The 72,089-nt window shown below is 37.4% G+C and overlaps 3 protein-coding genes and 1 long non-coding RNA gene across 5 annotated transcripts; 1 reads left to right on the forward strand and 3 right to left on the reverse strand.

The window, feature by feature from the left end:
• Positions 1-490: 490 nt before the first annotated feature.
• LOC100367093 (translation initiation factor eIF2B subunit beta-like) lies at positions 491-17,612 on the reverse strand. Of its 2 annotated transcripts, none has more exons than XM_002740930.3 (13): positions 16,020-17,612; positions 14,882-14,965; positions 13,790-13,996; positions 12,387-12,432; positions 11,862-11,921; positions 6,014-6,063; positions 5,321-5,417; positions 4,744-4,803; positions 3,493-3,626; positions 2,576-2,636; positions 2,039-2,098; positions 1,199-1,335; positions 491-658 (listed from the first exon to the last, which is right to left on the reverse strand). In XM_002740930.3, exons 2-13 carry the CDS (start codon positions 14,950-14,952, stop codon positions 586-588), a joined length of 1,056 nt encoding a protein of 351 aa, XP_002740976.2. In that variant the 5' UTR covers positions 14,953-14,965; positions 16,020-17,612; the 3' UTR covers positions 491-585. The 2 variants fall into 2 exon arrangements, with proteins under 2 accessions (XP_002740976.2, XP_085359250.1); XM_085503124.1 differs by lacking the exon at positions 16,020-17,612 and adding an exon at positions 15,447-15,935.
• On the forward strand, positions 16,288-28,338 carry LOC100368006 (putative proline--tRNA ligase, mitochondrial). The gene is made up of 11 exons (XM_006824252.3): positions 16,288-16,722; positions 17,362-17,539; positions 18,146-18,219; positions 19,155-19,235; positions 21,799-21,871; positions 22,271-22,378; positions 23,856-23,987; positions 24,408-24,549; positions 25,916-26,051; positions 27,330-27,512; positions 27,880-28,338. Exons 1-11 carry the CDS (start codon positions 16,573-16,575, stop codon positions 27,991-27,993), a joined length of 1,371 nt encoding a protein of 456 aa, XP_006824315.2. The 5' UTR covers positions 16,288-16,572; the 3' UTR covers positions 27,994-28,338.
• Positions 28,339-38,633: 10,295 nt separating this feature from the next.
• LOC102806887 (dynein light chain Tctex-type 5-A-like) lies at positions 38,634-46,066 on the reverse strand. The gene is made up of 2 exons (XM_006824253.3): positions 45,918-46,066; positions 38,634-41,117 (listed from the first exon to the last, which is right to left on the reverse strand). The coding sequence occupies exon 2, from the start codon at positions 40,822-40,824 to the stop codon at positions 40,189-40,191; it is 636 nt and encodes a 211-aa protein (XP_006824316.1). The 5' UTR covers positions 40,825-41,117; positions 45,918-46,066; the 3' UTR covers positions 38,634-40,188.
• Positions 46,067-51,364: 5,298 nt separating this feature from the next.
• Positions 51,365-52,451, reverse strand: LOC144341724 (uncharacterized). Its single transcript, XR_014930503.1, has 2 exons — positions 52,309-52,451; positions 51,365-51,599 (listed from the first exon to the last, which is right to left on the reverse strand). It is a non-coding gene; the product is annotated as an uncharacterized LOC144341724 (long non-coding RNA).
• Between the last annotated feature and the right edge of the window lie 19,638 nt (positions 52,452-72,089).

Consider the following 72,089-nt stretch of genomic DNA (forward strand, 5'->3'; position numbering starts at 1 on the left):
TAAAGGGGAACCCATACTATAAATAGGGGCAAGATGGCCACCGCAATTACTAATCCGAACCAAGCCGCTCACATTGTGGCGGGAGCTCCGGGAATTGTGCCATTTACGATGTTCAGAGATCAAGCTGTGATTTCAAATGCATTTTTACGAGGGCATGAATATGTACTCTATCGATTACACTCATCTGGTTGGGCTTTTGATGTATAAACGTTGCTGTTTTCGGTCGAAACGTGCCGCGACAAGTAAAAATCCTGCATTTAAAATGGCGGCTAATGTATGCAAAATGCCTGTCAATCACAGTTTGAGTAAACGAGCATAATAAGCATTCATTTACTTAGTGGACAGAGGCGGAATTAATTACCCATGAGCACGTGGTGCAATCCATGGGATTGAGTGGTTCCCCTTTTACATATAAAATGCTGGAATTACAACTTCAAGTGAGTGTGTACTCGCGTTGATCAGTATATGCATATATAGTAATTCATCAAAATTAAGGATCCTTTCAAAAGACAAATGTCATTTTATTTTCAATATTAGATAGTTCATACAGTCATCAGCAGGAAACATTAAGGTTGTTAAATAAGGTCAGAGTTCATGGTCGTCAGCATGGTACATTTCACTCAGTAGTCTATATACGTAGGATGGAGCATTCCCTCCACTGAAGAATAAAAATAGATAGTTATGAAATTAACAACGTATCAGTTTCAGTATCAGTAATACTGGACTTTGGCCTATCAGCAATGCTTGGTACTAACTGGATTTTTTTAAAGTGCTCGTAACGTTTGTAATATACGGTATACACTAATGTAAATTTTACTAAATCATCTTTATTTTAATTAAAAAACCACATTTACTGCATTTGCAGAGATAACACAGCAATGGTAAATTTCATTGCGATTGGGCCACTTTCAACATTAATTACTAACATTAATTAAAAATCATGAAATGGTCTTCATTTTAAAAAAAACTTGTCATCACTCACAGAAATGTAAATTTAACATCAGGAAAACATATCGACACCTGGCTAACAATATTTCATCCTTAGCAGTTACCCAGGACGGTAGTCGTCATGCAGCGTATGCTCGAATTCAAACAATGCATGCATTGTGTGAGTCGCTATGAGTCCCATATTGAACATGGCGCGGCTCATCGACCACCGCCCTTTAATTAACAAGTCACATGATTCAAGTATACTCACAGATTTGATATGAATAGAGTTACAAGTTCAGGGGGCACATAATCGTACACTGGGTTTGCAATCTGTAGTTTAGATAAAAGTTGTCCTTCTGAAAATTTCATAACTTCGTTGGGAGTTTCCAGCTTGTTGAAAGATTTCTGTTCAAAAAGAGAACATGAAAAAATTTATCCTAGAGTACACTTTTTTTAAATTACCTCATATGGCATTATGCAAATCAAATGATTAATTATTCATCATAAGTGCTGACACATAGTGCATTTTGCCACAGAAGTCATATTCATGTTTGGGATAACATAACAGAGCTGTTTGGCCATCCTCCTATCAAATGGCAATTCAATGCGCTATCCTGGCATCAACCAGGCTTGGTCAAACACGGGGGAAAGATGAGCATTCATTTACTTAGTGGACAGAGGCGGAGTTAATTACCCATGAGCACTTGGTGCAATCCAAGGGATTGAGCGGTTCCCCTTTAACCATGGTTCCCCCAAAGTTGCATTTGTTAGTGAATGAATTCGGCCAGTGTGTGGTCTGTGGCACACTCACCCAGAGTAAGGGTCACCCCTTGTTCAGTCTAAGGTAGGATTTGAACCAACCAGTGACTGTTGATGTTACGCAGAGTGTAATTTGCATAAAATGGACAGGAAGTTGGCGCCACAATCCATTGCGTTCTTCTCGTAACCATGGTTTTAATAAAGACTCAATATTGGACTCCCTAAGATAATGATAACTCAACCAGACTCCCTAAGATGCTAAAAACTCAATCATAAATACATTTACCTGAATGTTGAATAATTCATGATGATAAATATTTTCTTCAGTTGTGATTAGTATTCAACTTACCTGATCTTTAGTACATAAATATTCTGGTGACAATTTAAACATCTGTACACATACAATCAGCTGCAAGCAACAAAACACACTATCAAATACTATTTCAAGATTTAACTTTTTTTCAGGTACACAATTTACAGCACAATTTTGTTAATAAAAAGGTATTGACCATTTTGAATCTGGGAAGGGAGGGATTTATACGAAAAAAATGTGAAAACCAAATTTCTAGAAAAACTAAACAAGATTCAAAAGTAACACTACCACATCAAAGAATTCAAATGATCTACCCCTTAGTAGAAAATGTTGTATGGTGATGAAAGTTACAAACATTGATTACTGTAAAATTTTCGCTTGAAATAAATTTTCGCTGATGGAAAGATTCAGTGAAAATATAGTCCCGCGAATATACCTTTTGTTCCTATATTTTTCATTCAACTCGTCAAAAATTAGTAAAAATAAATACCATACAAAACACCCAAAAGTTATTCCAGCAAAAATTAATTGCAGCTATAATAAAGTATTTTACAGAAAAGTGCATGTACTCACAGGTACTGAATAATGTTTTGCTGCTAGCGCTATAGCATGTGTTCCATTCATTGCTTTCAATCTGCAAATTAACATAGAAAAATAATATTAATATTGAGTACATATAAATATGATATTTTGAAATGGCAACACCATTTTGATTAAAATCTAATGTAATGTAATATATTTTGATATGAAAACAAGACTAGCTGTTACATCAGCTGGTTATCAGACTTTGTAAGGACATCAATTAAATAAATGAAATAATAACAACTTACCCTCCATTTGCTATGACAGTATGTGTACCAATGACTTACCCTCCATTTACCATGACATTATGTGTACCAATGACTTACCCTCCATTTGCTGTGACATTATTCGTACCAATAATGACTTACTCTCCATTTGCCATGACAGTATGTGTACCAATAATGACTTACCCTCCATTTGCCATGACAGTATGTGTACCAATGATGACTTACCCTCCATTTGTCATGACAGTATGTGTACCAATAATGACTTAACCTCCATTTTCCATGACAGTATGTGTACCAATGACTTACCATCCATTTGCCATGACAGTATGTGTACCAATGACTTACCCTCCATTTGCCATGACAGTATGTGTACCAATAATGACTTACCCTCCATTTGCCATGACAGTATGTGTACCAATAATGACTTACCCTCCATTTGCCATGACAGTATGTGTACCAATGATGACTTACCCTCCATTTGCTATGACATTATTCGTACCAATGATGACTTACCCTCCATTTGCCATGACAGTATGTGTACCAATAATGACTTACCCTCCATTTGCCATGACAGTATGTGTATCAATGATGACTTACCCTCCATTTGCCATGACAGTATGTGTACCAATAATGACTTACCCTCCATTTGTCATGACAGTATGTGTACCAATAATGACTTACCCTCCATTTGCCATGACAGTATGTGTACCAATAATGACTTTATTGACTCTTGACATCATAGCGAATACCGCTGAGTCTGTTATCACCGTGGTCTCTATACCAGCCTTACCAAGACTAGCCGCCAGATCCTGACCCTGTAATAACACAGAGATGAAACACTTACTTGTCTTTATTCTAATAATAACCATAGATTATGATATGCATCATAATTTTTCCACACAAAATATTTGGTGAAACATTTGTCTATTTTTATGTATTTTTTTATAAACTGTTGACTAGGTTTCAACTAAACATAATTTTCTATTGGTCTTGATCAAAATTTTGAAAAAAAAAATTTGAACAGAAATATTCATTGTATTCAAGAGAAAGTAGCATGGGTATTATGAAAAACAAAATGGCCACCAGTCGGCCATATTGTTTGAGTCATGAAAAAAGTATGACGTAAACCAAGAACACAATATGTATGATCATCATACCAACTTCGATCCAAATCAGTCCAGTCATCTCCAGAAACTGCTGCGGACACGTTTAGGTATCAGAAATAGTAAATTTACATCCAAAATGGCCGCCAGTCAGCCATTTTTCTCCGATCATAAAGTAACTTGGCGCAGTCACATATGTAAGACATTACATATTGTCTTCATGTAAAGTTTGAATGAAATCAGTTAATGGGTGTCCGAGATATAGCTCCGGATGTATGTACGGATGGACCGAACCCAATTTAATAGTCCCCATTTTCAGACTTCGTCCGAACTGGGACTAAAAATAATGTGGGTTTTGTTTTGTATAAAGTGATGAAAGAGTTTGATGCTTATAGTTTCATGCGCATGCCAAATAAACTTGTTCCAACCTATAGCACCACTGCATGTCATGTATGTTCCTTGGTGTTCATGGAAGGTTGGAATTGTGGAAGCTTTCACAATCACATCAGGCACTCAAAATAAAAATCTTATTTTTATCAGATTGCTATCTACTTTTGTTAATATGCTGGAAAATTTGACTAGAGAATACTACTAGGCTTGCATCCACCAACCTTGCTAATAAAACCAAAGTCGGTGAATCAAGATTCCCACGTGGTACACACTTACACATATATACGGTGAGGTGTGTGATGTTAGCATAGTAAATTTCATGTTTCAGGTTCCACTACATGCAGGCAGTTTAAACTAAACTAGAACGATGCTAAAAATTTAGAAAGTTGTCATCTACAGTTTTTTTTCGTGACATACAATGTTAAACCTATTATCTTACCTGATATGAAGGAGCACACTCCGCTACTATCACTTGAAATTTTCTCTTCCTGGCAGCACCCTGTAATAGTTGGCAATGCATCAATTATGACATCATCATTTTATGATGGGAAATAACACCTATCAGCACCCTGTATTGTTCATATCATGGACTGATTTGATTTACTGATTGAACTTCAAAACCAAATTGTCGGGTCACATTTCGCCAAATAAACATATTTTTTATAAAAATTTTAAGAAAAATGCATAAACTGTACAAAATGATGGCTCTCAACGAATATATCAAGCAAATAAATGTAACAATATGATAATTGGCAGATAATTTACATTTCATAACCATCGTTAATAAGTTTCATTGAAAAAAATTAATGTACATGTCAAATTGTTGACTGACAGAAAATTTTCATTTATGGGTGTTCATATAAAAAAAATCAATTAATACCAATACTGTAAACTTGAGGTGAACTAAATCATTTCAAAGACTGAATAAAGAAAGAACAATGACTGCAAAGAAAACATGTACGTGTATACACCTAATTAGACATGTTCACAGGTTTCCAAGAAGTGACTCAACTTACTTTAAGAAATGCCTCAACTGTTCGAGATTTTCCAGCTGTCATGATCACTTCATTGGAATGGATGTGTTCTAACGCTTGAATTGCGATATTATGACCGCTGTAAGAAAATACACGATAAGTTGTTCACAAATAATGTCACTGATATGTCAAGACAGTAATTTTGTTGGCATTCACTAATTTAAAACAAATCATTAAAAAGCTGCAACAAGTAAAGCAGTGACTCCCAGAAAAACCTAATCGTTAAATCCTAATTTTGGAGCCAACAGACAAACTTTTAGTTAATTTTCAATTTTACACAAAAAAATTTGGCTATTTTTGTCCCAATCTTCTGAAGGAAAGTGCAGACGATAAACAGGATTATTTTGTGAATTTGCAATGAAAAAAGAAAACTGGGGATGAAAAGGTTATTCACGTCGTCTACATTTTATCTAATTCACATGATGGATAATATATTCCATTGTTATACCAGTTCTAGTTCAGTAAAAATCTCATCATTGTGTTAGTTTTTTCCACAAAACTTTATTTCATCATGAAACTGCAAAAAGTCAAATTTATCTAATACCAAAAGAATTGGTTTATCATAAAATATTTTCTCACACATTCTGATCAGGAAATCAGAGTTACCGGTATGTAACATTACATTAAAATCAGTAATATCCATGGCAACCATAATCAATAGGATATGCTACTTACCTGCCTTCTAACTCTGATAAAAATTCATTTATGGCTTCTATAATTCTGACCTGTTTGATAATAATATAAGTAACACAATTAACACTGATATACTTCAAGTATAATAGTAGATATAGTAGTGTGTGTATCAAGAATGATGTAACAGGTGTCAACACAAGCATTTGTTAGTTTACCATTAATAGAAATGATTATGTAGAAAAAAAGACAAGCTCCGACAATCTGACAATAGTATACAAATATGGATTTGCCCAAATAAGGATATGCCAAATATGGATTTGTCCAAATATGGAGATGTTCACAACTGAAGGTCTTCAAATATGGACGTGCTCAAATATGGAATTGTTCAAATTTAGGCGAGGGTTATCCGAACCCGCTTATTCACATAGTTCATACCCACCATAGACTCCGGTCAGTCAAAATGACTATTTTGAACTGTAGGCATTAATCAGCGATTCTGCCAATGACGGAGAGATAGAATCCAGGTCAGGGGAAGCCCCATGACCTCAAGATTCTTTTACCCCTTACGTCACGAACCCACGTGACCGAGGCCACCTGGCAGCGCCACAGGTAGCCGTCCATCACTCTAGTTCCTTTCTCTCCGCCTCGAGGACTTTGACCAACGTGACGGAAAGAGTGGGAAGGTTGGGGGGGACCCGGAGTCTATGGTGGGTATGAACTATGTGAATAGGTGGGTTCGGAAAACCCTCACCTAAATTCACTACGTTCAATTACCCACCATAGACTCCAGTCAGTCAAAATGACTATTTTGAACTGTAGGCAGAGTCAGACACCGATAGGTGGCGGGTTTTTCCGAGCAAACAGAAAAAAAGAAAAGAAAGGAGAATGATAAAAGACTTTTCCCCAGTCCGGGATGAAAACAAACCCAAAAACCTAAGTTAAGACCCAAGAAGGGTGGTGTCTTACCTTGCCTGTGCTGTCCCCGAAGCAAGAAGCCAATGCTGCTGTGGTGACAGGGTTCGGTGTGCCCGAGAAAGCTAGATCCAAGTCGAATTCGGGGGTGATAAGCCTGAAGTAGGACCGAAACAGTTCGCATGAGGGCGTAGGTCGACAGAAGCGAAACCTGCGGTCGTTCGGGCTGGGTCAGCAAACAAGGCCTGACCCGCTACGACGGGGCCTAACCTGAAGAGACCCTGCTTAATAGATTGGGTGTCTCTTAGGTGGTAGTTGATGAAGACGTTTTGCATTCTCCAGAAGCCTGCCCTCAGAATGTGTTTAAGGGGGGCACCTGACGCTAGCGCTAGTGAGTTAGCAATCGCACGGACCTCATGTTCTCGTACTTGGTGTCTCTGCAAGGTCTGTGTTGAGGAGGATAGTGTATTATAGACCTCCAGTACAGTCGCAGTAATCCACCTGGAGATGGAAGGCGGGGAAGCCAGCTTATCCTGTTTGCCAGGGCCGTAACACAAAAACATGTGTTTGGTTTCCCGTCTAGAAAACCTGGTACGGTTCTCGTAGCAACTCGGCGCTCGGACCGGGCAGAGAAGCAATTCCTCCTGATCCTCAGGACTGACAATATTTGCCAGCTGGGGGATGACGAAAGGTAGAGGATCGTGTCCTGGGATTTGGTTCTTGGCGAGAAACCTGATTCGTGTCTTTAGTACAACTTGATCGTCCATAAAAGCGGCACAACCGTCCGCGAAGGACAGTGCGCGCCTAGCTCTGACCAGCGCCTACCTGAGGCGAGGGCCAGTAGGAAGACTATTTTCCACATCAAACATTTGAGTGGTGCTGATTGGAGTGGCTCAAAGGGCGGTCTGCTTAGAGCAGACAACACAGCCGACGAGTCCCAGTTGGGCGGCTCCCTTGTATGGGGTCTTGGCACCTGGAAAGCAGTAAATAGTCTCCTAATAATAGGACAATCAGCTAGTCTTGTTCCCGTACGTTCTGAGTGGTGGGGGACAAGACCGACCTGTAGCCAACGCTTGCTGCGTAGGACAAACCCACTTCGTCAAACAGGTGGACGAAGGAGCCTGCTACCTGGCCAATAGAGGGATGGTATGGATCAATCTCCCTTCTGCTACACCAATCAGTGTATGCTTGCAGCCTAGAAATGTAGGCAGCGTAGGTGGAATCCCTGTTCTCCCTGGCCAGGACGTTGGCAGCCCGCTCAGACAAGGCTTTCGTATGTGCGGGTCTACTGAGAGCCTCTATGCGTGTAAGTGATACCTGCTGGGCTCGTTGGTAGTGCGCCGTCCGGTTGGGACGGCAGGTCCCGTAAGTCCGGAAACACTGCTGGCACTTCGACTAGCATTTCCAACAGAAGTGGAAACTAGGCCTTGCTTGGCCAATTGGGTGCAACCCATGATAATATGCGGGTGCGCACCTGTTGAAGTTTTCTCCGGTGCCCGGTGAACTAGCGGGAAGGGAGGAAAGGCGTACACAACTAAGTGGGTCCACGGGGCTAGCAAAGCAACCCTGGCCCAGGCTCCTGGAATCAGCAGGAGTGTTACGTACGTCGGGAGCTTGGCGTTCAGGGTGTCCGAGGCTGGCCAGTGACGACCACCAGGGCAGGGCTTCCTTCACTTGGTCCGAGATCGAAACCCGCCTATCTAGTTCCCATAGGAGAGCTCGGTGCTATAACAAGCGTTATACCGGGCGGCTGCGTAGTGCGGCATGGGGAACGATCCTTCGAACCGAGGTCATCATTTCGATGATCCGCATTAGTTCACGGAGGGACACCGAGGGAACGCTGACTAGGCATTCGGCTAGGCTGCTTAGCGCTAAGCAATACGCTTGAAGTAGCTAAGCCAAGCTTACCTCTGTGTCAAAACTCCATGCCCAGGTACACCAACTGCGCGTTGGGTCGAGGTGGGACTCGTCGATTTACTAACGAGCTCAACTGGTGAAGTAAATCCCGTGTTAGCCTGACGCATTTGGCTATTACCCCTTGCCCGGGTTGTTGGTAACCGGAAGTCTGGGTACGGATTGAGGTGTACCGACATCTGGTGAAGCAGCAGCACTACCTGTTTCATCACTCTGGTGAACACGTAGGACGCTGTGCCTAACCTGAACGGGGGGGCACCCGAAATTTGAATACTTGGCCCAGCTGGGCGATTCGAAGGAGATGGCAACTTGCTAGGTGCATCGGTACGTGCAGGTAGGCCCCGCTTAAGTCTAGCGGGGCTAGCCAGTCAAAACGGTGGATGGAGAGAAGAACCCTGAATGGTGTCTCCATGTGGAACCGATCGAGGAGCACGTACTGATTCAGTCTACCTAGGTCCAAAACTGGACGCCTGCCACTTGTAGATTTGGTACTACAAACACATTTGGGTAGAAGCCTGGTCTTAGTTCCGGCTGATGTACCCTGTGCAGTGGCCCACCAGTAAAAATGTCGCCTGGTCTAGGAGGCTGGTGCGTTGGTCACGCATAACAATGTGCTCAAGCAACTCAGCCCTCAGGGCTGGATGGGTCGTCTTTAATTGGCAAAGACACCCATGGAACGCGGCTATCCCCCTTTGCCCGGTTTGCCAAATTCGTGGTATCGGGGGTCTGGGGAAGGAGCCTTGAAATCCGGTTGGGGGCGTTTTGGTCTCATCCCACGCTATGGGGTCTGATCCCGAAACCACACCGTCCGGGTAGCGTTTGGTCCAGTGGGAAGTGTTGCCTAATGTTATCCCCACTCGGGGGCCTTAAGCATTACATCCTCCGCGGCTGACCAATGCCGCACATCAACACGTGCGTGCTCTGCGCCCCACTCCGCACTCAGGCGAACAGGGAGAGACTTGCCGACAGGGTTGCTTTGGATCCCGATGCCCGTGATCCCATAAGCGTTGAAGCAACCTTAGGTGGTCACTTTAGGATCAAGGGTGGGGTTATATACATCGTATCACTGGGATCGATGATACTCAGCCTCACCCCAAAAACGTGGCTCACTGAGTCATACAGATGGAAGACTCTGAGGGACCGCCCAGAGTACCGACTGTATCTGACGCGAGCGAACTGCATCTCCTTTCAATTTAAATATGTGAGAGGGAGCGTGTTCGACTGTGCGTCTCATGACAGGGTCGGTAAGAAAGGAGTCAAAACCCACAGCGGCGGGGACCGGACACAAGGAAAAATTCATTACCGTTGTACCGTTACCACATGACGAACCCTAGCTGGCTGAAAGTAGGGGGGTCAACGTGTGCCCTGCCCTGAAAGCCCTGCCCCGAGATCGGAGACTTGGCTGCCAGCACCCCGTTGGCATTCAATGCCCGAGGATCCAGAGAAGGGCTGGTGCAATTAGCATGAGCCTCGGCCACCCCCGCCAAAATAGTGGGAGAGCCGTGCCTGGGAATGGGGGTTCCCCGGAAGAGACGTGTTTGAATGCAAACATGCTTTCGTGTCTCTTCCTGCTTGCCCACCGAAGGGACACAGTGGAGACAGCTCGCTCCGACTGTGTCTGATCTACCCGGCCTGCCAGGGACGCAATTGCCCCGACAGTGCTTCGACCAAAGCCCTCAACTCGGAGGCAAACCCGGCGCTGTGCGAGGAAGGATCCACAAAGAGACCCGCAACGGGCCCCATAGGAGGAAAGCCTCCAGGGGCACAGCCTTGCTGCAGCCGGTAAAATCGGGTAAATCACCGCCTAAAAAAACAGAATGTTAGGATGCCCTCCGATCAGCGGGGGAGACCGAGAAAAGTATCGGTACCTCCACCGTCGGGCCTTTTACTCGCCGTCCCGGTACACGAAGTACCGGTAGCCGAGCGTGAGAATTTTCCACTCATGCAAAACACTTTAACTGATTTGTTTACTGGACGTGCGACCTTGCTGTGACGCGGTCAGTCTCAGCGATTTTGATGGCTCTGAAAGAAAATCTCAGGCCTCAGAACTCCAGTGAAAAAAAAAAAACGCGCTTTCACGCAAAAACCCCAAAACCCGCACGTAGCTACGACAAAGTATCTTGGATGCGGGTTCTATGCTGGTAAATTCTGAATATAACCACTGCACGGTCGACTCGAAACACGAGGAGACCGGAAAGAAAACAGCAGCAAGCCCTGGTGCTGTCATTACATCTATATATTGCTAAATACATTGAAAATAAAAGACGACATGCATGAGGGAAACGAATAACAGTTGTAAAAGGTGCCGCCATGAAAACCAACTGGTTACGTAGTGGTGCCGGATTTTGATTTCTTTGTTGTGTGAAATACTACACACAAAGGGGAAAACGACACGAGGGTAAAAATGACAAGGAAAACTTATCCTACCAGCTACAATGTCAGATGCCGTGCCGCGGCAACAACCCAAGCTATAAATCCGGACAGGAAAAAAAAAAGCAGGCGATCCAGCAGAGCTTGCTAGATTTCATCTCCACTCAAGGCGGAGAGAAAATAAGAGTGATGGACGGCTACCTGTGGCGCTGCCAGGTGGCCTCGGTCACGTGGGTTTGTGACGTAAGGGGTAAAAGAATCTTGAGGTCATGGGGCTTCCCCTGACCTGGATTCTATCTCTCCGTCATTGGCAGAATCGCTGATTAATGCCTACAGTTCAAAATAGTCATTTTGACTGACCGGAGTCTATGGTGGGTAATTGAACGTAGTGAATATGAAGATGTTCAAATATGGAGATGTTCACAAATGGAAGTCTCCAAATATGGATTTGCTCAAATATGGATTTGTCCAAATATGGAAGTGATCAAATGGAGGTCTTCAAATATGGATGTGCTCAAAATTGGATGTCTCTAAATATGGATTTGCCCAAATATGGACATGTTCAAATATGTTAAAATATAAAGGTTCTCAAAGATGGATGTTCTCAAACATAGAGTATCAACAATTTGGAATTTGTCCAAAAATGGACTTGTCCATTAACATTATCTCATTCTTGTATCCTAATAATCCTTACCAGAAGGTTAACACTTGGCAAACTAAAATCATCTGTTTTGTCTTCAGCCATCAACAGTTTCTGGTAAAAAATAAAATCAAACAAATCAGCAGTTTATTAAAATTGCAGTTTATTTATAGAGCTGACATTACAACCAACAATTTATGCCATATTTTTTCCCGCCAAAACTTTGGTGCTACATTTTGTAATTTTGTATGCATTTTTCTGTAATTTCTTTGTTAATTTTGAACCAGATAGACATAATTTTGTATTGGCTACAGAACTTTGATCAATATTTTTGAAAAAAAAAAATGTTTTTTTTTGTGAAAAATTAAAAAAGTTGACTTTGGAACCTCAAAGGTTAACGTAGCGTGTGTTTTCATGATACATGTATTAGCACCACATACTTTCAATATCTGACACCCCTCATCACAACCCCAGCCTCCCCTACTTTAGATAATGGACTCATTCAGTTTGTACTATACCAAGTGTACTGGTACATACTGGTTAATCCCTAATTACCGGTATGCGTTTAGATTGACTTACATGAAGTGAATCTTGTGGATCGTTTTCCTCACCTTTCCCTCTTGCACTGAAATCAAATACAATGAAAGCAACAATGAAAATACTGTGAAAGCAATTATTTTTACTGGTATATGTTTTTTTTAGCCTTTTAAATCTTACATTCACAAAATTTGCCAAGATCACATGGTTTTATAATTTAGTGGGTGTCGCTTATTACAAAAAATTGTGAAATTAAATCAAGTGAATAATTAATGAGTTGTAGTATAATAATTTAGCTAGCAGCGCATGGCCAATAGTAGTAGACCTCACAATGAACTGAATTGTTTTGAGGCACAGATAAACAAAAGTCATTGTCAATGACATAGTCCCTGTTTGTGTTATAGGCATAAAATACTGCATGACTACCAAGGCGATACCCACAATGTTGATTGATATGTACAAGATGGCCGCCAGTCAGTCATTTTGGATTTGATGTTTGTCCGATATGATGTCTCGTGTATACATGAAGTTTGAACTTGATTGATCCAGTAATATTGAATATGCATTATTTAAAAAAAATGGTTGCCAGTCATTTTCAACCCAATTCGAAAACTAAAATGAAGGGCATCATGGTCCAAATTTTGTATGTACATGTATGTACCAAGTTTGAACAAAACCCATCCATACACAACTGAGATCTAGTTTCGCTAAAAATATTTGATTTTTGGCATTAAAATGGCGGCCATTCGGCAATCTTGAATCAGATCATAAAACAAAATCATTGCATGTGCATATGTGTGAAGTTTATGAACCATGTTTAAACCAGATTTGTCCACACACAACTGATTTTTGAACAAAATTCGTCCATACACAACTAAGATCTGGTTTTGCTAAAAATGTGTAATTTTTGGCATTAAAATTGTTGTTATTCCGCCATCCCGAATTAGATCATGAAACAAATGCATGTGCATATGTCTAATAGAATGCCTGATGTATTTGTGAAGTTTAAACTTGATCGGCCCATGCATGTCAGATATATATATCTGGAACTGCATTCTTTGAAACAAAATTTGAACTCAATTCGAAAAATAAAATTAAAATAAAAAGTCCCAATGTGTTCAATGTATGTACCAAGTTTAAACCAGATCTATCCACAAACATTCGGTTTGGTTCTGGAATGGTGAACATGAATGATGAATTTTTGACATTAAAATTGCTGTCATTCCACCATCTTGGATCAGATCATGAAACATGTGATGTGGTATAAGTGAAGTTTGAACTTGATCGGTCCATGCATGTGTGAGATATGGCTGGATATGGACGAACAAATTGTTGGTACACTTCTATTAGAGCTGCTCTTAGAGATGCCCTTGTAATACAACAAATACAGTATTGTAAATGAATCATTAAAGTACATTTACAAATAGAGCAACTATTCAGCTCACCTGGCATATTCTTCTCTTACAATCTTCAACACTCTGCGTACCATATTTCCTACAATAGCCTCTGATGGCTGGGCATCCATCATTCGTCTCCCCTCCCTCCGTATGATATCCATAATCTCCCCAGCATTGCTCCACCTAGTCTGCGACACAAGTCTTCTAAGAATATCCACTGTTTTTTTGGCAATTTCATAGGAACCCAGGACTTGACTGAAAATCCAATGTAAAATGTTAGATGTATCCATTCTATTCTATTCTATTCTATTCTATTCTATTCTATTCTATTCTATTCTATTCTATTCTATTCTATTCTATTCTATTCTATTGTATTGTATTGTATTCTATTCTATTCTATTCTATTCCATTCTATTCTATTGAGACCAAATGTCAAGGCTAAAATTTCAAGAAATTGGATTTTATTCTATTCTATTGAGATCCAATTTCAAGGCAAAAATTTCAAGAAATTGGATTTTATTCTATTCTATTGAGATCCAATTTCAAGGCTAAAATTTCAAGAAATTGGATTTTATTCTATTCTATTGAGATCCAATTTCAAGGCTAAAATTTCAAGAAATTGGATTTTATTCTATTCTATTAAGATCCAATTTCAAGGCAAAAATTTCACGAAATTGATATTTCTGAGTTGGGGTAATACTGCCAAATTTCAAAGCATAGTACACCAGACAAGGTATCATCACAATAACTTCCATTATGTTAATTTAGTCCAAAGCATAGTACACCAGACAAGGTATCATCACAATAACTTCCATTATGTTAATTTAGTCCAAAGCATAGTACACCAGACAAGGTATCATCACAATAACTTCCATTATGTTAATTTAGTCCAAAGCATAGTACACCAGACAAGGTATCATCACAATAACTTCCATTATGTTAATTTAGTCCAAAGCATAGTACACCAGACAAGGTATCATCACAATAACTTCCATTATGTTAATTTAGTCCAAAGCATAGTACACCAGACAAGGTATCATCACAATAACTTCCATTATGTTAATTTAGTCCAAAGGATAGGGTCGTTACAGTAACCATGTACATGGAAATGTAGGAAATGATAAATTAATTATTAATTACCCTTTTCTCAATTCTGTTATAAATCCTTCAATTCGGTCATTTAACTCTGCTGTATGTTCAGTAAGAGGCATAATACAAAGATATCTGTAAAATAAGTTAAATTAGCAAATATCACAAATTTACAGATTTTTTAGGTACCGGGTATTATTTAAGGAATACCCCCTCCCAACCATGTATACCACAAGATCCCAAACAGTTTCACAACATATACAATGTACACAGAGTGATGCAGGTTTGTATAGATTCAACTGATCAAAACTGATGGTATATTCCGCCTCGGTGAATATGAATATTATATTATACAATGTACCAACAAAAAGCACAGGCATTCATTTACACCAATTATAGATACATAAAGCAGTGAAGCAGGGTGTTAGCCAGCCCCCAGTCCACCCACCAAATGGTCTGGCAACTTTTTCCCATTTTTCTGTTTTTTCCTATTGCTCTTTGATAATTTAACCAAAATATTAAATCCAAAACCATCTACATTTTTATGAAGTTGAATTTTTTTGGACCGACAGTTGCAAATTCCTGGCTAATAGCCTGCAGTGATGCAAAGACCCACCTGTATTTTAGTGTTGTAAGGTTTATTCATGTACAGTAGTTTCTTGTTAGCGGCAATGCTGATATATGTCAAATCATCACAATATACATAATTAAAATTAAAATTACTAATTCGATTGCATTTTGAGGATTGACAAAACTTCTGGTACACGAGTGAGCCACTACAGATAGCAATTATTACTCTCATAACATTACAAAAGGAATGAGATTAACCCTGCCACTGATAATTCTATGTGGCAATAAATTAGTAACATATTTTAGACATTTTTAGGTACATTTCTTGATTTTCATTGTTAGTTTTGGATCAAATAAACATAATTCAACATTTCAACAGTTTTGAAAAAAAAATCGAAAAACTTTTGTGGGTTTAAATTTGTGATATTTGATATTAGTGTTTCAGAAGGGTTAAACACTCATTAATTCTCAGACCACATGAATGCGCAGATCTAATTTAACAACTTTAATTAATGGCGCCCTGTCACTGTCTGTTACTGTCTACATACCCCCAATTATCAAATTGTTCACTCCTACTTTTCTTTAACCCCCCCCCCCCCATTGACTCATTGGCTCTTACCTTGTTGTACTGGTTGTTATGATCCACTTATCAAAAAATAGCTCAGCGTATATATGTTATAAAACAGACGTTAAATATAATTCCTATATACTCGACCAACGTCGTACACAGCTGTAAATATCGTAAATGATGCAAACACTACTCAACTAAAGAAATACTGCATTTAGCGGAAGTGAATACTAAGGTCACACAGTTAGCCAATGAGATTTTGCGATTTTGGAGTAGTATAGTTACGAACACTCAAATTTTCAAAATGGCTGCACCCATGAAGGATTTATGTTTTTAGATTTGCGAAGATATTCCCAGATACAACTCAATATATTCCCTTGCATCGAGCGCTAAACGTTACTGATGATGTTAATTGAAATATAGACATCGTCTGAGAATTATATCCGGTGCATTTTATTTTTCGTGCACCTATTATCTGTCTTGTTTTATTTGCATCGATCGCGTTCACGTGAACCGTCGCCGTCGGATGGAATTCAGGGAATGTTACTATAACTGAATTGAGATCGGCGAAATTGAATCGGTACTCTTTCTTGTATTTGTGACAATGTCGTCAGTTAGAAACTATTGTTCTGTGCTGGTTGTGTCCAAACGATTTTGCCATCACTACAGGACGTGTACGTCTCGTATGTATCGCCCAGCAATGGTGTTACCACCGGGATCCAAGCAAAGTGTTCTGTCTTGTAAAAGTCAAAGGGTAAGTAAACACAAGTAAAACCTTAACATTGAGTGCATATTTTCTTCAAATTTCGAGTAGTGACACAGTCTTGTTTAGAAATAGTGTGTTTGAGTAAATCCATGGTGCTAAAAAAAAAGATTTTTAAACTCCATACATAAATTATACACAGATTATTTCCTAAATACGACTAGTACGACTACCAGTGATAATCGAGGTGATAATGTCCGGATTCAATCCAATCATAGAATCGGTGTCAATTAGAGTGAAATTTAAGGTTTCAGGTCTCATACCACTAATTAGATTTCCACAGCATTTGGCTTAATACAGAGAGGTTTCATAGATACAAAAATTCTGCTGAAACTTCTACAAAATAGTTGTAAACGAATCATACAGATTTCTCGGCTTATCCAAGCTTCCACAGAAATAAAGAAATAATAAACACACAAAGCTGACATAACTATTAATTTATAAGTAGTCCCTCACACATTGCGTTTTGTCAGAAAGAAAAGCCAGTTGGCTAACAACAACCATTTAATCGTTTGAGTACCTAATTATTTTCCAACTCAAAATGGGTTGAATTTGTTAACATTTTCTGAGCAGGTTTACTTTTGTCTCTGATATTGACGCATGTTATTTCTATTTTCTGTGTTCATACAGCTGATGATGGAACATGGCTTGATCAGACAATCCAGTCCTGGAGTATATCATTTGTTACCTTTAGCACTGAGATCTCTGGAGAAATTAATCAGACTTATTGATGAAGAAATGCACAGCATTGGAGGAACTAAAATATCCATGCCTTGCATGACCACATCTGAACTCTGGAAAGCTACAAGTAAGAGAGTCTAGAGTTTCATTTGCGATTTACTCCAAAAGTTTTTTTGCCTTTCTGTACCTGTACCTCACATTGTTTTCTTTCACCTATTACCGGTATAATTTTTTATCAATCATTTAATTTGAAATTTCCATGCAATTTAAAAAAAAAATATTTCTTGAGATTTTTTTTTAAGTTTACAAATTGTTGATTTGGATCACCATGGTGATAGATACAACATTGTAATCATTCATGACGTTTCTTAGAACTGGAGTTGCTGTAACATGTTAAGATCACATTTTTTATTTTGATGCAGTGCATATAGTCCCCCTTTCCCTCTGTAAACGGTTTTAATCTCACAAGAGATAAATTTGTAGCCATGATCATTTCACTGGGTTGAGAAGTTGCATTAATTTTCATGGAATACAGTATATTGTCATGGGAACTCACAAATAATAAAAATACTGAAAATTGCTGACAACAACAAATTTTAAAAAAAACTACCATTTCCCTATGACACATGTACCTGTCTAATCCGAACAGTCTAATCCCATATTGATCAGTTTCTCAATTTTCCAGGGTTCAATGCATACCATTTGCTCTGTTATCATTTCCTCAATATTACAGATAGATGGGAAACCAATGGTCCAGAATTATTCAAAGTAGAAGACAGACATGGTATCCAGTACTGCCTAGGACCTGTAAGTGTACAGAATTGTCAAAATGTGTGGTTCAGATATAGGTAGATAAAAATATACATGTGCATGTATGGTGACATGAGAAGCAGATTCTTCTGATCCTGGGCAGTAATGAGAAAATACTGTAAAATGACTAATTTTCATTGGGTTTAAATTTCACTGATTTACCATTTCAGGCATATTCAGTGGGTTTTAAATTCACGGTTTTATCATTTAGATAATGTATTCTATGCGAAATTTTACATATTCACTGGGTTTTAATTTAGCGCATTTTCCAGTCAGCGAAATAAGCTAAATTAAAACCCAGTGAATAATTAACCCTTTTACAGTAGAAATGCAACTGAGTGAGTCTGTGAAAAAAATTGTCAGGATTCGTCTCAGGTTTTGTTTTTGTGTCCTGTAGGTATGTTTTTGCCACCTAGAATAAAACCACATGTCCAGTAACCTGATTCATGGATTTGTTTTGCAATAATGAATCATATTTGTCTGTACATTACCAAAGAGCGTTATGTGATACTATTGGTCAGGGCATACCAATATTATATTTGATTTTGATAGACATGTGCACAGGAATTTGAATTTCATATCTTCACAAAATATGCGTGCATAATTTGCTCTTAATTGCATACCTCCATGTATGGTTATGCATGTTGCACATACCCTTACAGAATCCATTAGTCAATACATTTCCATGACTAAATCAAAATTAATGTGTAAGTTGATGAAAAAAAAATATTTATTCTTTTTTGAATGCCACAACCTTTCCCGCCAAAGCATTTCACCCATTTAATTTCTTTTTCTATACTTTTTTACTTAATTTTGAATTGAATTTCTCCTTATATGGAAGTTGTTACAAAAAGTGACAAAAGTTGACTTTCATATTCAACAGGTTGACACATCAACTACCATTACTCTAATTACACTATTTCTGTCTATAGACTCATGAAGAAGCCGTGACTGATTTGATCGCATCTCAGGGTAGATTATCTCACAAACAGCTACCTCTTCGAATATATCAGGTAAGACTACGGTACTGTTTAAATTGACCTAACCTTGGCTCAATCTCATTACCTATTCAGAGTTATGCAGTCATCACACACTATGGGATGTCATCCCGGGGGGGGGGGGGGCACTGGCCTTTCACTTTGGTAGGGGTGTGCGGCCGGGAAATAAAACCCTGACCCCATCATAGACCATTTTCACTTAAAAACCATACCCCATTATAGACCAAATAGTGATTTTGTATATCCCATCAGAGACCAAATTGTCATTAAATTTATTCAGTTATAGGTTGAATTTTCTCATCATCCAGACTCATCAATCTGAATGAATGATCAATCCAAGGGAAATAAGAACAAATAGAGTGCACTTACTTTTTAACACACAGCATTTTAATAGTATTTGATTCACAAAAAAGTTGTTTGACAAAGAGATCAGAGACTGAAAGGAGGACTAGGAAGTGATCAGTAAACTCAGGGTCAACAACTATTTAGTGGACATTCATAGTATATTTTTTTGTTGGTTACTGATTATGTTTATTATTATGGCCCAACATCAAGTAGTACACTGCACAAAGCTATAATGTACCACTGTCATAATGCCATGCTAGAATCATATCTACAGCTTTGATAATTTGATGAACTAAATTTAATGCCCATATAGCATACCAGGTATCATAAACAGAATTGAAATATTTTAAAAATAGTATTTTATTTTTCAGTAATTTTGATATCAGACAAGTCACCAGCATGGTATTCATCAAATCAAAAAAATTGGGATATTATAGCAGCCAATTTAGTTTGCTGCACATAGAAGTCAGCATGGCTGTATGATAGCGTCATTAAAGCACAATGTTTAGCCAACAGCAGATGATCAGAATTAGACTTTCTCACAAACAATATTTTCAGAATTTAACATTTCCATTTGCTTATATGTCTAAAATACAGTAGTAGATATGCTAATATTATAAATTTATAATATTATAAATACACATCAAATATCTTTAAAGCATGAAGTAAAAGATAGAAGGAAGTGAAAAACAATTACACTGGAGTAAAGCAAGGTTTTATGCAGACAGGTCAAGTGACCAGTCAGTTCCTTTGCTAGTCTGAGCAGGGTTACATATAAACGGCATGAAAAATAATCTATAAAATGGCCTAGAACTAAGCAAAGTAAATAAAATTAAATAATAATAATTACAATAATAATAATAATAATAATATAATAATAATAATATATTATTATTATTATTATTATAAGACAAAAAAATATGTACTACTATATAGTAACAAAAAATAGGTATACTAGTAATAAAAAATAATATAAGTAAAAAAGAGTTAATCATAATAACACTTATTATGTCTTATTTCCATACATAGTTTGTGAATTATTATTATATGAATTTCTTTTCATTCCCAATATTTGTTTTTCTCTACTGCTTCAAATAAGTCATTCCTTTGTGTCTAGTATCTGGAACCGGTTATTATGAAATGATATTCATTTTCAATATCGAACACAAATTGCAAATTTTCTTTTCCACTTTACCACTATGTCAGCTGTTCTTTGACTCGAGACAATGGTTCCCCCCATGTGGTTCTCCAATCTGAATTTTGTTAGAATTGCCGCCCATTTTATTGACATAATGTATAACCATCCGAAAACAGTCATGGAAAAGCGCCAAAATTGGCTCTATACCCTCGGTCTATACATCATTATTATTTGCGATTGAAAAAATCAATAACAGTTTTCCTCAGGTAGTTTTCATCCAAACTTTATACCAGACGAATATCCAGTCCCCCGAAAGAAATTACAAATCCGATGGGTCATGTCAAACACCACAGCAATAAAAATGAATATACAATACGCAATTCAAGTAAACATTTGTAAAATTACATTTAAACTTGTCAATAATTTCTGAGATTCTCTCACTTGATCCAAGAACTCGCTGTAAAAATATGTCTACACAGTCAATTCCCGCCATGTTGATGACTTCACTACGCATGCGCTGATTTCGTACACACTGAACACATTGCATTGTGGGGCTCATTAGCGAGATAAATGATGGCCTAAAGTTGCAAACTTCTGCGCCCGGTTAAGACGATCCGCTACGTGAAAATATGCCAATAAAAATACTAAAACTCGAGTAAATACATGGAAAGTGGAAAAACATACGGAACATACCCCATTCTAGACCAGGCGAACTGATATTGGACCAAAAGGCAAGCAAATCTATACCCCCATTCTAAACCCAAACAGCAAAAAATTAAGACCCCAAAGGGTGACACGTCCCTATAATACGATTTGCATTAAGTGCCCCCCCCTTCCCCGGATGTCATAGGCATGAACATCTATGTGACATGCCACTCACTACTTATCCAGGAATGTCTGATGGTGTACATGTCAGTTCAGTAAAATTTGAGATGGTTAACTACAAACAAATTTATTCAGGACAAACAGAAAAGTTATCTGAGAGATATTGTTGTGGATGATGCCTAATATGTGGTTGAGTTATTGTAAAATTAACTTTTATACCAAGTCAGAAACATAGTAGAATTATCGGTGTTCTCTTTTATGATTGTTCAGATTACGAGAAAATTTCGAGATGAGAAAAGGCCGCGATTTGGATTGCTAAGAGGTAGAGAGTTTTACATGAAAGGTGAGTGCTGTTCGTCAAATGTAGTTGTTTGTCCATCTCATCATAAAAAATACTGTAAACAGCTTTACTTTCTGTTGCTCAAAGTTTTACGAAAAGTAACGGACTTGCAAAATTTAAGTGGTTTACAGTAGATTGTAATGTCTAAATTTTGAAATGTCTTCAACTCTCATGGTATCTACACTGAATGAGAAAATGAAAAGACATTGCACATACACTTTGTAACTAAAATGTACAGATAATTTGTTTTGTATGTTTTATAAATATAGCATTTCAGTCGGTGTGTAGAGTGTATTTTATATGTGTTGTATACATCAGGTAGGACTCGCATCAAACATGGCACCTTACGATGACCTCCACCCTAAAACTGATTATATATTGTTGTTTATTTATCTGTCACAGACATGTATACGTTTGACGCCAACACAGAAAATGCCATTAAGACGTACGAAGCAGTCAACCAAGCGTATTGTAGGCTGTTTAACCGACTCCAATTACATTTTGTCAAAGGTATTCTCAATTACAAATATTAATCCTTATTTCTTACTCTTAGCATCGTGATGCCATTGTGCATTTCCTGAGGACAAGTGTTATTTGTTTAAATTTCTCTTGTCTGAAATGTTTATCACATGGTACATGCATGAAATTACTATGTATTACGTAAATTATAATTACAGTGAATAACACTGAGTTTTTGTCATTGAGATTACATTTGTTTCAAAATATTGTCGATTACCTGCAGACTTTTTCTACAGTCCGACATATTAATTAAAAGTCTGCAGGTACTCAACAATATTTCAAAACAAAGAGGTAATCAGTTGTTCTAATTTTACAACATCCAGAGCAATCTCATTGACAAAATCTCAGTGGTATTCCCTGTCATTATTAATAGGACATTTGATTCAGGCAATTGCAATCATCTAACTGTTAAGGAATTGAAATAATTCAGCAAGAGTTTTGTTTAGGAAATAAATATTGTTGGGATTCACTACAAATCACTGAAGAACCACAGTGAAGCATTGTAGATGGAGTTAGAACATTTGAACAGTCTGTTTCACACGCAGTTTATGGTTACATCAGTTCCATCTTTAGCTCCGCTGTCGACTTTGTCGAGCAGAGCTTATCATATGAGTGATTGTCCGTCGTCGTCGTCGTCCGTGTCAATGTTTTACTTTTTTGACTTCTTCTTGAAAACTACAAGCCTGAATACTTTGATACTTGGGGTAGACCTCTCTTAGGTTTGTTCATTTCATGATGATATCTTCAATTCTTTAATTTTGGTGAATATTTTTGTCATTTTTGGTGAAAAGTGATATTTTCCACTTCTTGTTGAAAACAGCAAGTCCCATTGCTCTGATATTGCATATATAGGTACTACATGTGGACCTCTTTCAGATTTGTTAATTTCGTGGTGATATCTTCAATTATCTAATTTTGATGATTATTTTTGGTGAAAAGTGATATTTTTGAATTCTTGTTGAAAACAGTAAGTCCTGTTGCTTTGATACTATACATATTGTTCATTTTCTAATGATATATTTATTTGAAATGTGCATTGCTAACAGCGGAGCTATCTCAGCCAACAGGCTGTAATCATGGTAAACTTTATTCGAAACAATCTTCCTTTTAATTTGTGTTAAAATTTCAACAATTATTGTGAATGCGAAATGTTTTTAAATTTGTTCATGAAATTAAGGATTTTTCTGAAAATCAGCTGTGTATTCGGCTGTGATGAGACTCTGTTGCATCTGAATCATGTGACAAATGCACTACTCTCACATAATCTGTAAACTTCACTTCTAGAATCTTTTATGATTTTTGAAAAAAAATTTTGATGACTTAATGGCGTTCATTTTGCGAGAGTTGTTTTGATTCTGTGTCAGTATATCAGTTGTATCAAGTTCAACTCTGTTCAATTCTTTTGAAGTCCATGCAAACAAAGTCAACTTCTCAAGCAATTTGCTGCCTTCTTCTATTTTGTTCACAGTTTCTGCAGACACTGGTTCTATCGGTGGAAGCATGTCACACGAATACCATTTACCTGCAGACACTGGTGAAGATGAACTGTGGTTTTGTAATCGGTGTGGGTTCGGAGCTAACAAAGAACTAGGCGACATAGGTAGGTAAGCGTTAGTTAGGATAGTTACTGATAGTTAGTTAGTAAGTAAGTAGATAGTAAGAGTTAGTTCAAATCCAGGGTGTTGCTGCTCAAAAAAATGTTCTATTTTTATGTGAGGGGGAAGTTGTACTCTCCACTTGGATCATGTGAGCACAAGTTCTGAAAAACTGTCTCACTTACTTACTAGTAAATGTGAACCAAAAAAATAGTTCTTTGTTTAAAACAAAGAAACTGGTAAACATGGACTATTTAGAACAAAAAAAAGAGAGCACTCTCTGAGTAAATGCTGATGAAAGTGTCCTCTACCAGAAATAAATACCAGAGTGTTATAACTACTGCTAGCAGTCAGTAGTGTTTATACCTGTAGACCACATGAACACACTGAACATGGAATAACATGGTCTTTCTTTCTGTCTAAAGATATTGAACACTGCTCTCATTGTGGAACAACTAACAGTTTGGAAAGTAGACAGGGTATCGAAGTTGGACATGCATTTTATCTCGGGACAAAATATTCAAAGGTGTTCAATGCCGATTACAGTGATTCCAATAATCAAACCAGGTAAAACCAACAAGTGTTCACATTTTCATATGCATTTCTTTCAATCTGGTTAATAATATTATAGTGGAAACAGAGCCAGCACCAAAAGTTCCTGAAAATATTATTTTGATTTGTATTATGGTAAGAAATCTGATTAAAATCTGGTGTAGTTATACGCCCCAATTTACTTTTTATAATTTTAAATTTTATATAATACCAGTATAGTTATTCTTGTCTATTTTTAGCCCCGCTGTCATCGAATATGACCGAGTGGAGCTCATGGGTTGACCTCATCTGTCGTCGTCCGTCAACTTTTTTCGTTCAAACGACCGTCAGCTGGATTGCCTTGCTATTCATACCATACCTAACTGGGATTTGTTCATTTCATGACATCATATCTATTTTTTGGGGAATATTTTTGTCATTTGTCAGATTGCTTTGAAATTTGGCATGAATGTTGTTGACATAGATTATACTCGAACTTTTCATGGCACCATATGCAAGTGTCTATTTTTAGTGCATTTTTTGTGTGCTCATTTTGCACATTTTCGACTTCTTCTCAAAAACCTCCTCCCCACAATTTTCAAGGTTAGGTCCAGGTCATCTCAAGGCCCAGGTCAGGGCCATCTGAAGGTCTTGTGTTGATTGCATGTGTATTGGGGATCAGGAGGTCACCCCTGTCAAGATCTTTCTAGGAAAGGTCAAGGTCATCTTAAGATCTCATGTCATGTTGTCTATCTTTGTCATTCTCAATTCAGTCACATGTACAGTAACCAAATAACACAAAAATATATAACTTCATGTTTCATCTTCAATTTCCATCATCAATTATACATATCATATCCTCTCACGGGATATGCCCTTCCAGTGACCATTGCCACAGTTACTAAACTGTCATAGATTCCACTTCTCCTATCCACCTAGTAACTTCCACTGCCCTCTGCAATTATCAATTATATCAGAGCTCTACCGACCGCAAGGTCACTTATTTATTTTACTTGCCATTATTTAGTTTTTCTTATATTGTTTCCAGTTTAGGCGTTCAAGATACGATATATGAAAAAGCAAATAACGACAAGTACTGACAAAAATAACAATAAATAAAATATGGAAATAAAAAAATAGACCCTATACATACATCGAATTTTAATCAAATTGCATCATGAGAAAATATGAAATGTGAATTTTTTGTCTCTGGACGACATTTATACAAAATTATTTTTTCCTGCACCATGCAATCTATTTAGTTCTGCCGAATTTCAGGACTAATTTTGATCAGATTTTTCATGACAGCGTAGCAGATAGTTTTTATTAAACCATTATTGGAAGGTTCACTGCAACTCAAAAAAGTCATCTGCATTCTATTGATGATTCTTTCCATTTGTAGGACGACTGAGATGGGTTGCTATGGTTTAGGAGTAACTCGTATCCTAGCTGCAGCCATTGAAGTATCATCCACTGATAATGAAATTAGATGGCCACACCTTTTAGCGCCTTACCAGATTTATATAATTCCATCTAAGGTTAGTCTTAGTGATGTAATTGTGATTCACATGACATCCCATCGCAATACGCAAAACTGTCATTTAACCTTTTCACCAGTAGACTCTCTTACCCAAATTGTTCTGCACTTTTTTTCTTGTGTTCTTAAATATTTCTAGAAATGAATCCTAATTTTGGAGCTAACAGACACAATTTGAGTCAATTTTCAGTTTTTACTAAAAAAAATTGTCTATTTTTGTTCCAATCTTCTGAATGAAAGTGCAGACTATAAACAGAATATAAATTTGTGATGAAAAGATGGAACTGGTAGTGAAAAGGTTAAACCACCATTCTTATTTGTTTACTTAGTTTGTTATTTTATATGTAATGGGAATAACTTATGTAATGAGGCAGGAATCTACGATAAAAACTGACTGAGTTTATTCGGGAAGCAAAGGTTTAGATTACTGTAGAATACTTTACTTTAGCTAGAATTAATTTTTGCTAAAAAGACTTTTTGGGTGTTTTGTATAGAATTTATTTACACTGATGTTTGATGAGTTGAATGTAAAATATAGAAAAAAGGGATATTCGCTGGATTTTATTCTTACTGAATCATTCCTTCAGCGAAAATAGCGAAAATTTCGATCGAAAAGTATTTTACAGTACATTGTAGTTTCAATGGAAATTTTGATTTTAGATGTCAACTAATGATGAATTGAGTGGTGGGTGTGGATGAGGTGAAATAAAATTAATATAAAGAAATTCACAAATTTGAACATTCTGATTTTGCTTTAAAGTTTATTATTGGATATTTATTACATATATTTGATGTATGTGGTAAGTGCAATGTACCAAAAGCAATAATCTTGTATTTGTAATACCAGTATTTCTGGGTCAGGAATTTTTAGAAAACTTCTTAACATTGCCGAGCATTTATGTAAGTTTGTGATGGAGTTTTTAGCATCTTAGTGTATCAACAAGTCCACTGAATCACACGCAAAATACGTGTTAGGCTGAGCATGAAATATTTCATATTTCCTAGGATGATTGTGATGAGCAGGTTTTTAAACTGTTGCATGTGGGATTTTAGGTATTCCATGAAAAGAATAGATGTAAATTGCGAACTTCAGAAACTATTGATTCCAGTTCATGGCCCAAATTAATTTTCATATAAGGCTGTTAGAGGGCGCTGTCGCATGTTTTTTAACATATCAGTACTAGTATTATTCTAATTTGCTTTCAATAGGTACAAGTATATCTTATCAACTTTTCTCTCCTAAAAATTAATTTTGTAAATGTAAATTTCTTTATTTTAGGATGGAAGTAAAGAAGCTGGAGCTCAGCCAATCGCAGTGGGTCTTTATGATCAAATTGTATCACACCTGCCTCATTTGAAACATGAAATTATATTGGATGACAGAAATCACATGACCATTGGTAAAAGGATGAAGGAAGCTAAATCTCTCGGTTATCCTTTTGTAATTGTGATTGGTAAAAAGGTGAGAATCCTAACTGTGTTTAATGTTTCTGTTTTTTTCGAAATTTCGCTGCACTTTATATGTCACAATTTTTTCTTTATTGCGAAATAAAACAAAATCATGCAATTTTGATTCTGTGAATGGTGAGAAAAAGATTTAGCAAAAAAAAAGTAAAAATGGTCACAAAGATAAATTATTTTCACACTTCGAATGCTATTTTTTCCGCCAAAATTCTGATGTATCATATACACATTTTTAGTATTTTTTTTCTATCATTCTTTTGATTTTGAACCATATAGACAGGTGTTTTTCATGGAAATGTGCAATATCAATGAAATGATCATGGCACCAGCAACAGTAAAAACCTTGTTTGTTTTTTTTCCATCAGGCATTGCAACCGGAACCTTTATTTGAACTGTGTAACGTGAATACTGGGGAGACTCGATACATGAATACATGTGACTTGTTCTGTACATTATCCATGGATGTCAATATTATCTGAAAATCTTATCTTGCGTTAAAATCTTTGCAATCAAAAGGGCGACATGAACTTGTTACTTGAGTGGGCAATGAACGGGACTGTGAATCTCATCCAACACTGTGTGACCTGCATTAAGATAGAAGAATTCCACACTCTGGCGACATTGCGAGTGGAGGAGTGAGTAATGTGTGGTGCATGAGTAGCATTGTAGTGATCGCCTGATCGAATAGCACACCATGACAGGTACACCGTATCGGTGTCCACCACGGCTGTGGACCGACTCAATCGACAGTGCATAGTCATACTGTTACGCCAACAGTGATTTTAATCTGACTGTATGAATAAAAAAACTCACCTGAGAACACACATACTTTCATTTGTTTATGCTGAGGAAATACAACTTACAAGTCACGTCAGCCTTTCGTCGATCACGTTTCGCAAATTGTGTAGTACTACTCACTACAGAACAGAACAAATTCATCTCTCTGTACTCTTAGACATAATGCCACTTAAAGTGTAACTGAATTGGGACAATTGACTTTTTTTGTGTGCAAAATTTATTTATAAACAACATTATGAAAAAAAATCAAGTGAAAAGGGTATATAAATTGGGTAAACAGTCAATGATATTCCGAAATCGCGCCACGCCCCCCTCTCCCATCACCTTCGAGTTTTTTCGGCATTACGAGTGTAACCGAAATGGCGCCACCAACGGGAGCATAAAGCATGAGCTAGCTAGCAGACAGGATTGTTTATCATTTTCCATACGCACGCGTTTCGTAAACATATACAACGAGTTACCAAGATCGAGAATTCTTACGAGTTACCATCATATACAACGAGTTACCACGATCGTTTTCATGGGGAAACGCTGTGTTGTTGGCGGGTGTAGTAACACACACGGCGATCGCGTAAGTCTTTATGGGTTCCCAAAAGACGCCCTAGTTAGCATTACTTCATCGACACTAGTTGGAAGCGCATGTACTAGATGGAACGTTTCGGACGAGCGCGCTTTACCATACAGAGCAGACGACGATTCCCTTACAAAATTGTCTGATTTCGATATTGAAATCCACTATTATTGGCAAAGAACCATTTTATTTGATGTTGATTTTAGTATTAAATACTTTATAACTAATAATTTCTCTTTTTTTAAATAGTTTCTCCTTTATTCATTTTCAAATACAACATTGTATTCATATCCATGGCACAGGGCCTGGCTGGTCAATAATGGAATACATTATTGCGAATAATCTGCTGCAATGACATCATAAAATCCACTGGTATTGATAATGCTATAATATAATGTAACATAATGTTTTTTATGAAATCTTCATGACATGAAAATGGCTGCCTGGTGGCCCTTTTTGGTGGAACACATTTTGGGAATGAGGCCTTATCAGTGGAAATTCTGTTCACTGCCAGATCTCAAGTATTGCACGAAAAGCGTAGCCCAAATGTCTGCTGCAAAAATTGATTTTGAATTTGAACTTCTTCTTTCTTTCTTTTTTTATGTAGTTCAAGGTTGAAATTGACCATCATCAAATGTGTAGAGCACATTATTATGTGTGGAAATATCACCAAAATACTTTTGTATTTGTTGAATCCAATATTTGGATTCATGTCATCAACTTTTGTTGTGTCTTACTCTATATAAAATATTTTTCTGAGAAACTTTCTGAAAAGTTGACACTTTGGTGACCTTTTCCCTATGTCAAAGCATTACTTCATAAAATAAATATTACCCGGTAACCATCAACATTTTCTAATACTCCATGACAACCAGGAGTATCCATCTTGTAACTACATATGACTAATTTTCACTGATGGTAACTGAACAATATTTTAGACCTCCCTTTGTACTAATGGTAACGCCATAAAAACACCACCCCATTTATTTTCATTTTTTTGTTTGTTTTTTTGAATTGTTAAAATTCAAGCAAATCTATTTAGTCGTAGCCAACAGCCTACGGAGTCATTAATCCTTTATTATTTTACTGTTAATGCAAGATAAAATAATCACATTTGTAAATTACTGGTATTAAAACGTTTTTTTTTTTTTAAATTCTTCAAATTTTACAATTACAACACTGAGGGCAGCATACATGATATGAATTCACCAACATGTCCAATTTGTACGTCGAGGACTAACGTAATCAATACCACGTTTTAATTTCTTGGATAAAATGCTCGGGGGGGGGGGTCACTCTATATGCTGTTACTACCCCATGTGCGTTCCAAATTTAGCGGGAAGGCGGGGTGTTTTTCACCTTCCAGAGCGGGCCCGCGCGGGAGGCAAATGGCCCCCTTTAAAATGCTAGTGTCTGCAATAGGGCCCCAGATATAAACTCGCAGGGTTGCTGTGCCCGCTGTAGGCCCGCTCTTGCAAACAACCACTCTCATACCCCGCCCTATAGGCCCCGACTAGGCCGCAAACGTCCGCCTGAACTTTCCCACTGGGACTTACCGGCCACTTCCAACACAAGCATGCGGAGAAGGCTTATTGTAATCGAAGAAACGAAACGAAACAGGACAACACACATAATAAAAATTGAACTGTATTCAGTGAATATGGGTTTTATATGCTCAATATTTACAAAATATTTGCCGAAAATAATATTTAATTCGTATATGGCTCAATATATGTATGAAATAGGGGGTGTTTTTTCTTCAATATGTCTGCTCTAGAGGGTACTAAGTTTACACTGCGTCCGCAATGGGGGTATGGTTTGCCAATATGCTGCCAGCCCTAGGGGCCTTTTTTTTTTTTTTAGCAAGAACGCACATGGTGTAAGGTTTTAATATAGAGTAACCCCCGGGATAAAATGTCTCTGAATTCTTCTCAAAAAATCAAATCAAAAGATGTCCCTATAAAAATACTTATTCTTGTAGGCGGTAAAAGGTGTTAATTTTTACCTCCAGATTGGACGCGAAAATGTGAATTAATTTATATTCCGTAGAACATGCTTTTAAGGATAAAATTGAAACCCCGTTTTCGAGGTTGTCACCCGAATATGACCACTTGGGGCAAACATTTTGATTTTCCGTCGTGCTAAATTCTGTCGATAGAGGGCGCTACTCGCTTGAGTATGTAAGGAATATCATTTGGTCAATAACCCGTTCAATATTTTACGAGATTCGTTTCAGTATTTTACTCCTGGGTGTTACCTACGTAACGTGAAATGTGGTCAATAAAAATATTGCTGATTTTTTATATTGTAACTTCTAAGTAGGCAATATTTTTATGAGCGTTTTGACGTTTCCGGCAGAGTGATATGATTTTAATGTTAAAACATCACACATCCGAATTTCGTATAAACAGTGTATTTTACTAGAGTTTTAACTGTCGAACACGACGTGACGTGGCAAATTTGGCATTATGGGTAAACCAATCAAATATTGACGGGAAATGTACATGTGATTACAAAAGCCGACAATGCCACTTCAATATTCGTCATGTGACCTTACGGGTAAACACATCACGTGACAAGCCATGCCAGTGTTCTGGAATGACTGCTTTTGTAAAGCTAACAATTTTTTAGAGCAGTACTAAACAATTATTAATATTTGTTTGTGACAAGTTTGCTCGTAATTGTATATATGTATAGACTGGGCTGTGGTTTTGCGCAAAATAGTATTCACTTCATAAAATAATGAAATACAGATGCACTTTCTTATTTTGGAATTAAAAGTACGTGCCAGTAATGACATCTTCATTTACTATTTTACCGATCGAATACAATGTTTGTGAGTGACGAAAATAACGTTTTATTATCAGATAATAATACGACACGAGAATATTCCATGTTATCAATAAACTATTCTCCCCATAAAATGCACTTTGTTCTAATCGGATTTTTTTTTCGAACAAATACTGATAGACGATGTTTTTCTAAATGTAATTTGATTTGTTGAAAATACAGGACGTTCTATGGGGAGTTACATACGCCACTGGATACACCAAACAAATCGAGTCATGCCATACTTCGATGGAAGGATTCATCATAGATAATTTTGTAGAAAGGGTTTATAATGCTCCTCAAGTGATCTTGACTGACTGCGTGAAACAGATGCACAAGATAATTCAAGTGAATTCATATCGAGGTTATCAGAATTATTTAGAAAGGAAAAAAGTACAAACTTACAGTCTTGATTTTCACAAAGACCAAAATAATGGTAAGCCTCAAAATAAAAGCTTGAACACGTGTTCCTTGACACGATGTGGTGAAATTTGTGACAGCCAATTAAACTAGACTACGCAGTGATAGATGCGATACCCGGATGAACCTACACGAAAAAGCAATCAACCTCGCCACCCAGGCGATCAAAACACCTTGCATCATAAGGTTGTTTTCGTCATTATCGCCGCCACTGACCTTATCCAATTAAGATGGAGTGTTCGTTAAGTGCTGCCGTGCAGGCAAATCAATGTTCCGTGACATTCACTTCATTATCGCTTACAGGCGTGCCAATCATTAATGTCATCAAGCACCGGTCGATTAACTTCGGCTTGTTGAATCCCTGAATTATTGAAATGCATTTCATTAATATTAATGTTGTATATCGATGTCAATGTTATGCCAACAAGCCCAGTGTTAAACATACGACTCATTCGCTCCCTTGTTGTATTGAGTATATCGTATATGTTGAACATATACATTATAATTTTGGAAAATTATGACAGTTATGTTTTTGTTCAACAAAATTGACTGACAGGTACGGAACTTGTCGGTACGTCGTATCCTATATACAGTTTTGGATGTCGTATAGTTCGTGAGAAATCGTATTCAACAGAATCCTGAAATCGAATTTAGAACATCCTCCTGCGATACTGATCGAATATTAACACGAAACATACATGATCGTATTCTGCTATATCTCAGCTTTCTGGAAACATATACATTGCCATAGCTGCATGCTGAGTAACTGGCGAGGAAAGTCCTAATCGCAATGAAACTATTACTTGTGTTTTCCCTCTCGCTGCCTTAAAGTAATTAAAATGATATGATGATAATTATACTTGATTTGGTGATTAGACACCATGATCTGCTGTGCAGACTAGATTAAAAGCTCCAGTTTTTCAGGATTTGTTACCAAATCAACAGATTTTATAATTATTAGTGGTGATAATACAAAGTTAACGTGACATCACTGAATAAAACTACATACTGGGGTCATTCAAGTCCAAATACGGCGGACACGTACGTCCTCATTTGCATATAGATTAGTTTGTATTAAAAGTATACAATAACTGTATTAATTTCGTGACATCTACAGTGCAGTAGTGATTACAACCATACAGTGGTTCTGTTGGGTGTATATTTGGATTGTACCAACTAATATTGAGTTCATAATACGGTATTCAACTTTATTTTATTGTCATCTTTTCATGCAATAAATTAGTTTCGTGATTCTTTACGCATTCCTCCTCATGGAAATGCAAACAAAGAGATCGTCAATTAACCTTAAATGTCTTCTTTTCGTGAAAAATATCAAAATTGGGTACGTTTCCCATTTTATTTTTAATGTTTTTTTTCATATTGGATAGTTTGAGCAACAAAAAACCTGAATGTTGATTATATTCTTGAAGGTCGCTCCGGGGATTCGACGTATTAAATATGAACAAAGAATTTATCACATTTTTGCTTCACATTGATTTGGACCATCCTTTTTTACCCACTATGAAATAATTAGAAGGGTTGCAAAAAAGAATCGTTTTAAAAAATATTTCCTTAAATCAGTATTTCATAAACAAATAGTATTATTATTGATTTATGACAACCACAAGTACTCTCCATATTCATTTTTGCGGACAGTATTTCGGTGATCATATTTTGCCAACTAGTAGGTTATATGTACAACAACATAAATGATGTTCTTTCTGGAAATTTTTATTGTGGCTTCCTATACTCTTCATATATTTAAGTTGCCTGCCGGGATGATGTTAACTTGCTCTTAATTATGCCATGTGTCGTACACAATGAAGCCCTGGCATCTTTATACGTCTCGCAAGCTGCCCTCAACGTTCACTTGAAGTTGTTTCGTACTCCACTACTTGGCTGGCCGAAAATTGAGACTTATTCAGAGTTTTAATATTTATCGTTGATTTTCTAATCAATTATAATTAACACCAAAATCATTTTGTTCAACTCAGAAAAAAACAGAAATATATAATATGTTTTTTGCTCAACTTGAAAGCCGTCGTGTGCAGAGAAATCTGTGATTGGCAGACGACAACGCAACACCAAATAAGTCGTGTACTTTATATTAGTGAGAGCAATGAAAGCAAGGAGAAAGAGGTGAGATAATATACCAAAAGTGAAAGTCCATAATTAAGGTGTCCCCAGGCTGCTTGATTGCATTGATAATAAAGTTTATTGAAGGCGTCCGTCACGTTCCAATTCCACGCTCGATTAACGGTCTTCCTACCCGGTCATTGTCCACTAGATTGGCAAATATTCGTGAATGGCCTTGCAGTTGAATAAAAAACGCACAATTCATGAATATATCGACCACAATCACGTTCATCTTCGGTCGATATGCCGGTAAATGCAATTAGACGCAAAATACGTGAATGTTTGTTTACTCTGGAGTTCCATACAACGCAGTCAACGTACCTCAATTAAAAAACGTACCTCGCCATTCACTTCGCAACAACATGTATCACATGACGATGTCAGGTGACTGATAGAGGTTATTTTGATTACAACTTGCATTGAATACGGGACAATCGATATAGCTGTATAGTATTATGTAGCTAAACCACATACTATGTGGGTCGGAGTTTTACGTCAATATATAACGATTACCGATTCTATTGGTGCAAGTGTGTTTCGTGGTCGTCACAGTGTGTTATGAAAAATGGATTCGAGTTGTTATTACCAGCTGTTATTTTGTTGACATATTGTAAAAGTAAAAATGCCTATTCACTATTAACTAACGCACCACAGTCGCATACAACTCATACGTACATGCAATACACTATTTTGGTAAATCGACCCATCTAGTGACGAAGAGTTTCTGTGATATTAAAGGGCGGTGGTCGTAGCGCCACGCATGCGCGAGATATGGGTCTCGCATGAACAAAGATGGCTTTTATTATGTTTTTTTTTTTTTGTGATTGGAGAGTATCGAACAAGTCGCCGGCGGCAATTAGTGCACGTCGTGCCCAAGTCAAAAACTCGTACTCGTGATTTTATTAAAAGAGCGCACTTGATTGTGGGGAAATCGACGATTACTACAGATCTAAACGAGACGACTTTTCTGGAAGTAGAAGATACGGCGTTTCGCATGCGCGCGCATGTCGTTTTGGGGTGTAACGTAAAATTGCATGCGTGAAATTGTGCTTCAGGGTATACCAATCGACGTCACAAAAATAAAATTCCTCTTTGTCGGCTATCAGCAAACTGACATGTTCTTTTTTGCAGCCATGACAAAGCAGGAGTATTTTTGCACCCCAGTCTCGCTACTTCCGGGAAAGTCGTCCATCGACGATTAGAACGGCCTTTGCGTCACCCATTTGTGTCATAGAGCGCTTCGTCACTTGAGGGCGCTATTTATAGGACAGGGGTATTCAAACGCACACTACATGACGACATTTAAATGACGGATAAAATGGTAATATTTGACAAGTTACGTATCTGTTCATATCAGATATATTTTGTTTGTTTACCGCTAAAACAGCAGTATTGACAATATGTCGCCCTGCTAGTAGCGTATTTGCTCGACCATTCTCGGAGCCTCAATGAAAGGTTGATCGTGACGGGAAAAAATGGGGCGTAATTTAATTATCGCAATGTATTCACAGAGTTGCGTTATTAGATTAAAATCAACTCGTGACATGCCAAGTCAATTAATTTTAAACTTGACAGTTTTTGTTTTTATATTATCTGCATCCCCGTGGGTGTAACTTCAATACACTAATATTTAAGTGGTTATTTCCGCCAAGTCGCTGCCCTGATTACGCGTTGAGGGATTCTACTTGACTCATAAACTCTAGGGGGTCTATGCTTGACTTCAGTATTTCAACGTTGGAGTTGGAGTATAAGATGAAAATATTGCGTAACATAATGAAAACACATAATTGGGTTAGACTCTTGTACCGGTTCATTTACCTGGTGTTCAATTTGTTTTGATCAGGTATTTTTCAGATCACGTGTCTCACTTCCGGTAGATTGTCTTTCCTTTTCATTTTGTTTGTTTTCGCCACACTTCTCCGGGACCCCCACAGTTCCACCCAAACAGGGTGACTGTAACACATCATACACGTAGACACTGTGTACGACGCGCTTTTAAATAATAACACAGTAAAGTTTACAATTTCCTACCAATGTGGTTCACATGAAAGCGAACCCGCCAACCAGTATGATTATAATTCATCCACTTAAAGGGTGGTGGTCGTCGCCCAGCGTGTGTTCGAATTTCATGAAAACAATGTATTTTACACGCGTTATGTACGTCACTATGAGTCCACATCGAACAGAACGCGGCGTGACGACCACCACCCTTTAAGTGGATGAATGAGCAAGTTCAGCTATATTGGAGAAACCGTTCAATTTTTAATGGTGATCGTGCCGTTGTTACGACATACTAAATAACTGGCTGCCAATCGGCCATTTTATCTTGCATATCAAGCAGATATTACTGGTTTACTGTAATACAATTTATATACTAGTATAACACATTGTTTGTAATTAAACAAAAAATGACCCTCACATGTTAACTTAATATATACACGAGTACCACGATCCAGAACCATGATTGAACATTCCCCCTCTCCCGAATTACGCCGTCATCGACCGTCACCCAGGAAACCGTTCACATTTTGCAAAACACCGAGTAGTCAATCAAAAACAGGTTCGATCGTGTTCGCAATATTTATCATGCAATTGGCATTTACAACATAAGGTCTTTCGATTTTTATTTAGAATTAATTACCAAGGAAACGGTTTATTGTCCTCAAATATCAATGAGAAACAAGGCATATTGTACGTACTTTGAACCAGGGTTACTGGAAAAATAACCGTGTTTGAACAGAGCAAAATAAGCTGTTCGTAAAGATATTCGCCGAAATAAAAATATACAAAAATTAGTTTTCTCGAACACAATGGTTTCACATACAAACAATAACACTGTTTCCAATAGAAACGGACAATGAACTTGACATTGACAACTCATGCCACTGATATGTTGACGCGTCCGTTCAGGGGGTCTATGGTCTTTAATGTCAAGCAAACAAAACCAAACGCAGTCAAACGAAGGGAGGACTCAAGGGTAATGTTGAAGAGACAGCGACGGGCTGAAAACGGTGATAACTCGTGGAATGCATATAACGACGATTGGGTGTTCGTGTTGGTTGCGTGGTACTTATCTAATGATATCTACGTAACCGAATTTAGTTGAAAGAGTTCGATATGGAAAAATAATTGCGAAAAAATAAATCGCCACATCATATAATGGTATTTTAACTTATGTCAGCTTCTTCGTAATTATTATTCAGTATTTAACCGAACCCGATCGTGATTACAGACGGGAGAGACTTCGCCTCGGTCAACAGTGCTCTCTTCTGGTCGACAAAACATGTATACCTTGGCCCGGGTCAATACTTCTATAATTATACCGAAAAAAAATTGTAAGACTGAATTGTAAGATCCCCACACTCTTGTGTTGATATCCCATAATATTTTCCAACATTTCTGTCACTTTTAAGATTTTTTGTAGATATTATCTTACTACGGGCGACTAAGTTGACACCAAATACGCATAGGATCTGATAGGGCTATGAGGTACTAGTATAATGATACTTAATATAGCCCGATCGTCGACGTCAGCACGCGGCTTAACTACACTACCCAACAGGTGGTTTCAGAGAAAAACTCGACGCTTTAAAACCGTCGAGTACAGAGGAAGCTGCGCGTTTACGTCCTTCCACATATCAATTTTAAGTGCACATTTCCTGAATAGTAGGCAATCAAGACATAATAAGGTCCGTCTACAGATTTCGCCGTCAAATGTCAAAAAATTAAAATTTGCGTAGATAATAACATCCACTTTCCAAAAACAAAAACAACAGTGGCGTTTTGTGTAATTATTGATTGGTAGGCGAGGTCATGTGACAACCACTACAGAAGGGTGGTTAGCTTGAATGCAATTATTTGCTGATAAACATCGGAATGCGCCGCTAAATCCACATCCAGCTTATATGGTCATACTTCGTAAGGTACTGTACTAGTATAAGCCACCGGTTCTGTTATAACCCCCCGCACCGATCTTGTATTTGCTAAGTAGCGTTGCGGTATACCCGTTAGTGGTAAATCTTTTCAGGTAACGGAATTAGCATAAATTACCGGTTAATTTAATTGTAAACTCGGGACGTGAACTTTGCTTAGCAAACATTATTACATTTTGCCTCGTCGGTGCATGTCGCCGTGTCAATACGCTCACAGTTCTATGTGTGCACTTCAACAATAGCCCATTTATATTAAACACTCGAAAACCACCACTTTCAACACGTCCGTGGGCTTTCTTTTAACAAAATAAAGTTGTTTACTTTCGCCCAGCGCTCCCGTACAACCAACGATGCACATCGCAGAGATGTTTGTTATCCCCGGACAAGCTGAACTAAACAACGTCGACGGTCGAACTCGGACGGGGGCTTCATGTTGTGCTAAAACTATTTAATTTATTTCAAATCTTTATTATTCATGACATTCAATGAAACAAAATGTCATTACATAAGCAAGAAACCCCCTCCCGTCTACCCTAATCCCGGAAAATAGCAGCATCCCCACTGAACTTTGTGTAATTGTCATTCAGGCCGGGGTGTTTTCACGTACATATGGTGGTAAACTGAAAATACCTTTACATGACAGTGTTCCTTAAAACTTAAAAAAAAATCTTCTCAATTTCTTTTAAACCAAAAAGAAGAAAAATAATTGCACACCTTATTATCTGTTTGTTGTGAACTATGTATCTATGGTAACCTGTTGACCTTACACAACCCACTTGATTACCCCCTCCGTAGGCACTTCGTGATAATTGTCCATTTACACTTTGATAAATAAAAAGAGGTTTTTAATGGAGAGAAAACCGATCACAGCTCATCAATCTATATCAACAAGTCACAATACTAGCAGTATTAATTTAAATAATGAATTTTGTAAGTTGCCGATTGTTGTCGACCTCGTGACATTACGCAAACACACAACGCCGATGTTACGCGCGAGGCATTGTAAGTTTCTTTTATTTTCACCGAAATGTAATAACAAGGAAAGCACAGTTGTTTTCCTCTCTACCGTTTTGAAGAATTCCCACAGCGGCTAGATCAGATGAAGTGATCTAAATATACTATTCTCGAATTATTCATATCTTTTCTTAGAAATATGTTGCTTAAATAAAATTGTGCTAATGATAGTCAAAAAACAAAATATGATCCACGGCTTAAAATTATAACATCGACCAAAACAATCTGGTTTTAATATGCTTTCCTTTGACGAGTACGGTTATGTTCAGCATAACAAAAACAAACAAAAAATATTGTTTTCAATGTGTTTTCTAGAATCTACGCGCGGACGGCTTTTTATTTCATTCTGAATTTTTCATTAAATTTGTAATTTGTCATATTTTTCTCAAATTCTGAAAAAAAATGAACAGACGAGCGTGGTGACCAACATAAAAAAAAATACCTGGGCCTAGCAGAGAATTTCGAGTTTTTACTCTAAAACAGCGTTTCCTGCATGTAAAACGCTTGAACACACTAATTGCTATTCCGTTACCTGAAGCAGTAATTATAACCCGTCGACACCATTAATCGCAAGATGGCTGACGAGCGTCGAAAAAAAAAGAGACTCGTTTAGAATGGTATTGGATATAATAAAGAATTGTTATTTTATTTTATCGTGGTAACATACGATAAGAATCGGTTTATCAGTTCACGAAACGTGTTATCCACACCTGAGCCAGTTACATGACAAATATAAACTAGGCTACGCTTACACGGAACGTTATTTGCTGCGCCATGGCAACCGTGACTGGCTTCACGCCGGGGACATTCCCCGCACTTGTACCAATAACAAGTTAAGTATGAACATTGAATTTGCCATGAATAAAATCGGCTATGTGCGAAAAAAATACATATATCATATTAAGTTTTTAAAAAAATCGATTTATCATGAGTTCGTATTTGTACGATTGATTGATCTGCGAAAATGCGCTGACTTATTCCGCGTAGACGCCGTAAACGGTTGCTACGCAAAACAGCGAAGGGTTACGATACTCGTAGGAAATGAAAGTATCAAACTGAGAGTCCCATACAGCTCGACTACTAATACTGACGTCTATCTTGTCTGTTTCACCAACATTCACCACAACAATAATCTTGTAACGTTCAATTCCAAGTTCTTTGATCCACTCTTTGATTTCGTCTGAGAGCAACCTGCTCTGCTCGGCGCATAGTCTGGAATCGTATTTGACTCCATCGAACCGGTTCGCGATTCTGCTCGACATCATGTGGTAGATCTGACCCTCGTGGGTGACGAATGGGTGATCGGGTTCCAATTTGTAAGTCGGTTGCAAGGTAATCCTGGGCGCTGAGATGGTGGATTTGGCTCGTGGCCGATCACTGAACGACATCCAACTGGAACCCTTAAGTTGCCTGGCTGTTGAACGTAACTTTAAATTTCTGGTCAATCGCTTCGCGGCAAGCAAACCCCGCAAATTGAGACCGGGCATGGAGATTCGACTCCCGTCCGTCGAACTTTTATCGCTGCTGTCTCTCTTCGTCGACCCCGTCATCGTCCCGTTACTCGCTACTGACATTTTCCGGTCGGATCCTTTCCGCAGTGCGCTCAACATTTTCGCTGATTAAGTTGACTTTGACAGTTGAGAATATGTTGTAATCGACGACCACACATCGGCTAATGCACGAACGCGCCTATCGGAATCCTGCTGCGGTTCTATCAATCTGTGTGCTGCTGTCTTCTGTTGTTATGGCGAGGCTCCTCGCGTACATAAGTCTCACCTGACCCACACACTCAGCGAGAAAAGCAAATATTGTCTCACACCACAGTATACCGTCGGCAATATTGTCACTTGTTATCGACAATCCTACCACGTTCAGATCAAAAGTTGTACTCTCAATACAGTCCCTGTAATAAATCAGAGCCGACGTTAACAGTTGAACTTAATTCGAACGTTCTTGATCAAAGACTGGAAAAACAGTTTTATCCAAATACACCTACTGTCACTAGCTAGCGGCTATTTATCCACGCTGTTTGTCTACCTTTTATTCGGATCTCTTCAAGTATATTCAGATATGAATAATCGGAGTCGTTCGTGATGCCAACCGTCTCACGGAGGTCACTGAATTAATGACACAATTAAAAATAAACGCCCCGATCACAAAGCATCTCTCGACGAGCGTGCTCCGTCTACATCGCTATAACTTTCACTCAAGCGTCGCCTCTTCTGTTCATTCTTCAGAAGATAAAGCACGAAATGCTAGTTAATGACAGAGGATTTTCGGTCATCCGCCCGACGCGTTCTTCAGTTGTAACCAATGGAGACGCGATAAGGAATCCCGTAAACTTTGTTTTACACAATATGTATACCGTCTGAATCTAATCGCGAAATGAGAACACGATGGCTTCATCATTATCGTCAATAATTGTTGGCGTGGCAACGAATAAACAAAATGCGTCCCCTACAGGAGTATCTACGCTATTAAGTGAGGTTATCCGTATGATTCACGTGGGAAGCGAAGTCACTTGTGTTTATTTTCTGGAACTGTAATTTGTTTAAATGTATGTTACAGTAGTATAATATTGTTATTAAGGCGAGTTAGCAGAAATAAAGCAAAAACAAACATAATTTTATACGTGTTCTACGTTATCATTCGACAAATGGCGCATTAATTTTCTAAATTATTGCCATGACACCCTCTGTGTGAGCGTAATAACATTGTATTCCCATATCCAAGGTACCGCAGCGAAATTGATTAGTGGCATAAGTATCAGCCCTATAGTGCATGTGACGTGACCTGAATGCAGATATTGAAAGTACTAATTTCGAAGTCATGTCATTACAATTGAGTTAATAAACTCACTATGTTATCACTGATGTCATTACGTAATCATAACACTACCTGACGAATATGCATCAGGACGACTATCAATAGTTTCACCCGCAGGACGTACATAAAGCGATTAGACGACCAATATTTATCATAATATTAAGTAGGCCAGTGTAGCATACGCTGTTATGGCATTGCCGCGATCTCTCTTTGGTGATTTACGCCCGTACGTATACGATTTCGTGCTAATGTCACGTGACTATAACTGAGACGTGTTCACTGATCAGCGTAATTTCAGACACCTATTTTCTATCCAAGTAATTGTACAATCATCCGACTAAAATAAATTGCATTATTTTGTGTTAGTCGGTAATACTAGATCGGTCCGACTGGAACCCGGGCAGTGCTGTTAAGATAAAACCATGCTCATAGTTTTTGAGAAAGTTGATCATGATGATGAATCGCACGACAATATTGATCATTGGTGCATTATGTACACTCGTGAAGACATAGTTCCATGGTAACATGAAACAGCATTTTTTTCTGTTAAAGTAAATTGACCAAATATTGTTTTTAAAACGTTACTTTCGGAACAATGTTAATGTATTTTTTCTAAATCCCCGATTTTTTTTTTTTTTACAAATCAGTCGTATTGTAAACATGGAAAATTTCCCAGGTTGTTTTATACAGCAGCAATGGACGACGATCTCCAGTTGATTGGTGGTTACACAGTGAGGTTTTAAATTCAATTCGCCACCGACAGAAAGGCAAAACCTTCTGATGGACTGAAATCGTGCACATTAACCATTACATCGCACGCACTTGTATTTTTAACGCGCGTACGCGAGTGATATCGATTCAGAATTACTTTTGATTGAAGAGCCCGTGAATGTCGTTCCGTTTCCCTTTCCTGTGAATTCGCTAAGTGGAATTCTTAATGAGAGTCCAATTTGTCTTCGTTAGAATATAGACTGAATATAATACAGTATATTAGCGTTGGAATCCATGTCAGTCTATCGGAGCCAGTCGCAGGAAATTGCCACACGGAGTCAGGCTCTCACGGCTCCTGGCCCATCTCGTTCCCGGCTCGAGTATGCAAGAACTACAGACCTCAGAATACAGATGCAATAGTTCAACAAAGCAAATAATATGTTGTTTATAACAAGTTGTGCTTGTCTTGGAAGAATATACCTTCTCCAAGTCGCGCCCTCTATAGACGAAGCGTTAATGTGACGTCCAAATGACGTAAAGGGTGTAAGCAATGTGTAGACATTCCGACTGGTTGCGTTGCCGCTCGTCATTTAGAATAGAGCTAATCTGTTATAAATATATTTTTATTGGCGTGAGACTGAAGATCGTAACAAAAACATCACCGAGAACGGCGAACCTTGCACCAAGTTTACGTCATAGAACCGCCTTGTCGATAGAGGGCGCGACTCACAGAATCGACATTCGGTCCATGAACCCAAGAAAAACCTAAACACATAATTCGAGATTTCTACCTTGAGAAGTCTCATCATTTTTTTTTATTTGATTTGGGAATATTATTGGGAAATATTTTGATAAAAGTTTATTTCAATAACTAATTATTATCTTTGTCTTCGAACGCGTGGCCATGACAACAGACATACAAAATATCAAAGCAACACTATGACAATATGACATGCCTGATATAAAATATAACCAGCGGGAGAAATTTAATCATATGACGCTAAAAATTATTTTATTTTTAGAATGGCGCATTTTACAGTGGCTGATAGCACAAAAAGCTTTTAGACGATGTACCATACGGAGTAATGACGAAGTGCGAACATTATTAATTCACATCATTATCGTCCATATATGCATAATTTAATGTAATTTAAAAATAAAGAATAGGACATGTTACAATATTCCCCAGCAAATCTTATACTGCTGGTAAGTTTATCAGCAACCTGGTATGTGCCTTTGCGTTTTTAGCGCGTGTTGTTATCGTCGCTTGGGACTCAATTCTCGCGCGTGCGCAGGTGACGACCCACCCGCTTTAAATAAATAACAAAATAAAAATAATAATCGGCGATAGAGTTTGGAACATTTTCACGCAGTGCCGATTTAATATTAATAAATTATATTATATTTTACGGAAAATTATAATTGTTGTATCATTGTTGTTCAACAATACGTCCACCTTCGAGGACTATCGCAGTTTCTACATCTTTTTATTTTAAACTCTACGAACGTGACAGGCAATGTCACCGTATGTACCTGTCGCTTCCAATTTGCCAGTCTATATACCTTGTCAACTGAGTTTGAATTGCCATGGCAACGGGTGCCGCATGCTAATTGTCCATGATTGTCTGCTGCTGCAGCGTGTAACACATTTTAATGATCTGTATTATAATTGTGAGAGATGTCAGACATGGCGACATGAAAAAATCGATTGTTTACATTTAATAAGGTTTTGTGTTGTTTGGATTAAAACGAAGGCAATACCCGGCTTTTTTGTATGAGATGTAAACAACGTCAAATATTTAACTTCAAACTCCAAACAGGGTGAATCATTCTCTGTTTACTGGTAGTTGCACGTAAACAAAAATAGTTCGCAGTATTTACAAAAGATCGTTTCCAACTGCCTTAGTATTCGCGATATTGATATCCCTGACACTCAAAGGGTACTCATGAATATTCGGGAGTTCATTTTGTGTGTGTGTCTCAAAACTGGGAACGGGGCGTCACGCGTCGGTAGTAATGCGGTCAAGTGCGGATGAATACGTTAGCCTTGGTGCTCGTCATTATTTTGAAATTGACTGGATTCAGTGCAGCAAAAAAAAATCTCCACCCTATTCGACCCTATCTAACTGAGATCCGAAAAGACTAAAATTACAACTGACTTGCACCAACATGTCTCGGTGAATGGCAGTGGAGCAGATCCAATAACCGAAGGCTAGTTACCGGTTGTGATTGCGTTTTTAACAACTGTGGTAGAGCTCGCTATGCAATCTTACATGGTTCATCAGGCAGCGAGACGATGGTAGATTTGGATGGGAGGGGGAGGGGCATGCCAGGCCACGAACTATTGTAACATGATCATCTGAGAAACATTTTAAAGTAGGCTGACACACCTTAGATGCAACGCATCTAAACAAACATCATGAAACAAGCATTGGACAAGTGCTTCTATTTTAGTCGCCCTTAGCCAGTATCCCAAGGGAACCTGACTTCAACCTAAACTTGTAGACACATTACCATAAATATATAATAAATGTCATTGAATTGAAATATAGAATTTTCTCTGCGCAACTAACTAACAATCAATCAAGCAAGCTTAACAACATAAAATTACACCGCATTTGGGGTTTGTAGAGGGCGGAAACCTTTATGTGGGTTCAAATTCATAAACTAAATATTCATGTTTAGCCCTTCGTTAGCAAGTAGTTCACATAAACCAAAACACGAACATGGCATGTTTTATCTGTAATGAATAACACAATTTCAGATACGGTCGATTTAACTAAATGAAGAAATGTTTCAACTGACTATCGCGACTGTCAGACGCGAACAACATAAATCTGAAGTGAAATCAAATGCGTGTCGCAAGCTAATAGACGTTTTCTATGGGACGATGTTTTTTTTTTTTTTTAAACACAGAACTGATTTATAGAAAAATACGATTTGGCGTCAAGAGGTTTAAAATATATTCTGAGTGTATAGAAACGTGTTAGCTTTGTGCATACGGTTTAAATTGTGTTATTCAGTGGCAGTGTGCTTGACACACCGATAATAACCGCCGTAAAAACAACAATACTGACTGACGGTGAAATGTACTTGCTGAATGAATGTAAATGAAGCGTGTCCACCAATCAAAACTGTGAATGTCAATAAACAATAAGAACTGTACCTGACTCGGCTTCACTTTAAACATACATTGATCTGCGAAATCAACTGAAATAATAAGTCTGAAATCGATGATTGTTTACGGGAAACCTGCTGTACTCGACAGATCCGTGTTACGCTGTACTGTGTAAATGACAATGTGACACCTGTTACATAGATGAGTGCGCCACCTACGGTATCCTGTGACCGCGAGAGGGCGTTATGGGTGCGAGGCAGAATAAAATTTCTTTGTTTTTATCTTGCGGGAGAGGAGTGGGGGTAACTCTGCGGTTAACTTGGCACATACTCGTCCTAGAGACCATGGTAGAACATGTATTCCTCTTTTTTAACCTTCGCCTCGAATTTAACACGCATTACGAACAAGCAAGTAAGACTAGCGGTACAATTGATACCCTGCCAGGAGCATCTGTGAGTCAGAGCTGTACGTGAATGTGAAGTGCCCCGGTCTAGGCATACGTCATTAGAATGACAATTTTGTTGAGAATTGAATATATCATTATGTACATATAAATGAATGCAAATATTGCGTGTAACTGCGTATAAGTGTGTAAAGAAATGAAATGATGGAGATATTAATGCAAATCATGATCGCAACGGCATGTGGCAATGACAATCTCCAGGTTCGTGATCGAAATTATTAATACAGTGTTAATACTTTGACGCGAATATCTTTTTTTTTCGTTGATTTTGTGATTCATCCAATTAACGCGTAGTGTAAAAAAGATTAATTATTCACTGGGATTCAATGTTGAAATTTTCACCAATTAGTAAAAATTAACAGATTATTTCATGGGAAAAGTGTTGAACTTTAAACTCAGTGAAGAAAATGCTGAAAATAGTGAAAATAAATGGTTTTACAGTATTTCAAGGTCGGTACATTAAAATGACACTATTTTTTTAAAACCCTTTTAGTAATTTCAGCATATCGAAACGTCGGCAGTACAATGCTTCATTCAATGAAATATAATTCTTGCATTATTTCGATAGGCACACAAGCAAAGCGAGACATGTTTTGACATGATATAGATATATTATAATTGTTTACACGTGTCAATTAGTTTGCGTGCGACCTTAAAAGGTACAACTGGTAGCAGTATATCATAAAAACACCTCTGTCTCACAGTCTGGTTTTACAACGAACGATATTCGAAGACAACGAAGGTGAGTGATGTTTGTCGCAACATAGACTCAAAAAATCACAAAACGTTCTTTAGTTTGCACTTGGGCATCACATTACGATTTATCGTACCAGTGTATTGATGTAATCCACGATATTGTTGCTTAATATCCAGAACGTTGGACATTTACAGACGTTCGCCCAAGCTGCATATGGTCAAATGGCTTGCAACACATTCTCGGAAGTTGTATCCGCGAAATGACATTTCATATTCAATAGACCATTTTCCGTACACTGCGAGAATCACGCGTTATGCGTGAAATCGAACGTAAAAACAGGACAAACAAAGGTCATAGCGTCATAGTGGCGTCAAACATCGCGTGGGATTCGACAAACGCGAAAGTATTTTGGGGACATTTCCATGCTTAATAATGTGCTGTCCACATTTGATGATAGGCAATTTCGATTAAGTAAGGGTATTCGGAAGCAATATTCCTGTCGAAGATCGGCCGGTCGGTGTGAGCTACGAAATAAGGAAATTCGAGTTCAAAATCAAATCGTTCGATTTTTGCGGCAGACGTTCGACGCGCGTCTTTCATGCATCTCGCGAGATCTCGCAATTGTACGGAAAATCACCTATTAAACCATTACAAATGTACTATATTATATCGCGACGTTTTAGTTTCAAGGAATCCATAACCGTACAATTTATAGTGATCTGTTTGGCAGGGGGAGTAATACTTTGTTATTCGCCGGAAACACACAATTACAAAATCAAGAAACCATGTTCATTGCCTATCGACAGTTACAAATATGGAAATGGATAAAGTAAGAAATAGCGCAGGGCTGGCGACAACTTTTTCGCGAACATTCAATTATTTCCAATTTTGCTATTTTTTTTATTTTCAAAAAAACACAAGAAAAAACCAAAACAAAACACAGCAATAACACTTGTAAGCAGGTCTAATATGATACTAGTATGAGTTCAAATTAAAGATTGACGAAAAGATATATATTTTAATACAATAATTTAATAGCATTACATGCCGGTGATAAAATTGGATTATCACTTATCATAAACTTGTGTTTATTAAATAAAAGGAAAATGTGTTGTCGAAGAATAAAGCACGAAATGTTATTAAATGACACCCGCCCGTTGCTTTCTAAGGTGGTTACCAAGGGAGACGCGACAAGGAACTCCGTAAACGTTGCTTTATATGTGATGTCTGAATCTAATCGCGAACGGAGCGGGGACACGACGACTGCAACATGATTAGCGTCAGGGGGGCATTAACTTCTCCCCTTTAGTAAGTGAGGTATGATTCAAGAGGTCGCTTTAATTATTTTTTTCTGTAATTGTAATTTTATAAATGAAATAAAGCAATTATAGACATTATTTATTATACGGCAAATGACGCACATGCTAACCCCACCCCGATTCAATGTCACCATCCTCCCGTGTTAATGCATTTACCGAGTGTGTTTTATCGGCATTCATTGGTCATTAACATATATTTCAATGATGAAGAACACACAACGAAATAGAGGTCTATTTGTATAACAATGTTTATGTCAACCTACACGTTTTTACGTCACAGATTTGTCGCCAGAGGGCGTAACCTATCATTTGGATATCAGGTCGACAAGTTCCTTAAATCGTCAAACAACCAAAAAAATCATTTTCTCACTGACGTTGGAGTCTTGTTTTTGGCTTCACCGGGTAGAGCAACCGGCTGAAAATGATTGTTTCAACACTCTTCAACACGAGCTGCTGTACTGTAAAAGCATTATTTATACACTGGGTGTTAATTTCGCTATTTTTGCCATTGTTCCTCTGCCAAATTCGTGAACTTTAACCCCAGTGAAATTGAAACATCAAAAAGTGAAAGTTAATGCCAGTGAAAATAAATGGTATGTGAATTAGTGACCATTCCGTGACTCTTGACATCATATCGTGCCTACACTGATTAAAATCATGAAACAGTTTTCATTTTTTATCCCCGAATTCTCAAAGAAAAAAGTATCATTAGCCCAGTCATTATAAAGGTGTGTATTGGCCACTCAAAAAAAGCACTTCTAAATGTACTTGTCATATTTTTTTCAAGAGTCGTCGTCGGTGGCAGTGTTTTGTATTAACGACACAGTTTGCTGCTTTGCGTTACGCCACGTCATCTCGCAACAAGCAAACACTAAAATTGTCAATGATATCCAATATGTCACACACTTATGGTTGTTGAGATATTAAAATATTGAAGTATGTAATGTATGTGGGATATAGTTTGTTGTTTTACAAAACCGAGAAAAATATTTTTAGCGATAGCATGATGTGAGAGCCTGATATTTTAAGTATTTGTTGAGTATTATTGTTTTTTTAATTATTAGTAAGATTCTGAAAATAACAACAAAATAAAAGTCATTCTTACCTATCTAGAAAATACCACATGCGTATCTATTTACGACAGAAATAAAAAAAAACGTTCATACTGACAATACCTTAAAAATCCAACCACGCCCCCACCGACGCACATTAACGAATGCATATTAACGAATGCACCCAGACTCACCCATGAAAGAACTGGTTAATACAACCACCATGACCCGATCATGGACGTACAGTTCAACCCGACCCTCAACAAAGACCATAAACTTGCAGTTTATCCGGACAATGACCAAGGCCATAAACATACTTCTTGGCCCTCGCCCCTATGACCCGACCAACTGGAAAGATCCAGTTTCGATCAGTGGTTGAAATCTGGTAAAGTTGTAGACGCTTCATTGTACTCCACTGGCCCGTCATTTGTGTTTTTAGAAACGACGCTTTCAAAATTCACGAAATCGTCATCTTCTGTATTATCAGAACTATTTTCTTCCTGTTCAAATAAGACAGACTCACTGCTATCCGTATTTTCCGAACTAATGGCGTGAGATTCCCATTCAGTCGTCGCGTTTGTCATTTCTAAACTGTCGTCGTCATAAGAATTTGATTCGCTCCCGAACTCCGACTCTGTATTATAACCGTTCTCTATACAGTTGGGTGGACACGGTATTGCTTCTGACGTTGAATTCGTGTTGTATGCGGCCATGATAGATATGAGGGCCAAGGGTTTGTTATTAACGCTATGTATAGTCAATGAATGATGTCCACTGATAACATACCAATGAACGCGATGTGTCATAATTCGCGTCCACGGCCATTCATTGTGTAACACCCTCGAATTTTCGACATCTTCATCCAGAATCACGCGGGCCTTCCCGCAAGAAGGGCACCCTAACATTCCTATAAAAATAATAGCCAAGTATTTGTGAAAAGGCTCGATATTGATCGAAAATGTAATATCATTATGTTTTTTAGAAGTTGTCCAGACAGTATAATTGATGAGATTGGCCGTCTCCTTGATGTATGTTGTGGAATCCTCTGATGGGTGTTCGTGAGTCAAATGCCAACCGTTCATATGCATGGGTTCCAACGTAGGGGCATGTTCTCTAGTTGACAATGCTGACCAGCACTGCGGGTGTATGACCCGTGACTCGGGGAAAAGAGGTTCCCGGAGTACTTTTAGTTCTTTGTTTTCGGTTATAAATTCGTAGAACTCAAAAGGACTGGACAACAAGCGATGGGTCAGGCGAAGTGCTGCCCGTCGGAACATATGCGCTAAGATCACAGCTACCATGCTGTGCGCCTTTTCGCTCGGGTGGTATGAGTCGATCGCGACCAAGTTTTTCGCTTTCCCTTCGCGAATGCGGGAACACATAGCATTCGATAAGCTAACTGACGGAATGTCATAGTGTTCGCTGAGTGGTTCACTGGCAAGCCTCTCATTACTAAAACAGGACCGTCGCAACGTGTTGACAGCAGTGACAAAGTTCACATATATAAGTTGTGGCTTGGATCCTTGCGATAATATATGGCGAGTTAGGTCTTCCTGAGCAAAGGGTCTCAGACCCGCCACGTAGTCGTTGACGGCAAGCTCCCACAATATAATGTCCAAATCATGCAAATTGAGGTGATTTTCCATACAGAATTCATAATAACGGCTATCCGAAGCAGCCACTGCGGCATTGTAGATCTCCACCTCGACCCTGAGCATCGATCGGAGCATTCCGGCCAGAATATTGAAGTAGTAGTTTTCTGGCCCACCAACTTTAGCGCCCAATGATGTAGATCCGCCGATGATGCCTATCTTCAGCGGACCCCCCTTCGTCACCACTTTCAGTAAGGTGTACTGCAAAAGTTCCAAGGACGTATGATGGGTGTATGCGACATCCAACATATCGTCAGTGAGATGCAGATGTTGATTACGGTCATCCAGGATCACATCCAATATCTTTATCCCTTTAAGTAATTTCATTTCTAGATGATGAGTGTTATTGCTATTCACTTCAGTCTCTTCCGGTCTGTAATTGAAATGGGTGTGGTTGAACGCCAGAGTCATCTGATTAACCATTTTATTGCCGGTGTTAGTATTTAGGTCCCAAGTGAAGTATATGCAGTACATTAAAAATACGATGATTAGCATAAAAACTAAAATGAGTTGCCTCGTCACCATTTTCCCTGCCATGAGTAGATTTCTGGTAAACAAATACAAAATTAAATACGTCAAGCTGGTATTGAATATGTCAAACTGGTGTAGAATTCTGCCCGTTCGTGCATATATACCCGAGTACTTGGTCTAGTATGTGACGATTATCAACTACTGAACATCTACCATGGGCAAAACGCCGCTACTGATAGCTAAGAACGTTTTTTTGTCGACGCGACCTCACTGTGCAAATTGATTTTTATCTTCCATATTTTTTTATTAAATGGTTCCATAGTAAATGAATTATGACTTTTTATCTCGTACATTGTAATTTATTTAATGGTGGATTTTCAGATGTAATTGACACAATTTCGATCTTTTCGCTCTGGGTCACAACATGATTATTGGTCCATGCAAACGCTCATTTTTATTTTGCTCGTAAATCCGTGATTAATTGACCGATTGCCGAATAACCGTTAAAAATGCTAAGAGGTTTATTTTTTTCTAATCACAAAATAGTGATTGTAACTGTCCGCCTCCTGTATTCAGCACGAACACAGAGGTATCAAAAAGTGTGATACTTTCCTATCTAATACCAATCAAAGTTACACGTCGACAACATTCAAGTTGTAATATTCACTACTATTGAAATCCGATTAAGAGAAGAAAAACAAACATGTTGCTTTTCGTCCTGCGTATTTCTGAGCTTATGATCATTTAAGTAATTTTGAATTATTTTAAAAATGACAACTGCTTACCTGATTCAGAAAAATACGTCTGAGCGAAGCAATTTAACAGACAGTTAACGAAATTATTCAGCACTTGTCATATATTGTATTACAATTATTATTTATTTCACCCCAGCGCACACAGCTGCCAGAAACGAATTGTTAAATCCCACACAAGATGAATGGACTCAATTCATGAATAATAACATTATTTGACTAATAAAGTAACCCACAAAGTGTTAGCTGTCTCTGCGCAAGCTGTTGCCGGCTGGGTTTCTGATTGATGCTTATACAAAGGAGAGAGGTCACGGCGCATGCGTAAGCGGATCTCACATTTTCACTGCTTTGATTACATTGTTAGTTGGATGTGACCTTTAAAAAACAAATAAAAATCATAATGCAGTGTCATTTTTTAAATAATTGTATTGTATGTACATGCTATTTGCGGACATTATGAAAATAAAATCTTCCAGTTTCGAACACTGTAAATATTTAGTCAAACTAATTCCTAATTTTCGAGTTGTTAGTTTTCTACGGAATTCCGCTAGAGGGCGCATCCAAAATACCCGGATGACGAGCCTGAGTGGGGTTGTTTTTATTGAAGTTCTGTATTTTTACATGCGTAAATCAATAGATTGGAAAAGCAAAAAAGTTCCAGAACTCCGCAAATTTCTTCGGAATCGTGGTATAACTTGCAGCAATATTAATGTTCGTAAAGCTAAACTTTTTGAACTTGTTGAGTTGGCAAACGAGTTAAATGTTCGCCAAGAGTCAAACAATCGTCGTCGTACTGTAAAACACGAGTCGACGCTAACTCTGGTAGATCCGTGTAACGAAAAAACTTGGCAAAACAACCTTCATACTTTGCCTTTGTTTGAAATAGCTGATATGTTCGCATATTTGTTGCATCGAAGTGACTGGACAACAGCCAGACTAAAAGAATATCGACTTGATAATGGTTATTTGCTTCATAATTTCCGTAAAGCTTCATCATGTGCAGAATACAGAATTTATTTTCATTATGGCAGAGTGTATTCGGCAATGATCCATGAAGGAAAATCCTTACAAGCCATGGTTTATTATTAAATCAAACTCTAAAATAGTTTCTGGTGTTTGTAATTTTGTAGTGTAAATGTGAATTAATATGATTCACCAGGCGATCAGCAGATGCAGTTATCATAAATGTTTTCGTTTGCGCTCGTCTCGGGAAGATGGCAGTCTTCGTTTGTCAATCTATGTATAACTGCGGTTGAAAGACGGCTGTCTCCAGTTATTGAACTAAAAAAATACTGGCGCAGGATGGAAAATGCCGTGAACAAACCCGGGAATATAGTTTGGCGTCCACTCAGGTTCCTGACGACGCATTCGAATCCACTGGCGTTCAAGTTGAAATGATTTCTTGGACGAAAGAAATGTATGAAAAGTTACGCCTTTCATCTCGGGATATTTCGCTGTTTTTTTCTTTTTAATCGAACCCCAGGAATAGCATTACAATACCAGTTAACCATTTTGACCAATTCTTGCAAAACGTTTGTAAAAAGTAAGACTTAGGCAACAGTAACTACTAGTATATTGCTTACAGCAGACGCCGCTCAAATTCAACCCCACCACGAACGTTGAACGGACTGTCATCCGGGTACTTTGAGAACGCCCTCTATCGAATTTCGTGAGAAAAATAGTAACTTGGAAATTAGGAATTATATGCACATTTGAATTTAATTATAATTTGAGAACTATTTTATTGGTTCTTTACAACTGGATAAAACTATGCTTACACCGAGTCTCACATATTTCTGTTTCACTTACAGCAAGTCTCGGAAGTATTGGGGCAGCCAATTTGCAAACCCGCTAGCGAACTAGCTAACTGCTTGGGTTTTGACTAAACAGTTGGCTTTCGAATCTCGCTGGAGCCAACTGTTTAGTCAAAACCCAAACAGTTAGCCAATTCGCTAGCGAGTTTGCAAATTTTTCGAATCGAATTTATCCAAAATCAACACACACACAAAACAAACATACAAACAATTGTGTTAACCATAAAAATGGCAACAGCCCTTTAGGACCCATAAATATGATGTACAGATGGTAGTCGGTAATTGTAGTCATTTGTACTAAGATTAACTTGAACATTGACAAATATTTTCCATAAATTATTCTAACATTATTTGATGTTCAGAAATACAATGTCAATGTCAATGCCTGATTAACGTCCGAATAGCTCATTCAATAAACCTTTCTTCTGGGATGTTAAAATAACGTATATCAGTGGGGGTATAAATGTCTTTCAAATCGACCACTGTGTTTGTTTTGCGTATCATTGATATTCATTGACAGAGTTCAATTCGACATGGACGGCCATTTTTACCACAGAAGCGCTTTAGCACAAGAGAGCGCAATTTGTAGAAAATGCGTGTTATCACCGTGACGGTGCACCGGCAATTTCAATAACAACCAGTCAAACAATATACTAGTAACTGTGTCATGATCTGTGCGTGTAAATTATTTTACATTACGTCGTGTTACTAGGACGACGCATGTTGTAATCACGAATAACTCTCATAACTCGTAGTGATGGAAACTACCCTTACCGGGGCATCACTGGCAGTCACGACAGTCAAGCTGTGTACCCCGGCTGGTACGCCACTTGTAATGGGAAACAATTTGACTAAGTTCCACACCCACTGCGTATTCACTGTTGTATATTCAGATTCTAAATCATCGACGAACACCCTGACAACCCCACAAGTTTCGCAACCTAAAACCGCTAAAGAAACCGAACAGTTAAGTTGTTGATACGGTGTGATGTGAAACGGAAATACGATCTTTTTGTTTCGCCGTCTACACTCCCAGTATTGCTTACTGTCGACTCGTTCATACCTATCCGCATTCATCGCACGTGACATCTGCCACCCATCTTCATCATTGTGCGATGGGTGCAGATTGGCGGAATTGCTATCCTGAAGATGGAGCGTGGTCCAACATTGAGGGCGCAATACAGGTGAGTATTCAAAAAGACGAGATTAGAGTGTGACGACGGGCTGGGATTCGGAGACCTTTAAATCGACATTGTGGCGCGACTCCACGCTGCGAGACATCACCTCTACAACTCGTTGAAAACTATTCCTCACTAAGTGAGCAAGAAACACGGCAGCCATCGCATGAGTCTTTCTGCCGGGGTGTTTTCCGTCGTTGCCAAGAAAACGCGAAACGTCTTTACTTTGTAGATACGGGCACAGTGCGTCCGGTAAACTGATGGACGGGACGTCGTAATATTCACTTAGCGGTCTACTGCCAGTTTTATCGCCATTTTTACATGGGTGCTTTTGAAATACCATTCTCCCGTGAATAAAGTTCAGATAAAAAAGCTGGATTATACGAGGTACTTCCAACACCGTTCGCGACAACTCCTCTTGCGATTCCGGTCCAATAGCGCTGACGTAATCGTTAACCGCCATCTCCCATATAAGGACATCTATATCTGATGTATTGAGATGGGTTTTCATGCAATATTTATAATAACTACTGTCTGTAGCTCCGATAGCTGCATTTCGTATCTCAACGCCCTCACCGATAACAAGACGTAATAAATCTCTGAGCACTGTTATAAAGTTTCCCGCGGTTCGCCAGTATAGCAGGAAACTATTGTCTTCACATGATGATAACAGCCAATCGTTGGCTTTATGTTAATCACGTGATTTGTACGTATAAAAGCAGAAGTCTGCGGTGAGCAATTATTCTATGCTGGACTAGCCACAGTTCAGTCGTGCATAAATATATTTTTTTATTTATTAAGTCTAATTTAGCATATTGGATGAAACCCGAAATCCACCCTCTGGCACACATGGCAAGGCTACGGGTACAGGTTTCCAGCTGTATTTTCCCTCAATAATGGGTTTTTATCTCTGGTTTTTTCTGGGCGGCTGTGTGCCAAACAAAGGGGAATGTGCATTTTGTTTCAGTTAATTTTCATCTTCAAGTTTATTACTAACTTTTCAGTAATGCGAACTTAAGTTGTTTCTTTATTGCGTTTTTGTATAGTACAAATAAATGGTTGATCGGACTGTCATGTGGCTAAATCCTGCAACCTTACCTTATTGATACCGTGTATTGCGTATTATTGAGTGGATGTGCAGTCTAGTGAAGACGAGTAAATAAACTCTCTCCCGTCAAGGGCGCCGCCAGCTGATATAGACGACCCAACAACACCAATTTTTAACGTTTCGTTTTTTAACACTACGCGTAAAAGCATTGACGTTAATGAGTCCATTGTGGGATTGTGTGTAAATCCGGCCGTAAACATTTCCTCTGTCATGTTCAACTCCTTGCGCAGTTTTGTCAACTTCAAATCCAGCATTTCTAAACCAGTGCCCATTTTCTCTAACGCATTCACTGTTGACATCAGATCTTGACGAACTCTTTCCAGGACGTCTTCTCGCGTTTTCAGCAACCCTATTTCGTATGGGTACATATCACTGCGCAGTGGGGAAAGCATTATCATGCCCGATGAAACGATCACCACAGCAAGCAATAGGCGCGAGTTGTGGCGAGGCTGCATTATCACGTGACTTTAATTTTACTTGATAGCACCGTCGCTATAGGAGGGAAAACAAAATAATGAAAATTATCATAAAAGAACATTTAAGATGTTTATATTATATATAAGAAGTTTATATTATGCATAAAAGAAAAAAAGTTCCTTTTGCACCCAGCCATAATCCTAACTCAAACCCTAACCCTACCCCCTCCTTTCCAAGCGGCCTCCAATTTATTCAGTTTGTGTATGTCATTCGTAAGGACATCTATAGTTACTGGAGTGGACATATACAATTGAATTTGGGGTGATGGTTGGGGTGGGGATGCAAAAGGATTTTTTTTCCGAAAACAAATAAACTACAAACTAGTTTATGAACATGATATGATATGCTGATCAATTCTGTACGTATTATTCTATATCAGCAACTAATCGTACGTCATCTGCGAAAATGATTCGCATTTTTGGTAGTTTCGAAAATTATAGACGGCTCGTCAGACTATGTTTATGACATGCACGTGGATAACATTTTGGTATTAATTATAAACTCACCATGAAGGTAGATGACGGCAAATACCCTGCGAAGTCGTATCTCCTGTGGACACCATTACACTAACAGCATTGAATGGAATCCACCACAACCTGGACGTACGCGCGACACGGTATGAAATGCACAAGACAGTGAGTGATTTACGTTCCCATTAGGCGTTGGTGACAATTGCGTCAAATTAAAACCACGCATACATTAATAAATAAAATACTAGTAATTTCGGTATGTCTTCACACATTACGAGCTGTTACCTTTGACCTGTATTGTACTTTATTGTAATGCAATGAGAATATTAACACAACACGCATTATAATTGTTATAAGCAATTTAAAATCACGCGCTGTGACAAGCCCATATGACGCCACAACATAACACGGTTTAACTGAAATTAATCTGCTTGAGAAACAATGGCTTTTTCGGAAGAAAAGCACGTAGTGAAACGTGTCCCTCTGATCAGAGAACAGGGTTTCACGACACGGCAATCAGTGGACGTCTAGCAAGGTTTAAACAAGGATCCGTTCATACGGGGAAAAACAGTTTTATTTGAAAAAGCGGTGAGTGAAAAAAGAAATCTTTCATTTCTCATCCACTGCACAAGCGCTGTGACTTTTTGAAAAATATCTAAGATTTGTAAGCAGGATGTTTGTCATTTATTGGAATATGTCGCCAGAATATCACAATACGCTCAATCCGTTTATTGTGAAAGATAATTTACAAAAGCGAAAAACTAAAATGGGAATTTGATTATAGCGTTCACTAACACTATCTGGTGGCTAAGAGGCAAATATGATAATTTGTTTTATTCATTCATTAATTCATAGATAAAACTAGGTGCCGCGTGTCATGGTTCTAATTTAGCGAAGTCTGGCATCAAAGCATTAAGCCATTTTGGACATAGAAAATACTGGTAAGAAATACATATTACGTTTTCAGTATGCCTAACATATTCCGCCAAATCACTTAGACTCGATTTCCATTCTCTGTCCCGCGAGGAGCCGTTCATTTGTATTATGCTGCCCTCAATGGTACATGTATTTGTTATTATACTGGGTCCCCGGCGTCCCTTGCGAATGACAAGTAGGCTTGGGGCACCATGTCACTAGAGGCGGGAACCAGCCAATGATTCAGTATCGTTTCGTCCCGACGCGGTTTTGTTTTATTGCTGTTTCTTCTCAGTAAATATTTACGATTAAATCAAGAGGCACGATCAATTTTAAATTTCAAAATTCTGGAAAAATGTTAAAAATTAATTGGGGTGCCGGTATGCGATAGTAGCAGTTGAAACAGACCGTCAGCAAACAAGTTGTTTTCTGATTGGTCTAACTGTTAGGTCCAATCAGGTACAATCTTGTAAGTAGTATTGCTCTAACGAGTGTAACATTTAACTATTTCATATTAGCCAGTATGGCATGAAATAATAACGCCAAGTGTATTTTCAATTGTACTAGCTAGTGCAATGTAATAACAATAAATTCGGTGTTTGGTTAAAGGGCGACGGTCGCCGAGCCACGCATGCGCAAGATATGGGTCTCATATAAATAAAGATGTCAACCTTGACTGTTACGCAGACCATGGACTACTAACACGTCCATGCGCAGATCAACGAGTATAAACTGAGACCTTACCTAGCTTTAATTAAGAAATTTTTTTAGGTGATTGGAAGGTATCGAAGGAATCATCGGCGGTAACCAGTGTAAATAGCGCCAATGTCAAAACGCATACTTGTGATTTAGAAGTACTGCCACTGGGATGACAACATTGGGGCCAAACAGGGTTGTTACGAAACGGCATTGGGACGAAACATGGTTTGAACGATACAACACTAGAACGAAATGGCTTTGGTGCGCTTCCACACTTCTCCAGTGCAGCAACTGACTGGAATAAAGTCCAAAACTTACTTTATCAATGGTCACCTTCGGTTTTGCCATTCATATGTTTATCGTTGTGGTAATCTTTCTCTATTCTCTGATATAGATCACTTTGTATTTCGCTTCCCCTCAAGAAAAAATGCCACGCCATGAGTTTGCAGGGATGTGTCTTGGGTCCATCATGTTTCTCAATATACATTTAATGAGTTTACAATTATGATTTATTTTCCTCGGGAAATGCGTTGTGTAGTCATGGGCGATTTAGTCTGGTCTGATATAAAAGTTATGCTTGATAAAACTCGAGTGAAATTCCTTGATAGATTACATAAAATGAATGTAAGGTGGACAAAAAGAACCTTTATTAATAAAGCTGACTTACCGTGGGACTGATCTAAATATACACATAACATTCTGATAGAAAATGATCTGGGTCACATTTACCTCTCATCTAGCAACAAACTTCAAATGAATATACAATTAGCTAACGAATTTAGACTTTTTCAGAACAGGAAAAAATACCACTATGTTTGGATTAAAACCACACAAAAAGAGTATATTAATGAGAGGAATGACATAATTTGTGACATGTTAATGAAATAATGACATAATTTGCATAATATTGATGGGAGAATGACATCATTTGTAAAATGTTAATGAAGAATGACATCATTTGCAATATTCTACTAGAAGAATGACTTCATTTGCAAAATCTTAATAGAGAATGACATCATTTGCAAAATATTAATGAGAGAATGACAGCGTTTGCAATATTCTACTAGAAGAATGACTTCATTTGCAAAATGTTAATGAGAGAATGATATCATTTGCAAAATTTTAATAAGAGAATGACAGCATTTGCAAAATGTTAATGAGAGAATGACAGCGTTTGCAAAATGTTAATGAGAGAATGACATCATTTGCAAAATGTTAATAGAGAATGACACTATTTGCAAAATATTAATGAGAGAATGACATCATTTGCAAAATATTAATGAGAGAATGACATCATTTGTAAAATGTTAATGAGAGTATGACATCATTTGCAAAATGTTAATGAGAGTATGACATCATTTGTAAAATGTTAATGAGGGTATGACATCATTTGTAAAATGTTAATGAGAGTATGACATCATTTGCAAAATGACAATGGGTAGATGTCAACACTTTCAGAATGTTAATGGGGATGACAGCAATTACAAAATATTAATATCATTTGCAAAATGTTAATGAGAGAATGACATCATTTGCAAAATGTTAATAGAGAATGACACCGTTTGCAAAATGTTAATGAGAGAATGACATCATTTGCAAAATGTTATTAGAGAATGGCATCATTTGCAAAATGTCAATAGAGAATGACATCATTTGCAAAATGTTAATGAGAGAATGACATCATTTGCAAAATGTTAATGAGAGAATGACATCATTTGCAAAATATTAATGAGAGAATGACATCATTTGTAAAATGTTAATGAGAGTATGACATCATTTGTAAAATGTTAATGAGAGTATGACATCATTTGTAAAATGTTAATGAGAGTATGACATCATTTGTAAAATGTTAATGAGAGTATGACATCATTTGCAAAATGACAATGGGTAGATGTCAACACTTTCAGAATGTTAATGGGGATGACAGCAATTATAAAATATTAATATCATTTGCAAAATGTTAATAGAGAATGACATCATTTGTAAAATGTTAATGAGAGTATGACATCATTTGCAAAATGACAATGGGTAGATGTCAACACTTTCAGAATGTTAATGGGGATGACAGCAATTATAAAATATTAATATCATTTGCAAATTGTTAATAGAGAATGACATCATTTGCAAAATGTCAATAGAGAATGACATCATTTGCAAAATGTTAATGAGAGAATGACATCATTTGTAAAATGTTAATAGAGAATGACATCACTTGCAAAATGTTAATGAGAGAATGACATCATTTGCAAAATGTTAATGAGAGAATGACATCATTTGCAAAATGTTAATGAGAGAATGACATCATTTGCAAAATGTTAATGAGAGAATGACATCATTTGCAAAATGTTAATAGAGAATGACATCATTTGCAAAATGTTAATGAGAGAATGACATCATTTGCAAAATGTTAATGAGAGAATGACATCATTTGCAAAATGTTAATGAGAGAATGACATCATTTGCAAAATATTAATGAGAGAATGACATCATTTGTAAAATGTTAATTAGAGTATGACATCATTTGCAAAATGTTAATGAGAGAATGACATCATTTGCAAAATGTTAATGAGAGAATGACAGCATTTGCAAAATGTTAATAGAGAATGACATCATTTACAAAATGTTAATAGAGAATGACATCATTTGCAAATGTTAATGAGAGAATGACATCATTTGCAAAATGTTAATGAGAGAATGACATCATTTTCAAAATGTTAATGAGAGAATGACATCATTTGTAAAATGTTAATGAGAGTATGACATCATTTGCAAAATGTTAATGAGAGAATGACAGCATTTGCAAAATGTTAATAGAGAATGACATCATTTGCAAAATGTTAATGAGAGAATGACATCATTTGCAAAATGTTAATGAGAGAATGACATCATTTGCAAATGTTAATAGAGAATGACATCATTTGCAAAATGTTAATGAGAGAATGACATCATTTGCAAAATGTTACTGGAAGTATGACCTCATTTGCAAAATGACAATGGGTAGATTTCAACACTTTCAGAATGTTAATGGGGATGACAGCAAGGTAGAAGGTTTATCAGGTAGTAGCCATACAAAGTATAGTTCCCTGGTACTCCAAGTTAGGGGTCGGGCTATGAACTGATAACTCATACCTGTAACCTAAGAATTTGGTGGAAGCCATGACACCTCTTTACAGGCGTGAGATGCGTCTGGCTTAAAGCAGAGATCCAACAATACAACAATAAACATGACTTTCTTGTAATCAAAAGTAGGCAGCAATATATGAGTGATGGGAAAGCATGGTATTGGAAGCAGAAATGAAAATACATCCAGTCTGTGTTAAATGTGTTATATAAAACTTGGTAATACTGGCATCAAAAATTAATCTAGCAATATGGAAATTGCATGCTCATTAACAAGCAGCTTAGGGCCATGATACAACATTTATTGTCAACAAAAGTTGCCCTGTGTATCACACCATGTTGCTTGTTGACAGTCTGTGTCAACATGCTGCAACTTGAAATAGATACGTTCTCTATTCTTGTAACAAGTTGCAGCATGTTGATGTCACTATGTCGTCTTGCAACATCATACACGGATCATCGTTTATGTCAACAAAAGTTGCAGCTTATTGATCCGTGTATCATGGCCTTTAGAAATTAAGTACTGGATACTTGGATACTATTACCTAGTGAAACTGTAGTGAAACTTAAGTTGAAGTTGAAAATAGCAGAACTAGGCTTTAACAAATTTATAATGAAGTGACGAGATGAAAGTAAAATGTCAAATGATAGATCAGTTCTACATTGTGATGCAGCAAATGAGGTACTTGGAAAGAAAGTCAGAGTTGTCAGAGAGGCCCTATTTAACACTAGGCATCTAGATGATAGGTAACAACTGACAACATTTTAATTTCACACACCTTACTTAATTTCTGGACAATAAAGGAAGAGGCTTTATTGTACATTCATAGATTGAAATAAAAACATCGACCATGTTAATAAGAACAATTTTATTTTACAAATACATGTGATCGGCGCCAATGATTGTGTTTATTTCGTTTTTATTGTTTTCGAAATGTGTCACTCGCTGTGTTTATTTATCATGTCTGGCAACAGAAGGTTCAATATGGCTGTGTTTTGGCATCGAACACATACTGTCGTTTTCCCATTAACACACTTCACATGACATAGCTGCTCTATTAGCAGACTGTATATCATTTCTCCCATTAATCTTCTACAAATGCTGTAATTTTCACTCGTAAAGAATGTCACATTATCGCTATATTTCTATTTCTTTTATATTTATTCCAAGGGTGACAGCCCTATGTTCAGAAGGTTCTATGCTCAGAAGGTCATGTAATCAGAAGAATTGAAAATTATTGTTTAAGCCTCCTTTGCCAACAGTTTTATATAACAAAAAAATTATATTTAACACTGTATTTACATCTCCTCAAAAATATACATTTAACAGATGTCGGTAAATTGTTCTGCCATCGGTGACAATTAGATTTGAAAAAAAAATTGAAATGATCGAGGCTAGACCTTTAAATGTTTAATGGACTATGTAGTTCTCTGGTCTTAGGTATAGATTATCCCCATATATTATTTAAAAGAAAAAGGTGACTGGAAAATAAAATAAATAAACAAACAAGGCCAATAAACATTCAAATAAAACAAAATTAGAGAAAAAAACAAGACTAAAAAAATGAGAGGAAGGAAAATAAAAAAAACAAGGACAGAAAAATTTAAACAATAAAAAAAAAAGCAATACAGAATCAAAGAAAGCTTAGAAAGAACTTCCGTGTGCTGAGAGTATTGAAAATTAATTCAAAATTACTTGTACTTGAGATATTGATGGAAAACTAATTATGCAAATCAGAAAATTAAAATGAACAGAGTGTAAAACTAATAAGGTCTGCGCAATGTAAAAGACCATCTATGTACCAAGTTTCATTGAAATGTAATCAGAACCAAACAATTATGAATTATTATGCTAATTAGGGAATTTATATGAACAGATTTTAACCCAAAACTGATCATATTTGAACATTGTTCTAGAGCATCTATGTACAAAGTTTCATTGAAATGTGATGATTAGTACTTGAGATATCAGTGTGAAAGTTGAAATGTTATTAATTATGCAAATTAGATGATTAATATGCATAAATATATACCAACAACTAATTGGCTCTCTGCATAGTTTAGGTTCATTTAAGGTAGAGATGCAGGTTCGTGGGCACTTGGAAGTGAAATTTGTTTTTTTTACTTTTTATTATCCAAACAGTCTTGGCTATATACTGTTGAAATTTTGTAGACTTGTGAATAGTTGAACATACCCAAAAAACGATTTTAAAATATAGATAACAGGTGCAAACATTCTCTCTTTTGAATGCTTAGCAAGATTTAGCAAGGCTGTACATAAATAATAAAAAGAAACATGGTGAAAAAAAGAAATGACGGGATCTCCGTATTATGCACTCTATTTAACTTTTTACAAAATGATAATACATTTAAATTTGGAACTGCTACAGCCATTTTAATTATGAGCATTAGCAAACTTCTTACTGAGTGACTTGTTATGCAAATTAGCAATTATCTCAGCTTCTTTTTAGTGCACATCCCAGAACTTTAAAAAAAATAGCTCCTAGACGTTTGACCTTTTGTTTTGAAATTTTCACAAATGATTGACAATGTGTTTATCTTCAAAACGCCGTCGGGGCATTGTTTTTGGTTCAACAGTGTTACAGCAATCATACAATTACAGACAACTAGCCTGGGTGTTAATTTATGCATAAACTTGAAGAAGTGAAATTTGAGCTGCCGCCCTGCAAAATTGACAACTGGTAGACAGTTTTCAAGACCGTCACGGCACTTTCTTCATAGTAAACAGATGTACCCATAAACCAATTTTGACAGGAAACAGAAGCATGGTTTAGAAGCTAATTTTTTTAAAATCACTTTTGACCAAAAAAACACATTTGTGTGCATATTTCAAACTACAGTGTCCATAAAAAAAATACTAACAAAATTTTAAAATTCATACCATAAGCTTTCTGAAAATATATAGTTTTGTGGACAAGGGAGGTCATCTTGGTTTCCTAATTAACTAATTAAAATACCTGTCAGATAAACTGCATCTCTACCTTAAAGGTGATGATTAGTACTAGTACTCGAGATATCAGTGAAAAAGCTGAAAATTAAATAATTATGCAAATAAGTTATATTTATTTACCCCAAAACTAATCAGATCTCTGCATAGTCCTAGAAAATCTGTGTACCAAGTTTCATTGAAATGTCATGATTAGTACTTGAGATAAATGTGAAAATCCAAAAATTAACTAATTTATTATGCAAATTAGGTAATTAATATGTACTGATATTACACTAAAAACTTCTAGGTCAGTGCAGTGTCCTATGACATCTAGGTACCAAGTTTCTTTGAAATGTGATGATTAGTAGTTGAGATATCAGGGGAAAAGCCTAAGATTTACTAATCATTATACAAATTAGGTAATTAACATGCACAGATTTTCACCCAAAACTAATCAACACCTGGCATTAGTTCAGAGCATCTATGAACCAAGTTTCATCTAAATCCAATGAGTGGTTCTTTAGATATCAGTTGAAAAGTCATGGAACAGCTAAAAATGAGCTAACTATCATGCAAATTAGGTAATTAATATGCACGGATTTTTACTAAAACCTAATCAAATCTGCGCATTGGCCCAGAACATCTATGCACCAAGTTTCATAAAAAACCGATGTATGGTTCTTGAGATATCAGTGGAACAGACGGAAACACACACACACACCCACACACACCCACACACACACACACACATATAGACAGGTGTTCAGCTATCAGAGATATAGTTTTGCTTTTTAATTCAAATAATTAATGAACCCATTAGCAAATTAAATTGATTTTATATGACTCGGACATGCTGGCCAATGCTGCCCTGCTGTACAAATGTCAGCAGGAAATTTTACCAAATGGTGACATTTTCGATTAATTTTCAACACCACGACACTATACTAAATTATGTATAGAAGCATATTCTGTTTAGTCTCAAAACTAAAATATAAACTCTCTGGATTATCAATATTATTTCTCACAATTTAATTTATATTTATAACTGCCATAACGTAAAAATAAAAAAATGTCATAGTAAAAAACTTGTTAAAATATATATTATTTTTCTCAAAGATCTGTATTGTATGACTTTTTTAATTTTGCCTTTTTAATAAAAGTAATGTTTGCTGTAAATGGAGTTTCATTTATAAAATCTATAATTTTGTGTATTTCACGCTTATTCAACTTCACGCTCGTCCGATACTGTCGAGAATCTGCCATAGGCCTATTTCCGGATTGTTTACAAGCACTCGGATCAAATGGATATAATATACATGTATATAACTTCAGTCAGGGGGTCATGCTGGTTTAATAAGTGATTATATTTTTGAGTAATGAGACATGTACGTGGTTTATGCAGCACATTCAGGTTTTTTTTAACTTGTACTGCAAATATGTGAACACAATAATTGTTGACTGCGTTAATCATGGTCATACTTAATTTCATCCTAGCAACCTTAAGCACACCCCTTAGCAACAACCCTTACATTTAATCTTTCACGAGAAGATAATATGTGGAATCATATGCATCAATAGTTTACCCTAGTAACCATGTCCATGCTACAACGGAATCATAATTACAGTATATGCATGCAATGGATTCGCGTTTTTGGACAAGGAAACTTCTGAACATCGGACCTTCTGAACATCGGACCTTCTGAACATCGGATCTTCTGAACATCGGGCCGTAACCTATTCCAATAGCTGTTGCTATTTGTTCGTTTTAGTGTGTTCTTGTCATGTCATTTCATGTCACTCGATCTACTAACACCATCACATATCCAGGGTGGTGTTTGTGTGGGTAGCCGAAGACCGAATGTGATTTCGCCCACTCTGGCAACGCCGTGTATCCAAGGTTAGTATCTATATTTTATAGGAACTGGTTTTAAACCAGAAGTGTCCTTTTAAACGTTGTTTTTCATGGATTCCGCGATAACAAATAGTGTAATAGTAAATAAATACCTCTGAATAAAGTTGAGATGATGAATAATAATAATCCGCTGTGTAATGTTGCAATTTACGTCGCTGTTTTGTAACAACATTGCTAGACATCGAGCAGTATTGATTATCATTTAATCAAGTTAAAACGAAATATTGTAAAAATGTTACCATATCCCAAGTCTAAATATGGAGTGAGATCAGTGGCAAAATTATTTTTATTTGCTTTATTTGAGGGTTATCTTTTGTAAATTATCATTAAGTTGACATTTTTATATTGTCTTTGCATTAGGTTGACATTGTCTTGACATATTTCAAGACCTAAATTAAATTATTTAAGTAATCATTAATAGACCATTTTCCGTACACTGCGAGAATCACGCGTTATGCGTGAAATCGAACGTAAAAACAGGACAAACAAAGGTCATAGCGTCGTAGTGGCGTCAAACATCGCGTGGGATTCGACAAACGCGAAAATATTTTGGGGACATTTCCATGCTTAATAATGTGCTGTCCACATTTGATGGTAGGCAATTTCGATTAAGGTAGAGATGCAGTTTATTTGTGAATTTCAATAAAAAATAGTTTTTTTCGTTTTTTATATAGATTTTTATCTAAAGAACATTCTGTGAAAATTTGACCAATGAATTCTTATTGGAACACCGTTAAAATTGTTGTTTATTTTCTGGTTAAAAATAAAAAAAACACTCACACGTGGCAATGTTTATGTCCAATTGCCTAATTTGCATGAGTAACCAAATATCAGGACCTTTGATTGACAATATGCAAATCGATATTGTACGGGTCATAGTTCATTCAATTCACGCGCATGTGCAATTATTCTCAAATCAGTTCTCGCTCGCTAGCAAACCAAACATTATATTTCCTCAGCGTTTTTTCCTAATTTTTATCATTACATTATGCGTGGTGTGAAAAGAAAGAGAGGTAGAAAGAAGATTCAGATGATTTCTATATCGGAAGATGCAAAAGCTACACTGAAGGCATCAGCCCACCGAACGAAAAACAAAATCGATGTGAGCGTCCAAACATGACTTTCCCTGAAGACATGAATCCGAGTTTCTGATTGACTGAGAGATTATATTTTTAAATAATTGTTCTCAAAAAATAAACTGAGCATGTGAAGAATAATTTAACATTGTTTACAGTGATAACTGCTCATTGTCGAAATGAAGCTTACCCATTCACGCTAGTCACAATAAACATCATACTCTTGAATAGGCGTCAATGACTACGGTAAAACTTAGAAAATAACGCCAAAATACACCTTAAAAATCCCATTTTATTTTTTTTTCTAAATCCCATCCCGAATTTACGGCAGAATCTGGTCCCTCAAATAAGGGGCACGTGAGCTTTGATTCTAACCGGATATATTGCACTGGGTCGGGGAGATACAAACTTTTGTGTATCTTTTGTCCAATGGGTACCTGTACTTCGATCATTCGCAAGTTTTGCTAGGTGGTGTGAGACAGCTTTGTTTGCAACCGGACGAACTCCATTTAATTCCATGAAGCAAACAACTGACAATGCTAAAATAAATTGCAGAGGTAAGCTAAAATTAATTGAAAACAACCAAATAATTTCAATGAAAAAAAAATCACAGAGAGAGGTAACTTGATACATTACGGTAACAACTCTTTTGACGCGCTGACCGCTTCTCCGCGTCTGATGTTTTGTTTTCCTTGTCATAATACTTACTGATTGATGATTTTGTTTTGATTTTTGAGTTTTTTTAGCCTGCAACTCGGCCACAACCTTTGCTTTTTCCGTGAAAAATGGGGAAGTTTACGTCAATTTGACGGACATTCCATTTTTTTTAAACTAACAAAGCACACTGTTTAGCACTCCTATTTTTTTCATTTGCCGATTTCTATTCAAAAAAATTCGACCGCTCGAAAATGCACCTTAATTTTGTACTCTTAAAACATGTCAGATTTCCAACACTAATTATTTAAAACCGGTCGAAATTTTAAAACTTTTACGTTAGGAGCTGGAGCTCTCTTCTTGCAGGCGACCGTCGTCGGTAGTACAACAGCATGTTTTGTACGTACATCCGTGCGCTGATTGTCTGCGACTGTCTTAGAAAATCCCTGAATAAGGCGTTGCCAAAATCGGAAAAAATATAAAAATGCCTCCTTAAAAAACGAACAGAATTCAAATATTTTTTTTAACAAATATGTTGCAGTGGGAAAAATGGGATTGGAAACGATGAACAAAACTTCTGTGCCTCGCGTTTCGATTCTAGGATTACGCGATTATTCATTATTGTGCGTTCGCTTCCTGGAGTTGGTTCTCAATACTACATAAAAATCATCAAGGATAAGTAATTTAATATCCCACTTTGTACTCTTCACGGTAAACCATAGGCTCTGAAATACTCGTAGATTTTTTATTGAAAATACATCGAATGAGAAGCCATGATGTTTTGATCGTGATAAAAGGTCACCTTCCTAGGACCGCCCCCTGTTTAATAATTCATGAGATGACGTCATATTTACTGGGCATTGCCACGTGTTTTTACCGACCCCATCAAAACACTGGTATGAATGACGTGTTTCTGATTTATATATTCAAGAGCAGTTGTTCTGGTCCAACGATTTTACATAAAATGTCTATGTCTATACGTTAACTTTCAATTTCAATAGTCTAAAAAGTATGACAAAGTATGACAAAGTATGACAAAGCAGTAATTCCCGGTTTAACGCGCAAATATGCAAATTAGCCTTTTTCTCGTCTTCTATTTTTGGTGAATTCTTGGGTTTTAAATTAAAATAGCTGATAGACGCTTTGGCCATTTGCCTCGAAATTTTCACACATTATTGACAAGGTGTTTCCCCTTCAAAATGCGTCCGGACAGTTTATTACGGCGAGTGGAACAAAAATAACAAGTCCGCAATTAACATGGATATATAAATTATGCAAAAAATAGAAAAGAGTGAACTTTGAGGTCATGCTGTGCAACTTTGAAAGCCGTTAGAGAGATGAGTGGACGTATTTGAATTAGTAGTATACCAAGGTATCCAGTGATGTAATTTTACCCACAAACGGACTTGAAGTTTTTAAGCTAATTTTTTTTAAACCACTTTTGTCCAAAAAAGCATATTTTTGACCCAAAATCAAAAACGCATTCTGGATATTTAAAATAAAGACAAGTTTTACAAAGTTTGTATAATAAGCTTTCAGAAAATATATAACATGTTGGATATATAATACCATCTTCATTGTCTAATTACTCAATTAAAAAGCAAGCCAAATAAACTGCATCTCTACCTTAAGTAAGGGTATTCGGAAGCAATATTCCTTTGTCGAAGATGGCCGGTCGGTGTGAGCTACGAAATAAGGAAATTCGAGTTCAAAATCAAATCGTTCGATTTTTGTGGCAGACGTTCGACGCGCGTCTTTCATGCATCTCGCGAGATCTCGCAATTGTACGGAAAATCACCTATTAAACACAGTGGAATGTGCCGTGTGAACACAATACGACGGCCAAACGCCCTTTATCGCCGACTATATTTTGACATTACTTGCTTGACACATGGAAGGTACTAACGTTAGTACTTTCCATGCTTGACATTACACAAGATGGCATCAGAGGTCACAAGTCGAATGTCGAACTGTTCAGACGAAGAAACTGATATCTGTTTGGAGAGAATCCTATTTCTTCTCACCAGTTATTTCCGCGTTGTCGAGTCAAAATCGCTCGGTTGCTGGGTCTATCCTCAGGGGCGGAGCTACGTCACGGACTTTCTACGTTGCTAAGACGCGCACCACTGTACCACGTATTTCTATGGGCTCTGTGCGCGCTACTGTGGAACGCCGGTGGAGCCGGTGAAAACTCGAGAAAACAACACAAACTCAACTTTGAAGTAATCCTGAACAACCAAATTCATATATGTTACACACGTAGGGCTAATCTTGTTACACTGTTCAGGGGACTCTCAACAACCATCGCAAAGTACCGTTTTCTGCGAGTTTTTGGTCTTTGTTTTCACCGCGAGGGTTGCCAGGCGGTAGAAAATGCCCGGATGTCCGCCCCCCCCCCCCCCGAGGATCGGGAAAGTCACTTAAACCTTACAGTCAAATAGACGCACACAACAAAATACGTTTCAACTCTCGTCTTAGTCGGCCAGTCGAGCACTCTATAAAACACAGCGCCCTATGGAAAAGTCCCCAAGACTATCGCAAGGCTGACCCAAGACTAGCCAAAGACTGCCTCTAGACTCTCCGAGACTGCGTATGTTGTGGTGTACTCGCCATGACCAACTAAAACTACTTTATTCACTTTCAAAACCTTAACCAATTACAAAGCAGTTAAAAGACTCTAACATTCAACCAATCACACTAAGTACTGAACACGTCATATCTGTTGATTAATCGTTCACTATATTAGTAACTGCGAATACCAACTGTCAGAAATAGTAGTCCGAATAGCGACGGTTATCTCGTAATTAGTTCCAAATCACTGAGTCGAGTTCCGTCCAGCACCTCACATGAGCCTAAATGATGACAGATATAACACAGCCATTCGCTAGTAATCAGCTAAATAAGTCGATCAACAGATACACGCGAATAAATTCATCACAGGACCATGGAACTATAAACCACCTAGTTCCATGATCGGACCATCATGAAGCTCCATGATCGGCATTTTCCGTACTGGCTATTCGGAAAACGACAACTAATGTATATACGGGAATTATTCTTTATGATGACTAAAACCATACTATTTTCAACCACATTCTTAGAGAAAAAGAACATACTTTCAAACAAGCAATTCGGATTCCGAAAAGATCGACGCACAACAGACAATATCTTCATTCTTAAGACAATAATTAACAAATATCTTTATCATAGTAGCACTTTCAATAACAAAGAAAATATTAAAATACAAAAAAATAATAGTAAAAATACAAATAAAATATATGCATGCTTTGTTGACCTAAAAAAGGCCTTCGACAGTGTCTGGCATCAGGGGTTGTATATTAAATTGTTAAAACTTGGAATATCGGGCAAAATCTATAAAATTAACAAAAATATGTATACTGAGGTAAAATATAAAGTTAAGAGCGAAGAAGGATTAACTGA

The sequence above is a fragment of the Saccoglossus kowalevskii genome, chromosome 9, assembly GCF_978046115.1.
Source record: "Saccoglossus kowalevskii chromosome 9, keSacKowa6.1, whole genome shotgun sequence".
Taxonomy (NCBI): Eukaryota; Metazoa; Hemichordata; class Enteropneusta; family Harrimaniidae; genus Saccoglossus; species Saccoglossus kowalevskii.

What these genes read in the sequence shown, in the direction of transcription:
- LOC100367093 (XM_002740930.3), bottom strand. Translation starts at nt 14,952, where the DNA reads ATGCCTCTTACTGAACATACAGCAGAGTTAAATGACCGAATTGAAGGA. An exon ending in ATCCACAAGATTCACTTCAT is followed by an intron (nt 11,922 to 12,386) that starts GTAAGTCAATCT and finishes ATTTTTTACCAG; the next exon opens with AAACTGTTGATGGCTGAAGA. An exon ending in ACTGTCATGGCAAATGGAGG is followed by an intron (nt 2,637 to 3,492) that starts GTAAGTCATTAT and finishes GTTAATTTGCAG; the next exon opens with ATTGAAAGCAATGAATGGAA.
- LOC100368006 (XM_006824252.3), top strand. Translation starts at nt 16,573, where the DNA reads ATGTCGTCAGTTAGAAACTATTGTTCTGTGCTGGTTGTGTCCAAACGA. An exon ending in TACCTCTTCGAATATATCAG is followed by an intron (nt 19,236 to 21,798) that starts GTAAGACTACGG and finishes ATGATTGTTCAG; the next exon opens with ATTACGAGAAAATTTCGAGA. An exon ending in TAATTGTGATTGGTAAAAAG is followed by an intron (nt 27,513 to 27,879) that starts GTGAGAATCCTA and finishes TTTTTCCATCAG; the next exon opens with GCATTGCAACCGGAACCTTT.
- LOC102806887 (XM_006824253.3), bottom strand. Translation starts at nt 40,824, where the DNA reads ATGTTGAGCGCACTGCGGAAAGGATCCGACCGGAAAATGTCAGTAGCG.